General features: G+C 44.7%; 2 protein-coding genes, 2 long non-coding RNA genes and 1 pseudogene across 7 annotated transcripts in view; 3 read left to right on the top strand and 2 right to left on the bottom strand.

Moving 5' to 3' along the window:
• LOC136509020 (E3 ubiquitin-protein ligase RHF2A-like) overlaps positions 1-1,804 on the bottom strand; it is a 3,076-nt gene extending 1,272 nt beyond the window's left edge. The window contains exons 1-2 of the mRNA XM_066503813.1: positions 1,592-1,804; positions 1-91 (exon numbers count right to left, since the gene is read on the bottom strand). The exon at positions 1-91 is cut by the window's left edge and continues 68 nt beyond it. Coding sequence (XP_066359910.1) covers positions 1-73 — 73 coding nt within the window. The 5' untranslated portion in view covers positions 74-91; positions 1,592-1,804. The remainder of the gene's footprint in view (positions 92-1,591) is intronic.
• Positions 1-8,136, top strand: part of LOC136509258 (uncharacterized) — an 11,942-nt gene extending 3,806 nt beyond the window's left edge. Inside the window, exons 2-6 of one of the 3 annotated variants that reach the window (XR_010772292.1) lie at positions 3,863-4,029; positions 4,144-4,593; positions 5,110-5,277; positions 5,783-7,368; positions 7,509-8,128. This is a non-coding gene — a long non-coding RNA (uncharacterized lncRNA). Of the gene's footprint in view, positions 1-3,862; positions 4,030-4,120; positions 5,278-5,782; positions 7,369-7,508 lie in introns of all 3 variants that reach the window. The other 2 variants (XR_010772293.1, XR_010772291.1) reach the window with 2 other exon arrangements.
• Positions 8,137-27,971: 19,835 nt separating this feature from the next.
• On the top strand, positions 27,972-40,963 carry LOC136509256 (putative disease resistance protein RGA4). Its single transcript, XM_066504076.1, has 10 exons — positions 27,972-28,105; positions 28,194-28,450; positions 33,389-36,000; positions 36,207-37,574; positions 37,689-37,806; positions 38,036-38,213; positions 38,518-38,645; positions 38,763-39,377; positions 39,556-39,722; positions 40,451-40,963. Exons 2-4 carry the CDS (start codon positions 28,206-28,208, stop codon positions 37,511-37,513), a joined length of 4,164 nt encoding a protein of 1,387 aa, XP_066360173.1. The 5' UTR covers positions 27,972-28,105; positions 28,194-28,205; the 3' UTR covers positions 37,514-37,574; positions 37,689-37,806; positions 38,036-38,213; positions 38,518-38,645; positions 38,763-39,377; positions 39,556-39,722; positions 40,451-40,963.
• A 2,391-nt stretch (positions 40,964-43,354) lies between these two features.
• LOC136509259 (uncharacterized) lies at positions 43,355-55,673 on the top strand. Of its 2 annotated transcripts, XR_010772294.1 has the most exons (5): positions 43,355-43,489; positions 44,125-44,251; positions 50,338-50,464; positions 51,492-51,588; positions 52,248-55,673. It is a non-coding gene; the product is annotated as an uncharacterized lncRNA (long non-coding RNA). The 2 variants fall into 2 exon arrangements; XR_010772295.1 differs by lacking the exons at positions 43,355-43,489; positions 44,125-44,251 and adding an exon at positions 49,568-49,702.
• A 7,243-nt stretch (positions 55,674-62,916) lies between these two features.
• LOC136507064 (receptor-like protein EIX2) lies at positions 62,917-64,074 on the bottom strand (annotated as a pseudogene).
• Positions 64,075-71,607: the final 7,533 nt, after the last annotated feature.

Raw genomic sequence — 71,607 nt, 5'->3', positions numbered from 1 at the left:
TGCCACCCTCCACAGAGGCTGCAGCAGATGTCAAACTCTCCATCTTAGCTTTCTCATCAGTTTCAGATGCCATTGCAATGGAATCACAGCCCTGAAACCAAACAGGAAAAAAAAGGAGTTCAGAATCAAGAATTTAATTCTCCATAGCAAAAATATTGAGCTGCTGAACCGAGAGGAAAGACAAATATGTTCAGCTATGTATTAGTATTTATTACAAGATCACATTCCTAACAGTATTCAGAAAGTTTTGACATATGGAAGTTATCTTAGACATCTTTTATTGAACAGTCCAGCCGAGACACTAATCACACTAGACGAGGGAACACGATACTAGGAAAATTATCAATATAAAACAACACTCGGTAGGAAAACAACGAGATCCACTTTGCAGGATAGGAGCATCTTATATTTCATTTTACATTCTAATCCAACAAGTTCTACATAATAACATCAACAAAGCCTTGACATATTTATGCAAGCTCTAGAAAAGCATTAGCAACCTCTCAAAAATGCACAACTTTTTAGTAAATCACAATCTAATCATTGGAGCAGCACAAAAACAGAAGGAAAAGTTAATGGCACACAGAATTATCTGTCTCAGCCAAGACATGGGCTCAGCATAAGTACTCCATAAAACTAGCAGACACATGAAAACTAATTTCAGAAATCAAAACTTTAGGTGCAAAACAAAAGATCACTGATTGTCACTGGTACTGATATCTCCCTTGCCATCAAATCATTAGACCTTCCACAAATTGGAACAAATGCATCTCAAATTTCAAGGTGTAACAGGCAATAGAAGAATAGCGACACCAACTTCAATTTCCCGGTATGCATATTTGTGAATTTTGCCGAACACATCAGGGCTCTATTCCATACATCACACTCTCCTTAAAACAGCCCCAAGCATAGAGTCACACTCCTAACCACACATATCACTTAAAAGTGAGTCCATTTCCGATCATGTAGCAATACCCAGTTACAGCGGTACAGCCACGGCACACTCTAGTGCCAAGGCCCATTTCTGGATCAGCAACGGGCTAAGTGAGCCAGACTTGACACAGCGGAATACTCCACATTCTCTCACCTCGGTCAAACTGGACTCAAAACCCCAAGACATCAACTGTCAAATTTCTTCAGCACAAAACATCCTCAATCCCACAGAGGTCCTCACACAAATCCCCGTCTTAAGTATGGCCAAATGGCGAAACCAATTAATCCCCCATAAAAAAGGTTTCCCCCAAAGCAGAAGAGGAACACCAAAAAAAAGGCTACCGTATGGAGCTAATCTCCGAAATCACTCTGAATTCCCGCGTCCAGAACCCCAAATTCCCACCACACAACCCCCCAACCAGCTCACCGCAACGACGACGACCGCCCCCCAAATCGCCCAGGACAAGCAGGCACAGGCACCTACCACACGGATCCGAATTCTCCGCGAAGCAAACCCCAGACGATCCGCTTTCCCGAAACAAACCCAACCGCAATTGGAACGGCCCGAACCCTCGAATCGCCGCCGCAGCAGGACCCGACCGGCCACACCACGGTCAGAGAGGTGAGGAGGGAGGCACGCGGGGGGATCTGGCCTTACCAGGCACCGTCGGGCCGCCGGCGACTCGGCGCACCCCCCGATCCGGCTCGGATTCGATGCGTGTGGCGTGGGGGAGCACGAAACCCTAGCCCTCTCTCTTCCCCCTCACTCTCTCTCTCCTCCTCTCGCTCTTCGATTGTGATGAGGTGTAGACGGGGGACGACCGATGGGGAAAGGCAGACAGAGAGACGAAAAGGGGTGAGACGAGCCACTCGGCCCCACCGCCCGCTCGTGGGCCCCGCCGCCCCCACTCTCTCTTTGTCCACCACCACCGCAGAGGTTATAAACCGAGCCACTGTAGGGGCGGCTGAGGTTATAAGCCGCCCCTACGGTTGAATTTTTTAAAAAAAATTCTAAATCAAAATAAATTATTCACATGTAAATAATAAATAATACAGTACAAAATTTTATAATTATTTTTTATAGATATATTTACATATACAATAACTAAAACAACTACAACAGTTTAAAAATGCAAAATTGAACCTTTAAAAATAGAAAAAAATTTAAATTAAAAAAATTAAAATCAAAACTACTAAAATAATTTTGAGACACCAAATGATCTTAAATGAAAATTTGATAAACATCAAAGTTGTAGAGGTCATGAAGATCTACAACTTTTGTTTTGGTCATCTTGTCATTTGACAAATTTTGAACCTTTCAAATTTGAAATTTAAAAAAATGATAAGTTCGAACCAAAATTTGAGACCCAAAATGTTTTCAACATAAAAAATGATGAATACCGAAGTTGTTTAACTCATTAATATGTCCAACTTTTATTTTAGTCATCTTGTCATTTGACAAAATTTGAACCTTTCAAATTTGAAATTTTGAAAAACGACAAGTTCGAACCAAAATTTGAGACCCAAATTGATTTCAACATAAAAAGCAATGAATACCAAAGTTGTTCAACTCATGAATATCTACAACTTTTATTTTGGTCATTTCTTCATTTAACAAATTCTTAGCACACATTATTCACTAATCTTACACATGTCTCATATAGTTTATAAAACCTTATGAGAGATGTGTCACATTTGTGAACAATGTCGTTACCTCTTTGTCATATGAAGAAATGACCAATACAAAAGTTGTAGATCTTGATGAGTTATTCAATTTTGGTATTTATCACTTTTTGAGCTGAAATCATTCGGGGAACCAAAATCTTGTCTGAAGTTGCATTTTTTTGAAATTCAAAATTTAAATTGCTCAAACTTTTCATATGTATATATTGACAAAACCAACAAAATAAATTGATAGAGAATGATTTTAGATAAGTTTAGGAAAAAAAATCATCAGATTTGGAGTTAGTATGAGGAAGAAAAACTAGTTACAAAGTTGACCCACAGATTAAAAAAAGAAATCACACTGTTCACTATGATCATGTAAGGATCATCTAGAACAGTGTGATTTCTCTTTTTAATCTGTGGGTAAACTTTGTAACTAGTTGTTCTCCCTCATACTAACTCCAAATGTGATTGTTTTTTTTCCTAAAAAATTCTAAAATCATGCTTCAGCATTTAAGTTTGATCAAACTTGGATGTGACAATGTTTTACACATTTTAAAATTTGAAATTTAAAATTTAACAAGTTCAAACCAAATTTTCAAACCCTAAATGATTTCATATGTAAAAGTGATGAATACAAAAGTTGTTCAACTCATCAAGATCTATAACTTTTATTTTGGTTATCTTGTCATTTGACTAAATTTGAACCTTTCAAATTTTGAAATTTGAAAAAAGACAAGTGGGCACTGCAGGGGTGGCTGGTGATTGAGCCGTCCCTACAGATCAGCCCCAACTGTAGGGGCGGCTCAGGTTACCAGCCGCCCTATAGTGCCATCTGTAGGGACGGCTGGACTGCTGGGGCCCGAGGACGCCCACTGTAGGGACGCCCCCAACCCCAGCCGCCCCTACAGTAAAAATGCCTTCGTTCCTGCTGTAAGAATCTGGCGTAGTGTGAGGAATATTGTATTATTGCACCATTCTTTAGTTTTATATCAATCTCATGTTTTTAATTGGTACTTTTAGGAAGGACAGAAAATTGCCCAACAAATACCATGTCCTTATATTACTTAGTTCATTCTTGTTGTTACATGTCATGAATGGCTGCTGATTGTTTGGTTCCGATCCACCTTATTATGTTAGATGTCCTTGATCATGACACATATGCTCATTTGCTGATCTAATATGCCCAATCGCCTTGTTTCTGTCACAGCACTAGTGGTTGCCCCACAGCACAATGAGATGATATGCTGGTTTTCCTTTGCAGGACTTCGCTTCATCATAATGTTACACATCATTCAAAACCATAAATGAACCCAAGCTTGGGTTAAGTAAAGCCTAGGGAATTCTTGACGAGGATGGCTTGGCGCCTACGTTTTAGGCTGAAGGAAAGAACAACCATGTAGCAACACCGGTGCATCCAGAAAATATCAGGTGAGGCAGCAAGTCTATCTGAAGATATTGACAGTCACAAATGAACTTTTTGTGTTTGGCATTGTCTCTTTCTTCATTAATATTATTCCAGGCTTTCTTTTCTTGTAATTTCAGGCCCGTATCTGAAGACAGGAGACGTGGCATCACGAGTCAGACCTTTGATCATTTGAAAACCACTGAGGCACTTTCTGCTTCTGTCAACCAGCTTAGTGTATGGAAGAATAAAAAATGCTTTGGAAGTAATGTGTTTTTACTTTACTCTGTACGTCTATTTTTGTTTCTTCATTTCTATATAAGTGGAGTAACCCTGAGATGTATTGTAAATTGAGGATCCATTGCTTCCTTTGTTTAACACGAAGGGCTCACAATTGTGGATAATAAGACATCCAGTATCATTGAGTAGAGGAAACAAAGAAAATTCAAATTAGAAAGAAACCTGCCAGTTCGAGTTCTCATATGCCGAATTCAGAAGTAGACACACATAAACCCAACGCTCCTGATCTCTCACCATTAACCTGAATCTGCAGCCCAGGAGACTGAACTGTACGCTTCTCGCGACGTCAGGTGCCACATGCTTATATCTTGAATATAAATAAGATATTATACATCCTCTATGTAGACAAACATTTAGTGGTCATTGTTGTCAGATCAACATTAAAGTTTATGTTTTCTAGTCTTATCAAAGGGGGGTACAGCATTAGTTTTCAGTAAGAAATTTTTCTAGCTCCTTTGTTGATCTACTTATTTCTAGTTCTTTTATTTTGCCAATCTATTTATTTCTAGTTCCTTTACCCATCTACGGAGTTCTAGTGTAGTCGAGACTCGAGAATTGACATGGTACCTTCTGAAGTGCCTAATGCTTCCTTATGATTTGTAGCATTATCAAAACATAAGCTTTATGACCATCTGATTAGCGGAGTAAGCTCTTTTCTCTGCTTCAATGACTTAGCAGAACTGTTTTTCCTTAAAACATAAATTTTGTCTTTTCAGTGACGTTAGATGAACGCTTCAGGTAAGTTATTCTTTTGTAGTATCTACCAGCAATGATCCCTTTCTCTTTTCCCCTATAAATCCTTTCAGGTTGCTAATGCAATGGCCGCTAAAGCAAAACTCCTACTCCATGAAAAAAGATTATGTTGAATGGATCCAGATTTTGTGAAGCAGAGATGTGCTCAGCTAGAAGTATAAAACAAGCTCTTGCTAGAAAAAAAGCAGAAAGGCGACAAAACTGAAGAAGATGATGACTTGGTAATCTTTTTTCTGATCAAACTTGTTTGTTATCTTGTTTAATATCTTTTTGTGAATTACATACACCTTCATTTTCAATTCATCAAGAACATTCAATAAGTGATACTTCATCACCAAACTGATAAATGGATATTACTAGTTTACTACATCTGAATCTTGAAATTAAATGAATTGTATATGTAGCTATTAGTGCTCATCATTTCTGAACACTTGCATAAGGATTGAATTTTCAGTACTCTGCTTTTTTTAAAAAAATTGAGCATTACATAAAATTAGATTCATATGAAACTATATTATATGGGGATGAGAAATTTGAGTCCAGTATCTCATTTCAAATTAGCTATAAACTATGCCAGCTTGTTCCTAACAACATCTAAAGAGTATCGCTGCATCCATGAACTATGGTATATAGTACATGGTGTTGTTCTTGTGAACCGATTAATATAACTTATTTTCTCAATGTTATAATGAACTAGTCTTTCTGTACAACCCATTGCTGAAACAGATTTGCATGCAACTGGAGACATTGCTGGGCTATAAATCAATCCTATCACATATGCCTGTGAAAACCGCTTCCTACATGAGACATTAGATTGTCATCAATTCGCCACCTAGGACGATGCTTATTGGATGATGAGGGCATTGATGTTGAAATATGATCCGAATTCTAACGCGAGTCTTGCGGGGATGGCTGAAGGGCTCGCGGTTTGGGTTATGTGTTTAGCGGATTTGTTTCGGTATTGGACTGTCGTCCGTCCGTTCTATATACACATCTTGTAAGCCACACAGGAAGAGCAAACAACTCATTATATTACATGCATTTTGTAAACTCTCATCATATAGTGAAGATCGCCGGTTGGTGCCCGTGGTTTTTCCCGCAAGGGTTTTCCACGTAAAAATCCGCGTCTCGTATTCGATCTTTGTTTACATTATTTGCTAGCAATAGATGACGTATGAACAACATCACCATGTCCTCTTCTATGATGAAAGCATGTTGGCGAAAATGTGTTGGCCGTGGTTGAAGAAAATTCAGCAGATGAATACCACCACCCTATCCCCTCCAGGCCTGAATCTCCTATGACCAGCTTGTGTGAACAATCATAGCCCAAATCCAGCAAATTTCATAATGCCACAAAGTCATATGCATCAGCATCTGAGTTAAGCCCCTATTCGCTTGAACTACTTCAGCAGTATTTTTCAGCGAACGAACAGTGTTTTCCTCTCGTAACAAATCAGCATAACCAGGGCTACATTATATTATATTTGCAGCATAGTCTAGCGAAAGGCATGATTGCCATTGTTGTGAAACAAAAGAAAATGCTGCATTAAACCATGTGAATTCCTTTCAGTGAGCAGCATCTGCATGCTGCATGAGATCAAGCAAGCGACCGATTGGCCATGCTCCACCTGCCATTCAGTTCGTTGGTGAGGAATTAATCACCAGCCATGTTGGTAGATGGAGCAGAACATGCAGATGAAGCGGATGGATAAATGATCGATCATGATAGGCAAACACAGGCCAGAGGCCATATTCAAATTCATCCATGATCGGCAAAGGAAGATCCAAGACAAGACAAATATACAAATAGTTACACAAGCAAAAACTTTTGGAAATTGTAGTTTTGTGGCTCCCATTTTCCAATCCAGAATTAGTATAACAATTTTTCATGAAAGTGGCTGGATCAGACCCCAGACAAAACAAAACAAATGACAGCTGCACCTGTGTGTGTATTTTGAAAGAAGGCAGGTGCGGCTGCAGCTAGCTTCCACTCCACCCAACAAGTGCCTTCCTGCACGTCGATGATCTGCTCGCTCGAGGATTTCCTCTGCTTTTTCAGCGTCTCTACTTCATCTTTTTCAGATGAATCTCTACCTCATTTCACTGTGCATATACTTCCCAGCTGATTCGTTGTAACATACTGTCTCTGCACATATTTCACTGTGAGTTTGCCGGTGGCCAGAGCAGTGTTCGAGGCGACGAGGCAGTCGGAGAGAAAGCCGAGTGGGCGGGGCAGGCGGGGGCGTGGCTGCGGCTGGTGAGGGAGAAGAAGACTGTGCGCCTATATAACTATAGCGGCGCACGCGCGTCGGGTAAGACAGTAAGAGGCTCGTTAGGGTACTCTAGAATGAAACTGTCAATTATTCATCCTAAATAAAAAATATTGCTCAGCAAAGCGCAGCAAAATTTATGGTTTTACTAGCTAATATATAGTATTTTGGTTCTGATACAGCTGCCACCGAACTGTTTGGAGGCAAACCTCAATTTCATCGAGACGATGGAATGTTAGTACATATACACAGGTACACTGCTGGAATCATCTGAAGAAGAAATAAAACCCAGTCTTGCAGGGATGAATGCAGCACGCGCTGCACAGTGGACACGGCGCGGGATTATTGGGGCAGAGGACATGCGTGCATCGTCACCATCCCGCAACGGGCCACCAGCCATGTGAGGTGACAGGGGCTGGGTTCGGCGCGAGAGCGAGACCACCTTGCCGACTTGACTCCAAAGGTCGTCTCGTCTGAAAGGGCTGGCCACCCTGCCGACTACCAACTGGACGCCATCGCCAATTCGCCACCGCGGCATCATTGCCTCGCTACGAGACGGGCGAGGCCTGCTGTGTTTGATGGACAGGTCTGGATCCAACAGTTTTGTTTGGTAGATGAATTGAACTGAACTTATGGTGACCATTCACAGGTCCCAGCTAGCGAGTTTTTCTCCGATCCTCCCTCACCATGCCTCCACAACGCAACCAGATGAATGGTGACGGCAAACTGTAACCCTATGTCAGATACGTTTCCAGTTCAAGTGATTAGTGGTTGTGCATTCTTTTTTGTTAAAAGTAGACTTTTTCATTACTTTCACTTTAAAATCATCTAGATAACCAAATTTGTCTAGTTTCTACGGGTATGAGCGATGAAAGTCATTATGACAGATTTGCGTGCTATCCATGGTTGTTGCCTTTTTGTTTCCCAAAATTATATAACACACATTTTTTTTATTTTGGAATTGACAAGATCGAGAGCTGTTGTCCCCCACCCCCGCGCTGCCCCTACGTTGACCACGTTGCCGGCGGCCAGATCCGCCGCCACTGACCTCGCACCCTAGCCCCGCCGGCCGGATCCCCCTCCCCTCTCCCCAGCGCACCCTTGTGAGTTGTGATATGATGGGAGAACCCTAGGCGGGCCCCTGGCGGCTGCTCCCCACCCCGTGCCACTGCCGCAGGCTGCTGCCAGCTCAGTGGTGGCGGCCCCCTCACCCACCTCTCTCCCCTTCGCCGCAACCTCCTCTCTCGTAGATCCGGCCTCCCCCGCGAGCATCGGCTCCTTAGGATGTTTCATCACCCCAATCCGCCGCCGCCGCCACACTCCCAACCTGGCGAATTTGCGGCGCCCTCCGCGCCGCCGGCCCCAGGAACAGCATCCGCCTCCCCCTCCCCTCACCTCCGCGGTGTTGTGCGGCTGCCGGCATAGGAGATGATGACACCCCGTCTCCCAACTGCCCCCGCCTCCACCGTAGCCTGCCGGTCGCCATTCCGGCTCCGGTAGCCACCACACAGACTCCTGGCGCGTCCGGCGCCGGTCGACCACCTTCCCCCTCTCCCCTAATGCGCTTCCGTTCTTCCCCTATTCCACTGGTAGATCCAAGTCCATACGCTAGGACGAGATCTGCCTCTCCGACGACTCAGATGACGAATGATCCCCTTCGTCGTACCTCGAGGCCGCTCGCCGGGCGCTAACCGCTACCCCAACTGCTTTGGCCATAACTAGGATGTCGAGGCGCCAGGCACGGTCGACTCTGCCGCTACAGCTACAGCCCCAACGGACGGCAGTGGTGGGGCGCCAAGGGTATGCCACCCATGACATCGTCGCTAGCGCCATCATCGGGCAGGGCACGAAGCCCGCAATCTAATGGGTCGCCAAGGTGCCCAGCCGGCATCGGCTCAGACGGACCTAGCTCGCCTGCAACTGCCAGCGCACCAGCGGTTGGGGCCACGCTGCCACGTCTCAGCCCTAGACGCCGAGGGGTGGTAGCGGGTGCTGCCACTTGAGGAGGTACAACGCCCTGCCCAGCAGCCGTAGCGCCAAGGTGTTGTTGTTTTGTCTGACTATGCCGGTGCATGTCGTCCCTTACCCGCCGTGCTCTAGGGCAAGTGCCTCAACTACCTGTCCCGGTCGCACCATGTCGCCACCTGCCGGCTGCCATGCCGCTATCTTCGGTGCTATGGTTTTTGGCACCTGGCGCGGGACTGTAAGTGGCAGCGGCCTGATATCGACGGTGGACGCAGGGCGGTGGGCAGGGATGGATGGAGGATCGTGTGTTGCAAGCGGTAGCGGAGGGTGCCTCCTGCCAGCTCCAGCGCAGCTACCGGCACTGATGGTAGGCGACGATTACTTGCCTGAGACCGTGCCTCGAGCACCAAGTCACCCGCCCACGTCGACCCGGTGGAGTCGGGTGGGGCTATGCATGTGCCGCCTGTTGGGCGAGGGCGTCAGCGCCGACGCACGAGGCGCCAAAGATGGCCAGAGGAAGGAACCAGTGACTCCTACAACGGCAGTGGGGCAGACCATGATCTATCGGCCAGCGGGACGTGCCTTCCTGGCTCTGACCCATTGACGCTGACTGCGTGGCCTCACGACGAGGTCTCTGGTCACGACGCATGGACGACCCAATGCTCGAGGAGTTCACAGCCTCGATCGTCGTTAGCCGGATCATCACGCGCCCTCCACTTGACCGCTTGGCTTCATCTCCGGTGGCCAACCAGCTGGAGGATAGGCCCACGATGGTGGTCACCTATGTCTGCACCTGTGGGTGGCAGATGTCGTCCTAGCATGCTGACTCGGAGTTGGGGACTCCACCTGTGCACACCACTCTATGGGCAGCAAAGTCCCCCCGGTGTCGCCTCAGCATGGGCAGACAAAGGTCACGCCATCGCGGTTGGTGCAAAACGCCCCCTCAGGCATTGATGCATCTACAGAGGCCGAAGAGGGCTACCCGCTAGGCTTCGGTCCGGTTGACCTCACGGCGGACGCCTACCCCCTCAGGCGCCCATTGCCTCTGGGCAAGGAGTCCTGGATGTTCAGTAGCATTCTCTCGCTGACATTCCACGCTTGATCCAGGAGGAATCCTGCCTGCCTCTCCAAACTCATGTGCTTCGGGGAAGACCCACCCTCCGGGTGCCTCGGGACCAACCCAGCGTCAGTGCACCTAGGAGGAGTACGCGCTTCGCTGCTAAACCTCGGGCGGCCAACTCAACTCTTCAGGCACAGGCGCACAACAGGTTCTTATGGCCAAGTTGGGGCTCGCAGTTCCAGCATATCCCGTCAACTCTACAGCTCTATAGAAGATTGTGTTCATCTTTGCTGAACCGCTTTCAGAGTCCAAGCATGAGGCGTTCAAGGTTCTATTCCCTGACAACACGAATACTTTGTCCTGGAGGTTGACACGCTTCTGGCCGAGCTGCCGAGTGCGACGTCGGGTGGCTAGGGAGGTTGTAGCCAAGCTGGCCTTTGACTGGGCGTCGACAGGTTTCCTGCAGTTGTGGTTGTATTTTTTTCCGTTGTAATCCTCAGCTTTTTTGGGTACTTTTTCTATTTTTTGTGTTCTTGGTCCTCCTCCTCTTTGGTAATTTCGGCGCTTATCATTGATGGGGTAGATTGTAATGTTTCTCTACTTATTCTTAATGAAATACGTGCCCAGGCACAGTCTCGAAAAAAAAGAATCAACAAGATCAAATGTTGGAAGACATATTGTCGGTGCGAAAAGTGACCAACAAGTAAATATTTGTAGTTTTACCGTGCGTTGTGATCGGATGTGGCCTAGCACTCAATGACACTGGATTTATACTGGTTCAGGCAACATGCCCTATGTCCAGTTTCAGTCAGTCAGAGACTTTATTCCTAAGCCCAGGTGCTCGAAGTTTGCTGTGGGGTTACAAATGAGTAGGAATAAGAAGGGGGTGTTAAAGGCCGGGTCGGACTCTGAACCGAAGGGCCGAGAGTGATGGGGGCTCTAACGTGCGCTAAGTTTTGGAGCGTATGCTCTGTTAAGCTTTAGAGTTCTAGGGCTATTGGGCTATTTGAGTTCTTAGGTCCTTGTGCTCGAATCGTCTAGCTTCTCTTTTTTGAGGAGAGCTAGAGAGCCAGAAATTGTCAGATCCCTTTATAGGAGAGAACTCATCCCCTTTTATAGTCGAAGGGGATGGGCTCTTACAAGTCAGAGAAAGAGAGAGAATGTATATGTGTGCTACCTAGTCTAGTTGCCCACGCTGTCGGGTACGAGATGATCATTGGCACCCACAATATTGTTTATGTCTAGATGCATGTGGCAGGCTCTACCGTGTTCGCCTGGTATGGCAAATGTCGGCGCCTACAATACTGTTTGGTTTCTGACATGACTGGAAGGTTGCATAGTGCGTATCTAGCATGGCCTGGTGGCACCGTCCTGCAGGTGCGTAGCGTATGGCAGGGTACGGTCCTCGGTATTGCGGTTTGACTTGAGCGCCTTAACTTATCTGCTCCGCCTGATCCCCGTGCCCTCACCGAGCGGGCATCCCTGGTCGGTCATTCCCCGTCAGCCCCGACCGTGTTGGTCGGGGAAGAGCTGCAAACAGAGGTCTGGCATATCCCCGGTCGAAAAAGGAGGTCGGAGTCGGACTATGTCCCCACCTTGGCCAGGCCTTTCGGTCGGGGAACCAGATCATTCTCCCGGCCTGTCATTAGGTATCTAGGCTGGCCCGGGAGGCATGCGTTGTCGCTACGCCGTCTGCTGGGCTAAGTTTTTGTAGGGAAGCGGGACCCTTGGGGACCCTGGGTTTATGAACTCGACAGGAGCCCGCGAGCCCTTTTAGGACTTCTATGAAGTCGTGAAGGGGTTGTTTACACTCGTTTCACGAGCGCACCTAGTGGGTATAAGATCATGGGTCGCCGTCGGACAAGACGGACTACAAACCCAAGTGTCGGGCGTGGCCGAGGGGTCGGGTGAGACAGAGCGCCAACCCATGTGTCGGGCATGGCCGAGGGGTCGGGCGAGATGGAGCGCCAACCCAAGTGTCGGGAGCGGCCGAGGGGTCAGGCGAGATAGAGCGCCAACCCAAGTGTCACGCGCGGCCAAGGGGTCGGGCGAGACGGAGGACCAACCCAAGTGTCGGGCGCGGCCGAGGGGTCGAGCGAGACGGAGCACCAACCCAAGTGTCATGCGTGGCCGAGGGGTCGGCCGAGATGGAGCGCCAACCCAAGTGTCGGGCGCGGCCGTGGGGTCGGGTGAGACAGAGTGCCAACCCAAGTGTCGGGTGCGGCTGAGGGATCGGGCGAGACGGAGCGCCAACCCAAGTGTCAGGCGTGGCCGAGGGGTCAGGCAAGACGATACGCTAACCCAAGTGTCTAGCACGGCCAAGGGGTCGGTCTAGTTTCGTGCATTACCCCATCCGCGGTTTCCACAACTAGAAGGGTTGAGCTAATGTCGCTTGCCTTGATGGCTTGAGTGACGTGCTCGGTGAGCTTAATAACGGGTACGTCCGAGTGGAATCTGGGTCCGTCGTTCATAACGGGGTCGACATAGCCCTCATGTGGCATTCCACTGCTCCTTCACTCGCCTCCCGGCAGATGCCTGAGCCATTCCAGAGACCGACTTAGGTGGCCCGCTGGCCTCCCCTCGATGGAGATTCTATGGACCTGGCTCCAAGTTAGGATCGAACGAGAAGGTCGAGATAACCCTGTCCGCTTTTGAGCAGATCGGGCGAGGGCCGCTGTAATACCCTCGGGGTTACACTATAAATCATTTGCTAAAACATGTCATGATCATCATGTTTATGTTTTGATGCATGTAATATAGAGTGTAGATCGAATTTTGTAACTCGAAACGATGGACAGAAATACGAAACGAAAGTTAAATTCATAGTCACGTTATATCACTTAGGGTTTAAAACCAATTTTTATTAAGCAAAAATGCTATAGAACAGATATGTGATACTTGAATAAAGTTTGAAGCACAAACTTTGTAGACGACGATGAAATACCTACGGTCGAAAAATTATATCACTAGCTAACTGGTCTAATAGCATGGAAATCGAATTTGACGCGAATCCAATCAAGACTTAGTCAAATTTCTAAGGCTAAAAAATGCTTTGACAAAGCTATGTTTGGCAATTTTTGAAGAGTAATTGGGTTAAGGAGTGGTGTGGTTTTATGGCTTGTTTTAGTACCCTAATATGCAATCTTAAGTATAGCAAAGGTGTGGCGATGGGATCAACGGTTTAGTCATGGCTGACGCTTTAAAAAGCGTGCATGGCACGTTCTTGGTCAGGTTCATCATGTAGACGCGGTCACCGCGCTCCTGAGCCATCATCGGCACGCCGGGCGTGCGCACGCGCATGTCTGGCTGAGCTCGGCTGGCCACTATGGCCGGCAGCCCTGTCTTGCAGCTGTCCCTCCTCACTGCCGCGATGCGCGCTGCCGCTGGCGCCGCTGTTTGTGCCTCTAGGGCCGCCCGTGTCGCTCTATGCTCGGCTCTACTCTGCCAGATTTCATCATCATTTCCGCTCGGGTGCAGTGGCATCGCATGGCCATAGCCACCGTCGCCAGCACGCGCACGTTCCCTCTGCGCCGCGTTGTCACGTCGAGTGCACTGCGCACGCAGGCCCACGACACCCCCACGTGCCTCTGCTCCGCCTGGCATCCGCGTCCCGCTAAGGCGGCACAGCGCCCCTTTGCTCGCCGTGCCACTACCATAGTCGCCCTTGCTCGGCCCGTGCGTGCAGCCATCCCCAGTTGCGCCTTTGTCCTCTTCTATTAAGTGGCAAGCGTCATGCCGCGCTTCCCAACCACCGCTGCCTTGAAGGGCGTCGCGCCTGCCATACCGAGCTGCGCCAAGGCAAATTGCAGTGCTCGGTCACCTCTGGGGTAATTGCGCTCGCTTGAGGCTTGATTGGGAACCTAGCTACGCGCCAAGCCCGCCCGCTGCCACAGCCGTGCAATGTCGAGCTCCAATTTGGAGTTTTCCCCGTCGCCGATCATCTTATGGCTAATTTCTAGCCACCCCAGAGCACCCCTTCAAAGAGCTTGAGCATCCAATTTCGTGGTGCCGTTGTCTTCGCCTTGATTTCCTCTATCCCCTGTGCACCCCACTTGCACCGCCACTGCTTTCCTGGCGCCGCTGACACGGTTGCGCCACCCCAGTCCACCGCTGGGCTTGTAGTGTGCGCGTGGCCAGACGCACCCGGTCCGTCCCCGATCAAGTCACCACCACAGGTAGCTTCGAGGTGAGTTGCTGATGCCCACCCATTGGTTCTATCACCTCAGTTGTGCCTAGACTCACTGGAACACGGCTGTCGCTGTAGCAGGTTGGCCGCCGCCGTGGAGGGAGCTCCTAGACGCATTCCCGCTCGTCTCTTCACCGCCCATCGATTCACGTCTATACCTAGGTGAGCATCGGCCCCTTAGAGGGGGCGGTGAGGGGCCCAGATGGCCGGCGTGGCGGTCCACTGCCATCGCCGTCGTGCCGGTGCGCGCGGGGGTGGCCAAAGGACCGGCCCGTTGTAAAGAAGCGGATGGGGAAGGGCTTATCTGTATAAGAGCAGTCTATAGGAATAGGGTTGCGGACCTCGGGGTGAATCACCGGTAGATCAAGGGCGTTTTCACAAAAGATGCCGGCGCGCGCGGGCCTCCCCATCGCGGGCCATTTCCGCGCGGATGGGCTGCATTCCGTGTGGGCCGCGCCGCTCGTTAGTGGGTCGCGTGGGTTGAATTCAGTTTTTCTGTTCCAGTGAATTAGTAAATGCTTTTCCAATTTAGTTTTGAGCTGAACTTTGGAAATAAATATCAATTCATATAAGTATCCAAAAATTGTGAAATAAATTTTGTTGAGTTCCTAAAAATGTGGTCTACCTGATGGTATGGTTGGTTTATTTATGTCTGTGTTGATGCTAAGGTCTATTAAATTATTTGGAAGTGTTAATGTTATTTAGATTAATAATTGTAGGGATTTTTGTGGCAAATTGGTAATAGCTTTAGCCATGAAATTTTACAGTAGGTTCATTAGATTATTATGTGCTCACTGTAATTTTTGTAGCCTTGGAATAGATTGATAAATATGGTAGCTAGTACTCCTTATTTTATCATATATATAGTAAATCGATATTAATAGTAAGAATGCCTTTAGTTGCTAAGTTAATACATGAAATGTTTCATACCTGCTTGGTGGGAATGATAGGCAACTTAGCGTCTTAGTCGGTAGAGCTAGCTTAGTAGCCTGATAGATGTATTCTTATTTTAAGAGTTGTTGTTGCCGTATTACTGAGTGTTGCATCATCATTTCATGCATGTAGATAACGAGTTGGTAGAGTTCATGACTGCGGGCGAGCAGGAGTACGAGAAGGTAATTGAAGAGTATGAGGAGGAGATTCTCATACAGGAGGGAGCCCCGGAGCCATCAGTTGCTGACTTTGCTGACACCCCGCCTGCCCAAGGCAAGCCCCGGTGCATAACCCTTATTTTGAATGATCACTGGATATATATATATATATATATATATATATATATATATATATATATATATATATATATATATATATATATGTGTGTGTGTGTGTGTGTGTGTGTGTGTGTGTGTGTGTGTGTGTGTGTGTGTGTGTGTGATGTGCATTTATGTTACATGCATTTTTTTGGAAACTATAAGCATAGATATACCTACCTATGAGTCTTACTAGCATTGGTCGAGTAGCTGCTATGCTTAGAATTTTCGGTAGCATGAGTAACCTATCGTTACTCACAATAGGTGATTATTATTATCACTCTCATAATAAAATGGTGAAAGGAAAATGGAGACCGGTTAGAGATGTGGTATGGGTATTGGTGGGTGTAAGAGGTTGTGTCCTATGGCCAATGAGGCATAGCTTGGTTACACTGTTTCCCTGTCTGTGTCGGTTAAGGACCGGCCATTACATTGGGTTCTAGGCAAGTCACAGACTTATTATCCTGAACACATACTTATGTATGGGTGTGGGAAGACTCATTGCTCTCTTGTCATAGGTTCCGGCTCTTTCTGGACTGACTGATTGGAGGTGGGGATGGTGGAGGTCTACGCACCACACTGAGTCCGGGACTCAGGAGCGGGGCTTGGAGTCCAAGTTTGGACGCGGACCTAGACCCTGTGATAGGAGGGTAGTGGGTTGGTCCTGCTTGTGCCTAGGGTACAAGCGGGGCGTGTGTTTCAGGGTACCCAGCTGGGCACATTAATTGTCGAATCACCGGGCGATCTGGTATGGCTTGTCTACAATCTAGCACCGTAGTAAGAACTGGAAGATGAAAGTTGGTGAAATGGAACTGTTTGCTCAACTCTTACTTGAAAGTAGAATAAGTGCTTACATAGAATGGTTAGATAATGAACTAATCAGGACTGCTAATAATGAACATACATAAGGATTCACTATTAGTATTGGTTTATGCAAAAAAGGAAACCCAGCAAATCATAAAGCTTATCATATCCTTTGGAGTTGGGAAATTATTTTCACTAGCTGGATAAGTCTTGTGAGTACATTGTGTACTCAGGGTTTATTTACCCCTATTGTAGGTGTAGCTTGAGGAGTAGCTGTTGTGTGAAGAATTCTTTTGGTGGGCATAGACGGATCCTTGTATATTATCGATAGATGTTTATTTTAATTTTGCTGCTTAATTTCTACACTCTGAACTTGGTTTTGTAATAATGTATTTCTAAGAACTCTGGTTGTATGAAATGGACTTGGTATTGTAAACTCGTTCTCATTATTGGATCCTGGAGGAAAAATGTGGATTATTCGAGTTCTCCCTTGATTTATGCTCGACGGAATCCGCCTGATGTAGCTTGCTTTCGGGGTGCTTAGTGTCTGGTGGAAGACTAGCGCCTCTGAAGGCGTGTTATTTTGGGTGGTTCTACCACAGGTGGCATCAGAGCCAATAATGAGTCTGAGTTTTATAACCCTTTTCAAAACATAAAATTTGATCAACCAAAGTTTTGCGAAAAGTAGGATGCGATAAATTTTGTAAATAAGTATAAGCCCTAGCAATATGGTCTATTTAGGATAGCGGCACTAGTTTTATTCTAATCAGTTTCCTATAGGTACACTAACTTATGCTACGTAAAGATCATTTAGCATATGGAAAGTGAGTGTGCGATGTGCCAAAATATTTTGCGAATGCTGCTATGTTCCATCTTGAGTGAACGGGTAGGCCAATGCATGCATCATGATAAGAGAATCTTACTTAAATTAAAATTTCCCCCCTCTACACGTATAAATTGGGTTAGTGAATTGATAGGATAATCTAAAAGAATGCTTTAATAAATGTCTTATCATTTCTCTAATCTCTTGTTCCTGATCTGGAGGATTATCCTAAATGGTTGGTTCCTATCTGTTTTCAGATGAACTTGAGATCTAGAGCGGGCCATGGTCTTGGCGAAGGCCAAGGTGAAAGTGGCCGGGGCAATGAGAACGGCAATAGGGAGAGCCATGAGGCCCCACTTCAGGCACCTCCTCCTCCGCCACCACCGCCTCCGATGACCCATGCGGAGATGATGGTGGAGATATTGGCTGCTCGTCGCGAGTCAGCCCGTGCCATGGAGCTGTTAGCATAGGCTATCAGTGGCTTTGCTCGTGGAAGCCACTGAGGTAATGGTGGGAACGGGAGTGGTGCCCGTGGTCTCGAGGGACCCTGCTCATATCAGGAATTCTTGAAGATGCACCCACCCATGTTCCTACCGACTGCTGAGCCTCTGGATACGGAGCATTGGCTTCGTATTCTGGAGCAGAAGTTTCTGCTACTCACCATAACTGAGGAGCAAAAGGTGCACTTTGCAGCGCAACAACTGTTGGCTTCTGCCAGTGCATGGTGGGACACCTTCAATGCCATGCAGTCGGTGGATCACCGTGTGACTTGGCAGGAGTTTACTATGGCTTTCAGAGAGTATTACATTCCTGCTAGTGTTTTGAATAGGAAGTTGACGGAGTTCCTGGACTTGAGGCAAGGGAGCATGTCTGTGATGGACTATGTAAACAAGTTCAACTATTTGTCACAGTATGCTGGAACTCATGTCGATACTGATGAGAAGAAGAGGGACCGTTTCTATCACGGCCTCTCTTGTAGCTTGTAGAAGGAGTTATACACAGGAAACTACTAGACCTTTGGTGCTATGATGAATGCTACTATTACCATGGAGGGACTACAGTGTGACTCTCAGGCTAAGTGGAAGCACAAGCGGGTGGCTACTGGGTCTTCTGGTCACCCCTAGGCTCAGAAGGTACAAGTTGTCAAGCGGGTGCCCTATCAGTCTTTAGGTGGGCATTCATTCTGTCAGCCTCAGCAGACCTACCAGGCACCTTCCACCCAGTGTCGTGCACCTACTGAGCAGGTGCAGCAACAACAATAGCCCTAGGGACAGCAGGTTCCACCTCATCAAGGATAGGGTAACAAGCCTGGTGCATGTTTCAAGTGTGGCAAGGAAGGCCACTATGCATGGGAGTGTCTGCAGAACCAGCCTGCACAGTCTGCTCAGCCCTCAGCTAACTCTTGTCTGATCAAGCAGACAATTATCAAGAAGAAGGTGCCAATAAGCCATTCTAGGCAAGTTAATTTCACGGAGGCTGAGGAAATCTTGCAGAATGAACCAATGGTGGCTGGTATGTTTACCATCGATTCCCATCCAGCATATGTGTTGTTTGATTCTAGTGCATCACATTCATTCATGAGCATGGGGTTTGTACAAAGGCACAATATATCTCTTATGGCTATACCTATTGCCTATAGAATCGGTACTCTGGGTGCGCAGTTGTGCGTTAATACTCTGATGGACACAGTTGGATTAGTGCTAGGCACTCACACTTACCGCCTTCAGTTCATGGTGCTACCCGGGCAGGGCATTGATGCAATTCTGGCTATGAACTGGTTGCGTGTATATGGGGTAGTCTTGGATCTGAAGCAGAGAGTTGTTGAATTACGACTTCCTTCTTCTGAGGATAGGATGTCTCTTCTTATACCCTCAGATCCAGTCTTACCAGTTGCTGCTCATGTTGAAGCTTCTCCTAATCTTGCCTCTATTCCTGTGGTCCATGAGTTCTTGGATGTTTTTCCTGAAGATCTACCTGGGTTGCCACCGGATAGAGATGTGGAGTTCACCATTGAGTTAGAACCTAGCACTGCTCCTATCTCCCAACGCTCGTACCGCATAGCCCCGAAGGAATTGGCAGAAATGAAGAACCAGTTAGAGGAGTTATTGGAAAAGGGATTCATCCGTCCTAGCTCTTCACCATGGGTTGTCCAACCATTTTTGTGAAGAACAAGGATGGCACTCTTTGGATGTGTGTGAATTACCACCCTCTTAATGCGGTAACCATTAAGAACAAGTATCCTTTACCTCGTATTGATACTTTATTCGATCAGTTAGCGGGTGCCAAGGTGTTCTCCAAGATTGATCTCCGTTCATGCTATCATCAAATCAAGATTAGACCACAAGATATACCAAAGACAGCTTTCTCTACTAGGTATGGGTTGTATGAATACCTACTCATGTCTTTTGGTCTCACCAATGCTCCTACATTCTTCATGTATCTCATGAATTTAGTCTGTATGCCAGAGTTGGACAAGTTTGTAGTGGTATTCATTGATGATATCTTGATATATTTCAAGAACAAGGAAGAACATGCCCAACATCTTCGGACAGTACTGACTCGATTAAGGGAACACAAGCTGTATGCCAAATTCAGCAAGTGTGAGTTTTGGTTAGATCGAGTGTAGTTTTTGGGACATGTTCTGACACCTGAAGGTATCTCTGGAGATCCAAGCAAAGTGCAAGATGTGTTAAATTGAAAGTCTCCAAAGTTAGTACATCAGATTCGTCCGTTCCATGGTCTTGCTGGTTATTATCGGCGCTTCATTCCTGACTTCTGCAAAATAGCCCAATCAATGACCAAGTTGCTCTAGAAAGATGTCAAGTTTGTATGGAGCCCGACTTGTGAAGAAGCTTTTCAAGCTTTGAAGAAATTTCTTACCACTGCTCGATGCAAGCTGGGTCTCCACTCCTCTCGCACGAGAGGCAGGGCGATGCTCAATCCCATCAGAATCTGGCTGCTGTCAAAAAGTACAGGCCAGTCGCGCTCAAAAAACCCAAACTATGAGATCAAAAAGAAACAAAGAATGCGTACCGGGACGTAAGCGGTAGGGCTCTGAAGCCCCGACCCACTAGCAACGGGCCCGCCGGACGAGGACCACTCACGGGCCGCGACCCACACCCCCTCACTTCGGCCGAGGGGGAGTCAACCCAGCCGGTTCCTGATAGGCCCACGAGTCGCCATGACCACCGACTCAAAGCATGCCCACCAGAGCAGCTGGTGGGGCGTTCCCCCATTGAGGGTCACGCGCACGCGCCGACCCTGAAGATGTGGGGGTGTGAGCTTGCTCCTCCGACCGACCAGCCTGCCCATCCACGCCTAGAGCAGGCCGCTTCTCCTCTCGCTCAATGCAGCGTCCGAGCTCGCGGAGCACTTCCTTGACGCGGGAACGTTGCCGCGCCACTCTGCATCCCACCCACCGCTGGTAGGTGTGGCCGTATGCTCACGATGCTCCACCGAGGTCGCAACAACATCTCGGCCTCCTCCATCCTCGAAAGAGCTCGTGTCGCCACCCACCTCCGTGGGTTCCTCCGACTTGAGCTCCGCCTCCACGTCGCTCCTATTTTCCCCGTCCCGCACCCGCTAGGCGATCTCCATCTCCTTCCAATGGCTCCTCCGAGCCTTCTCAGCTCTCTTCTTCTTCTTCACAATCTTCACCTCCTTCAGGGCAGCTTGCCAAGCCATGTCCTCTGGCACCTTTGGAAGATGCGGCTAGGATTTATAATCGGCGAGTCCCTACGAAGTGGATGACTTGGAGTCAAATTATAGGAGAGCAAGATCGAAAGGGACACAGAATAAGGAGAGCAGAACGTACTAGAGTTGATAACTTCGCAGCGTGAAGGGGTCCGGGCTTTCCGTCAAGGGTCTCTTGGGCCCTCAGTTGCAACACCCAGTCGAGCCGACTCCAGACCTCGTTCTTTGCCAACTCCTCCGGTGACGCGCGGTCGGGATATGTTGGGCCCAAGTAGTTCCACATCGGTCGCCTCCTCTCCACCAGCAGGGTGACCTGCAGCCCATCGAGGGCTTGTTGCACCAACTTCTAGAGCTCCGTCTTGATTATTCCTAGCTTGTTCTGCCGGCTGGAAGGGCCTCACAACTAGCTCTCCCGCCACTCCGGGCTTCTACCGGTGAACGGTGGGAATGGTGCCTCCCCTGATTGGAGTCACAGGGGGTGTATGTGGGGGTAGGAGCCTGACGAACTCAGCTTCTTCTACAGGGCGAAGCCCCCAACCGGCGTGGTCCTGTGTGGCTTCCCCTCCGACAAGGCCCGTCCAGTGAAAATTCGCTGAAAGAAGTCCATGTGCGGCTCCATCCTGACAAAGGCCTCATAGATGGTGATGAAGCCGGCGACGTGCAGCACCCTAGTCGGATTGAGGTGCTGTAATTCTAGGCCCCACTCATTGAGGAGCCCGCACAGGAACCAGTGCGTGGGATATCCTAGCCCACACTCATGGAAGGGGAGGAAGGAGACAACCTCGCCGGCCCGAGGTGGTGGAAAAGCCTCCCCTACAAGAGCCCTCCAGTGCGCCACCTCCTTCGGCGAAGCAGCCCCTTCTCGGCGAAGGCGGCTAGCACCGTCTCATCCACATTGGATGGAGTCCAGCTCGACATCGCGCTTTGGACTCACGAATGGATCTGTAAGTTCCCCTCTCCCTCGCTTTACCCTCTTTCTCCTAGGAACCGTCGCGGTGCACGAACGCGCTTAGCGAGAAGGAAGAAGGAGGAGAGGGAGTAGTTAGAGAATAGGCAAAGGAATAGGATGAAAGCCCTCTGCCTTCTCCTATTTAAGGAGAAGAGGCAGTAGTTGGAGAAAGGCGAAGGATTGGGGCGAAAAACCCTCTCCCTTCCCCTATTCAATGCGGATGGGAATACAATGGGACGCATCCTGACTGATGGGATGCGCCCTGCCCAACAAGACGGTGCCTGGTTAGATAGGACGTGGCCTAGGCATGGCCCACCACTACTGCACGCTGGGCATGGGAAACAAGGCGCAACCACACGTAGATGGCCCTCCGCCTTCCCATGCAGGACTTGGAAGGGCTCAACAACGGGATCTCCACCAAGGAGAGACCAACGAGCTTCCTAAGTCGATCGGATGACTCAGGCGAATGCCGACAGATAGGTAAGGCGCAGAGGGATGCCCCACGTGGGCCATGCCGACTCCGTCAAGAACTATGAACACGGATCACATTCGGACATATCCGATAAAAACTCCTCAAGCCTATCACTCGAGTCATCAAGGTAACTCTACCAATCCCTCTTACTCTATTTTTCTGATACATGATCATTCATCCATTCTCATACACGCATTCACACATTCATTCCAATAGTCATTCATTCATCCCATACATCCAGAGCATCGCATATGCAAATTAAATACATCGCAACGCTCTGTTTTGTATCACGAAGCGGTAGTTGCCTCATTCAACAAGATCAACGACCGACTGGGGTTCGAAGTCTAGCCCATGAAGGGCTCAAGGCCACCTCGCGTCAAACAGATCTAGGGGAGAAAACGCAGGTAAGCCCCAATGGCCCTTGCCCAATCTGTTCAGAAGCAGACAGGGTCATCTCAACCTTCTTGTTCGATCCTCACCTCGAGCCATGCCCATAGAATCTCCATCGAGGGGAGGCTAGCGGGCCACCTGAGTTGGTCTCCAGAACGACCCGGGCATCTGCCGGGACATGGGTTAAGGAGCAGTAGAATGCCACATGAGGGCTATGCCGACCCTGTCATGAACGACGGACCCTGATTCCACTCAAAAGTACCCGTTAGCGAGCTCACCGAGCGTGTCGCTCGAGCCATCAAGGCAAGCGATGTTAGCTCAGCCCCTCTGGTTGCGAAAACCGCAGACGGGGTAATGCATGGAACTAGACCCACCCTACCAAGCCCAACAGGGCTCAGGGGCATAGGTTGCCTGACATCGACTCGAGAAACCAACCGACCGTGCAGGTCGCGGGTGGGACAAACACGGGTGAACACCCCGAACGATAGTCTATGGCCCCAGGAAAGAGTACCAAGATGCTCAGCCTCCAACTGACTCACCAGTCGGACACAGGCTCGGGGGCTACACCCACGGGTGCGCTCGTGCACACCCGCTGTCAAAACAAAAAATTCCCACGCTGGCAAAATGAAAACCCCTAGACGATTCTACCCGAATCGTTCGGGGGCTCGGGGGCTACAACCGTGGGTGCACTCGCGCGCACCCGTTGTCAAAACGAAAAATCCCCTAGACGATTCTACCACATGAGGGCTTAGGGGCTCCTGTCGGGTTCATAAACCCGGGGTCCCTAATGGACCTGCTTCCCAACAAAAGCTCGACCCAGCACACGACGTTGCGAACGACGCGCAACTCCTGGGCCGGCCCAGATACCTAACGATAGGCTGGCAGGGTGATCCAGTCTCCAACCGGAGGGCCTGGCCAAGGAGGGACAACACTCGCTTCCGACTCCGACCCGCCTCTCCGACCAGAAGGCCTGGCCAAGGAGGGACGACGCTCGCTTCCGACTCTGACCCGCCTCTCTGACCGAAAGGCCTGGCCAAGGAGGGACGACGCTCGCTTCTGACTCTGACCCGCCTCTCCAACTGGAAGGCCTGGCCAAGGAGGGACGATGCTCGCTTCTGACTCTAACCCACCTCTCTGACCAGGAGTACACCAAACCTCTGCTTATAGCTCTTCTGCGACTGGCGCGATTGGAGTCAACTAGGAAACGACCGAACGGGGATGCCCGCTCGGTAAGGACCCAAAGAATCAAGAAGAGCAAGGAAGGCAGGGCTCTCAAGTCAACCGGGAAACGACCGAACGGGGACGCCCACTCGGTAAGGACCCAAAGAATCAAGAAGAGCAAGGAAGGCAGGGCTCTCAAGTCAACCACAATGCCGAGGACCATACCCTGCACACCTGTAGGGCAGTACTGTCAGGTCATGTTAGAAGGGTGCTCCACAACCTTCCAGACGTATCAGAACACAAACAATGTTATGGGCGCCGACATTTGTCCTACAGTATGGTAGGCGCCGACATTGGCCATACCAAAAGAAAATGATGGAGCCTACCACATGTATCTGGGCATCAATAGTATTGTGGGCACCGACAAACCACCTTGTACCCGACGGCGTGGGCAACAAGACTAGGTAGCATGCACACTCTCTTTCTCTCGCACTCTCTCTCTCTCTCTCTTGTAAAGCCATCCCCTTCATCTATAAAAGGGGATGCGCTCTCTCCAAAAGGAGAACAATTCAGACAACTGATTCTGATTCTCACTGCTTGGCTCTAGAACTCTAAAGCCGGACAGAGCATACGTTTGAGCACTTAGCACACGTTGGAGCTCCTATCACTCTTGGCCCTTCGGTCTGGAGTCCGACCAGACCTCTGATACCCCCCATCTTACTCCCACTCATTTGTAACCTCACAGCAAACTTCAAGCACCTGGGCTCAGGAATAAAGTCACCGACTGACTCAAAATTGACGTAGGGCATGTTGCCTGAACTAGTATAAACCCTGTGTCATTGAGTGCTAGGCCACATCCGATCACAACGTACGGCAAAACGATAAATATTTACTAGTTGGTCACTTTTCGCACTGACACTATCTATTGTAATGCATCTCATTAAGGTCTTGGATGTGTTCTTATGCAAGAAGGTAGAGTAGTGGCCTATGCATTCAAAACGACAAATATTTACTAGTTGAGAAAGCATGAGCTAAACTATCCTACTCATGATTTAGAATTAGCAGCAGTGGTTCATGCTTTGAAAATATGGAGACACTATCTTATCGGACATAAGATTGACATCTATACTGATCACAAGAGTCTGAAGTATATTTTCACCCAGACGAATCTGAATATGAGACAACGTCGATGGTTGGAGTTGATTAAAGATTATGATCTGGAGGTACATTATCATCCTGGAAAGGTGAACGTCGTTGCCGATGCTCTTAGCAGGAAGAGTTATGCCAATGAGGTGCAAGTGGCACCTATGTTAAGTGAGTTGTGTGCCGAATTTGAGCGACTGAACTTGGGCTTTGTCACTAATGCAATGGAGTTTGTGATAGAATCTACACTGGAGCAAGAAATACGCAAGGGCCAGTTATAGGATGCAAAGTTGAAAGAAATAACGGAAAACATAGTGATTGGTAAGGCACCAGGTTTTGTATGGATGATAATGGAACTCTATGGTTTGGGAAAAGACTATGTGTGCCTGAGAATAAGGTTATACGAGATGTGATTCTTCATGAGGCACATGAGTCCGCTTATTCTATTCATCCTAGAAGTCCCAAGATGTATTTGGATTTGAAAGAGAAGTATTGGTGGTACGGACTGAAGAGAGATGTTGCTGAGTATGTTGCTTTATGTGATACATGTCAGTGGGTCAAAGCTGAACATCAAAGACCTATAGGATTGCTACAACCAATGAAGATACCTGAGTGGAAGTGGGAAGAAGTTGGTATGGATTTCATTATCGGGTTACCACGCACTTAGGGAGGTTATGATTCAATATGGGTGATAGTGGATCGGTTAACTAAAGTTGCTCACTTTTTACCGATCAAGACTACTTATAATGGAGCGAGGTTAGCCCAATTATATATGGAGAGGATAGTGTGTCTACATCGTGTTCCCAAGAAAATTGTGTCTGATCGAGGTACTCAATTTACATCTCATTTTTGGCAGCAAGTACATAGTTCATTGGGAACGAAGCTGAATTTTAGTACAGCATATCATCATCAGACTGATGGGCACACTGAGAGGATTAATCAAATATTAGAGGACATGCTAAGAGCTTGTGCGTTGTAGTACGGTACAAGTTGGGACAAGAGTTTGCCTTATGCAGAGTTCTCGTATAACAATAGTTATCAAAAGAGTCTCAATATGGCACCTTTCGAAGCTTTATATCGACGAAAGTGTAGAACCCCATTGTTTTGGAATGAAACGGGAGAAACTCAAGTGTTCAGACCTGATGTTTTAAGAGATGCAGAAGAGCAAGTAAGGATGATTAGAGATAACTTGAGAGTGGCACAATCTCGACAGAAGAGTTATGCTGACATTCGAAGAAAAGAATTGGTTTTTGAAATAGGGGATTATGTTTACCTAAAGGTATCACCAATGAGAAGTGTGAGAAGGTTTAACATGAAAGAAAGTTAGCACCAAGGTATATTGGGCCTTTCAAGATTTTAGAGAGACGTGGAGAAGTAGCTTATCAGTTGGAATTGCCTGAGAGTTTGTCAGGTGTACATGATGTGTTTCATGTGTCTCAACTGAAGAAGTGTTTGCGTATACCTGAGGAGCAGATACCATTAGAAGAGCTTACAGTTAAGGAAGATCTCACTTATGAGGAGTTTCTGATAAGAATTTTGGAGACGGTAGAAAGAATTACAAGGAGCCGAGTTATAAAGATGTGTAAGGTTCAGTGGAATCGGTATATGGAAGATGAGGCTACTTGGGAAAGAGAAGAGGATCTGAGAAAGACATACCCACAGTTATTTGAGTAAGCATTGTCTGAATCTCTAGGACGAGATTCATTTTAAGGGGGTAGAATTGTAACACCCTAAAACTAGCATAATTTTAAAATAGGAGAAAATGATTTAATTATGCATTTTTGTGAGCATTTGGATTTAGGAAAATAATATTTTTTATCAAATTAAAATCAAATATAGGTCTACAAACATGTATGTGCATTCATGCTGCTGCATATTATTTTGTATTGTGTGATTTGAAGTCAGATTTCAAATTGATTGGAATTTGCATTCAAAACTTGGTTGGAAATTGGTTTAGGAAAAACAAAAGGATTTCATTTCTCCTTCCTTGATTTTGGCCCGTCGCGGCCAGGTCGGCCTGCTCAACCCGCAGACCCAGTCGTCGTTTCCCTGGCTTTCTCCGCGCTGGCCCAGCTCGGCCGCCCTCCCGTGCCCCGCTCCTCTTCGCATATATCGTCACATATATTTTTCTAGTTTTACATATACCCTTCTCTTACCGAAAACACTAGATATTAGTTTTAATCAAATATTGAGTTAACGTTTCTATCAAATCCCGAGTTATATTAAATTTAATAAGGTTGATATATAAAAGAATATAAATGTCAAAGAAATTTATAAGTTAGAAAAAAACGTTAGTGATTTGGAACGGCGGAAGTAAAAACTGGATCCAACTATCCAAAGACCCCTAGGTGTTTAATGGACAAATGGACAAAACAAAATGTATTTTGTATTTGACAGCGTGTGGTACGCGTACGCCATCAATCAATAATGACCTGAGCAGCTATAAAGGAATCGGATCAGATCACCACGCCTTCCCTTTCCAGGCAGCACACTGTTCTTCGCCTACTCACCAGACACTAGTCACCTCACCACCCACCGTTCCTCTGCTGCCGCTGTTCCCGGCGCACATCAGAGCTCTTCTACGCCGCCCCCGTCTTGCTGCTCCACAGCGCGGGGCGGTTGGGCCTGCTCGCCGGAGGCTCCGCGGCTGGAAGAGCAGCGGCTCGTCGACGAGGGGCGCACGAGGACCATCCCTTGACTCAGCGGCAGGAGGGAGGGGCAGATCAGGCCGAATATTTGGTCAGCTCGGGGCGCGTCGGGCAGATCAGCGGCTACGACGAAGGAAGGAAGGCAGAGCGAGGGAGGGTAGACCCACGGTGGCGAGGGCCGCCTTCGCGTCGCCTGGAGGACGTGCGCGCCGTCGAGCAGGAGCGAGAAGAAGTGGTACCAAACGTTTCACTCGCTCCTTCTTCTTCTTCTTCTTCTTCTTCTTCTTACTGGTGCTCACCACTCAAACCAATGACCCCTGCAGCCGGAGGAGAAGATGGAGGTGGCTCTCGGAGCGGCGAATTGGCTCGTCGGCCAAGTCCTCAACAAGCTGTCCGATGACTTGCTGAAAGCGTACGTGTTCAGCACCGAGCTCGGCCTCAACCTTGTGAAGATCAGAAAGGAGCTCGGCCTGAAGGGTCTGCTCGAGGACCTGAGCAACAAGGCCGACGAGGCTGAGGACGCTCTGGACGAGCTCCACTACTTCATGATCCAGGACAAGCTCGATGGGACTCGAGAGGCCACTCTGTTGGAGTTGTTCCAAATTCACTCCAAGATATAGGCCATGCTTCTGACGGAGCGAAGCGGAGGCCCGTCGCCGGAGGCTTGGGCCGGAGCGTAGCGGAGTCTGAAGCTGGCCCATCAGGTCTCGCCCCTGTGCTCGGGGGGTGCGGGGGGCGGAGCCCCCCGCGGTACGGTACGGTATATACACCCTTGCTAGGGTTTTGTGGAGACTTGATTCTCTTGTAAGCCGCCATAGGCGTGTAACCCAAAACTCTTGAGATAGTGAGATTGTTGCTGGCTGGTGCCCGTGGTTTTTCCCCTTCACATCGGAGGGGTTTTCCACGTTAAATCGTGTGTCTCCTCTGTGGCTTGATTCTTTACTTCTTATTCCTATACGTCGTTCTTAACAAGTGGTACCAGAGCTTTGGTTGCTGTTAGGGTTCATGACGACGTCGATGAAGTTCGATCTTCCGCTGCTGAACTACGACACGCGGTTCTCGCTATGGCAAGTCAAGATGCGGGGGATTCTGGCGCAGACTCATGACTATGATGAGGCGCTGGATAGTTTCGGAAAGAGGAAGGCCGAGTGGACTCCAGAAGAGATCCGCAAGGATCAGAAGGCGCTCGCCCTAATTCAGTTGCATCTTCATAATGATATTTTGCAGGAGTGTCTGAAAGAGAAAACTGCTGCAGAACTATGGCTGAAACTGGAATCGATCTGTATGTCCAAGGATCTAACCAGTAAGATGCAGATGAAGATGAAGCTGTTCACCCTGAAGATGAAGGAGGAGGATTCAGTGATGAGCCACATCGCTGAATTCAAGAAGATCGTCGCCGACCTAGTGTCGATGGAGGTGAAGTATGATGATGAGGACTTAGGTCTTTTACTGCTATGTTCTTTGCCAAATTCGTATGCAAATTTTCGTGACACCATACTTTTGAGCCGTGATGAACTAACCCTAAAGGAAGTTTATGAGGCTCTCCAGTCTAGGGAGAAGATGAGAGGCATGGTGCAGAATGATGGGACGTCGTCCTCCAAGGGCGATGCTTTGCATGTGAGAGGCAGAACTGAAAATAGATCCTCAACTGATGGCAATGATGGTAGAAAGAACTACGAAAGGAGAGGCCGTTCAAAGTCCAAGCCGCATGGTAATAAAAAGTTCTGTGTTTATTGCAAGCTGACAAATCATAATGTTGAGGATTGCAGAAAAGTACAGAATAAGGAGAAGAGGAAACAAAAGTCGGCTGGTAAGGTCTCTGTTGCTGCTGCTGCGTCTGATGATGATTCTGGAGATTGTCTGGTAGTATTTGCTGGTTGTGTTGCTGGTCATGATGAATGGATTCTCGATTCCGCATGTTCATTTCATATTTGCACTAACAGAAATTGGTTTAGCTCATATAAGCCTGTGCAGAAAGGGGATGTTGTGCGGATGGGAGATGATAACCCGTGTGACATTGTGGGGATTGGATCAGTTCAGATCAAGACTGATGATGGCATGACACGCACGCTGAAAAACGTCAGGTATATACCAGGGATGTCCAGAAATCTTATCTCATTGAGCACGCTTGATGCAGAAGGTTACAAATATTCCGGTTCAGATGGCGTTTTGAAGGTATCAAAAGGTTCTCTTGTTTGCTTGAAAGGTGATCTTAATTCTGCAAAGTTATATGTTCTTAGAGGGTGTACCTTACCTGGTTCTGATTCCGCTGTTGCTGCTGTTACTAATGATGAACCTAGTAAAACTAACCTTTGGCATATGCGTTTGGGACATATGAGTCACCATGGTATGGCAGAATTGATGAAGAGAAACCTGCTGGATGGCTGCACTTCGAGTAAAATAAAGTTTTGTGAGCATTGTATTTTCGGGAAGCATAAAAGGGTACATTTCAACACTTCTGTTCACACCACTAAAGGTACTCTTGATTATGTTCATGCTGATTTATGGGGTCCTTCCCGTAAGTCCTCACTTGGTGGTGCTCGTTACATGCTTACAATTATTGATGATTACTCTAGAAGGGTTTGGCCTTATTTTCTGAAACAGAAAGATGATACTTTTACTGCTTTTAAGGACTGGAAAGTAATGATAGAAAGGCAAACTGAAAGGAAGGTAAAATTGCTTCGTACTGATAATGGTGGAGAATTTTGTTCGCGTGAATTTAATGATTATTGCAGATCGGAAGGCATTGTTAGGCATCACACCATACCCCATACTCCACAACAGAATGGTGTGGCCGAACGCATGAACAGAACCATCATATCTAAGGCCCGTTGCATGCTGTCTAATGCCAGGATGAGCAAGCATTTTTGGGCTGAAGCTGCTAATACTGCCTGTTACTTGATAAACAGGTCGCCTTCTATTCCACTAAATAAAAGAACTCCCATTGAGGTATGGTCTGGTACGCCTGCTGATTATTCACAGTTGAAAGTTTTTGGATGCACTGCTTATGCTCATGTTGATAATGGAAAATTAGAGCCTAGAGCTGTTAAGTGTCTTTTCCTTGGTTATAGTTCGGGAGTCAAAGGCTATAAATTATGGAATCCTGAAACAGGAAAGACTTTTATGAGCAGGAGTGTTGTTTTCAATGAATCTGTGATGTTTACTGACAGTTTGCCCTCAGATCATGTTCCAGAAAAAGAGCTGCAGCGTATGCGCATGCAGGTGGAGCATGTTGGTGATGATACAGGTGTGCAGGTGGAGCCTGTTGATGAGCATGGTGACCATGATAATGATGTTGCTGAGGATGATGCTCATGATGATGTTCAGCAAACTCCTATTTTGCAGTTAGAGGAGGATTTATCTATTGCTCAACGCAAGTCAAAAAGGACAATTGCACCTCCTAAACGTCTTATTGAAGAGTGTAATTTGTCTTACTATGCTTTGAGTTGTGCTGAACAGGTGGAGAATGTTCATGAGCCAGCAACCTATAAAGAAGCTATTCATTGTGGTGATACTGAGAATTGGATTTCAGCTATGCATGAGGAGATGCAGTCTCTTGAGAAGAACAGTACATGGGAGATTGTACCTTTGCCTAAGAATAAGAAGACCATCAGCTGCAAATGGATCTTCAAGAGAAAGGAGGGTTTATCTCCAAGCGAGCCTCCAAAGTATAAGGCAAGGTTAGTTGCTAAAGGCTACAGTCAAATTCCAGGTGTTGACTACAATGATGTGTTCTCTCCAGTGGTAAAACACAGTTCAATTCGTACTTTCCTTAGTATTGTTGCTTCATATGATCTTGAGCTTGAGCAGTTAGATGTGAAGACTGCGTTTTTGCATGGAGAGCTTGAGGAGGACATATACATGGACCAACCAGAAGGGTTCATAGTGCCTGGCAAGGAAAAATATGTGTGCAAGTTGAAGAGATCCTTGTATGGTTTGAAACAGTCCCCTCGTCAGTGGAACAAGAGGTTTGATTCATTTATGTTAGCACACAGTTTTAAAAGATCTAAGTATGATAGCTGTGTTTACATCAAGCATGTTAATGGATCACCTATATATTTGCTGTTATATGTTGATGATATGCTGATTGCTGCCAAGAGTAAGATTGAAATCACTAAGTTAAAGAAGCTATTGAGTAGTGAGTTTGATATGAAAGACCTTGGTAGTGCTAAGAAAATTCTTGGTATGGAAATTAGTAGAGACAGAAAATCTGGTTTGCTATTTCTTAGTCAACAAAATTATATCAAGAAAGTTCTTCAGCGTTTCAATATGCAAAATGCTAAGGCTGTTAGTACCCCTATTGCACCTCACTTTAAGTTGTCAGCTGCTCAGTGTCCTAGTACAGATGCAGAGATTGAATACATGTCAAGGATTCCTTATTCTAGTGCTGTTGGGTCTTTGATGTATGCCATGGTTTGCTCTCGTCCAGATTTGTCATATGCTATGAGTCTTGTTAGTAGATATATGTCTAATCCTGGCAAAGAACATTGGAGGGCAGTTCAGTGGATTTTCAGGTACCTCAGAGGCACAGCAGATTCCTGTTTAAAGTTTGGAAGAACTGATAAGGGTCTTATTGGCTATGTGGATTCTGATTATGCTGCTGATCTGGACAGGCGAAGATCACTTACAGGTTATGTGTTTACTGTTGACAGTTGTGCTGTGAGTTGGAGGGCTACTTTACAGTCAGTTGTTGCGTTGTCTACTACTGAAGCAGAATATATGGCTATTTGTGAAGCGTGCAAAGAATTAATTTGGCTGAAAGGTTTGTATGCTGAGCTTTGTGGAGTTGAATCTTGCATAAGTTTGCACTGTGACAGTCAAAGTGCAATTTACCTCACTAAAGATCAGATGTTCCATGAGAGAACTAAGCACATAGATATCAAGTATCATTTTGTGCGTGATGTGATTGAAGAAGGTAAGCTGAAGGTATGCAAGATTAGTACTCATGATAATCCTGCTGATATGATGACAAAGCCTATTCCTGTTGCTAAGTTTGAGCTGTGCTCAAGCTTAGTTGGTTTAATTGGATAGTCCAAGAGACTGTTGTTGGCACCAGTGGTTTTCTATCTTTGTTATGTTCAGGATGAAGGGTTGATTTATGATACAAGATGAATTTGTCTCAAGGTGGAGTTTGTTGGAGTTGTTCCAAATTCACTCCAAGATATAGGCCATGCTTCTGACGGAGCGAAGCGGAGGCCCGTCGCCGGAGGCTTGGGCCGGAGCGTAGCGGAGTCTGAAGCTGGCCCATCAGGTCTCGCCCCTGTGCTCGGGGGGTGCGGGGGGCGGAGCCCCCCGCGGTACGGTACGGTATATACACCCTTGCTAGGGTTTTGTGGAGACTTGATTCTCTTGTAAGCCGCCATAGGCGTGTAACCCAAAACTCTTGAGATAGTGAGATTGTTGCTGGCTGGTGCCCGTGGTTTTTCCCCTTCACATCGGAGGGGTTTTCCACGTTAAATCGTGTGTCTCCTCTGTGGCTTGATTCTTTACTTCTTATTCCTATACGTCGTTCTTAACACACTCCAGAGTTGGGAGATGGCCTCAGCGGCAAAGCTCAGCATGCCTGCCATGCTGCTCGCCACACTTCTGGTAACTGGCTCTCATGCTTCTCTTGTTGCCGTTCGCAAGATAAGGATGTTGCTGCTGCCGACGATGTTCATAACACCCATAGCACAAGCAATGCCATTGCCATGTCTGTTGACCACAGTGGCCATGATGGAAAGTTGCCATTTGACAGGGTGGCAATGTCCAACAAAATCAAGCAGCTCATAGAGGTGCTGCACTCTAACTGTACTCCTGTCTCTGACTTGCTCAAGATAGTGTCAGGCACTAACCCTCAGCAACACATGCCTGCCTTCGCTAAAAGGCCTGACACAAGCTCTGAAATCACACAGGAGAAGTTGTTTGGGAGGGATGCCATCTTTGAGAAAACTATAGAGGAGATTATCAGTGTGACACAGAGTGGTAAAACCTTGTCTGTTCTTCCTATAGTTGGCCCAGGGGGTATTGGAAAGACTACCTTCACCCAGCATCTCGTCAATGACACAAGGATTAAACAATGTTTTCCTGATATTAATATCTGGATATGTGTATCGACTAATTTTGATGTGCTCAAGCTCACCAAAGAGATCCTGAGCTGCCTACCCGCAACAGAAAATGAAGGAAATAGAACACCAAATGAAACTACCAACTTAGACCAGCTTCAGAAATCCATCGCAGAGAGGCTGAAATCCAAAAGGTTTCTACTTGTCTTGGATGACATATGGGAATGCAGCAGTAGTGATGAGTGGGCAAAGCTGTTAGCTCCATTCAAAAAGGACGAGACCAGTGGCAGCATGATTCTTGTCACAACTCGGTTCCCAAAAATTGTAGAAATGGTGACAAAAGAATCTAATCCAATTGACCTCCGTGGTTTGGATCCTGATGAGTTTTGGAAATTCTTCCAAATATGTGCATTTGGTAGAATCCAAGATGAGCATGGTGATCAAGAGTTAATTGGTATTGCAAGGAAAATAGCAGATAAGCTGAAATGCTCCCCACTTGCAGCCAAAACAGTTGGTCGGTTATTGATTAAGAAACCCTTTCAGGAACATTGGATGAAAATTCTTGACAACAAAGAGTGGCTAGAAGAAAACCATGACAATGATATTATCCCAGCCTTGAAAATTAGCTATGACTACCTTCCCTTCCATCTGAAAAAATGTTTTTCGTGTTTTTCCCTTTTCCCTGACGATTATAAATTTGGAAAGCTTGAGATTATTCGTTTTTGGGATTCTATAGGCATCATAGATTACCCTAAGCAGAATAAAAAATTTGAGGACATAGGATCAGATTATCTGGAAGAACTATTAGATAATGGTTTTCTTATAAAAGGAGATGATAATAATTATGTAATGCATGATTTACTCCATGATCTTTCACGTAAAGTTTCATTAGAAGAATGTGCCTATATCAGTTGTTCTACTTTTGAGGCAAATGAAATCCCACAATCTATTCGTTACCTATCCATTTTCATGCATGATGATATTCATGTTAAAAGTTTCGAGGAAGGGATGGGTAAATTGAAGGAAAGGATAGACATTAAAAAATTGCAAAGTTTGATGATTTTTGGAGAATACAGTAGGTTACACCTGGTCAATGTTTTAAGAGACACATTTAAGGAAATAAAAGGTCTCCGTGTTTTATCTATATTCGCGAACTCCCATAGTTCCTTGCCAAACAACTTTTCAAAGCTTATCCATCTTCGATACTTAAAACTTATGTCGCCTGATTACGGAAAAGTGTGTGTGCCTAGCACAGTGTCTAGGTTTTATCACTTGAAATTCCTAGATCTTAACCAATGGAAAAGTAGTTATTCTTTGCCTAAAGACATTAGCCGCCTTGAAAATCTACGCCATTTTGTTGCTACGAAACAATTTCATTCCAATGTTCCTGAGGTGGGGAAAATGAAATTTTTACAAGAAATGAAAGAATTCCATGTTAAGAACGCGAGCGTTGGATTTGAGCTAGGAGAGTTGGGGAAACTAGAAGTGCTTGGAGGAGAGCTCAAGATATCTGGACTTGAAAATGTGAGAACCAGCCAAGAAGCTGAAGAGGCCAAACTGATGGAAAAGAGGAATTTAGTGAAGTTGGGATTAGTTTGGAACAGTAAGCAAGAGTCCACTGGAGATAATATCCTAGATAGTCTCAAGCCACACTCTAATATTAGAATACTTTGCATTGTAAATCATGGTGGCTCTGTTGGTCCTAGTTGGTTGTGCAGCAACATCATATACATGAGAAACTTGGAGACCCTACATCTAGAGAGGGTATCATGGGCCAACCTTCCACCTATTGGGCAGATGTATCACTTAAGAAAGCTGAAGCTGAAAAACATTCTTGGGATATCTCAGATTGGACCTGATTTCTTTGGTGGTACTACAGAAAAAAGTTTCACGCACTTGATGGAAGTTCAGTTTTATGATATGCCAGACCTTGTAGAGTGGGTTGGGGGAGCTAACTGTCATCTGTTCTCAAGGCTTGAAAAAATCAGCTGCACTGATTGTCCCATGCTCACAATGCTGCTGATCTCAGGTTGGCCTATTTCTTCTACAGAAGGCAACACTAAATGGTTCCCTAGCCTTCGTGATCAGGGACGTAGCCAGCGGTGGGGCTAGGGGGGCTTCAGCCCCCCCTACCCATCCTGAGCACGTGGAGTTTTCCTAAGCCCTCTCTTAAAATTTTATGCATACATGTATTAGGTAGGAGGGGCTAAGGTTAAGAGAAGATAAAAAAACCTCTATTCTTTTGTTCAGCCCCTCCTAAATTTTTTTCTGGCTTCGTCACTGTTCGTGATCTTCACATTCTTAGATGCCCGAAGTTGTGCCTTCCTCCCATGCCTCACACTTCGATGGTATCCCGTATTGATACAGACTGCTTGTTTTATTATCGTACTAAGTTGGACATTAGGAAGTCCTCTGAATTGGTTTTCGACAATCTTGGTGATGTAGAAAGGTTGACAATTCAGGATGCATCACGCTTCCCATTTATGGATCTTCAAAAGCTACATTCCCTAAGACATATAGAGGTCAGTAGATGTGAGGAAACCTTTTTGAGAGGACTGGATGATGGTGTTGTGCTCCACACAGTCCAAACTCTCGAACTCAGACAATTTTCTCTTACCAGAAAATCCTTGTCAAATTTGTTCGAATGTTTCCCAGCTCTTTCTCGTTTGGATGTCAGCACATCATCAGATGGGGATCATGAGGAGCTGGTACTGCAGTTTCCACCCTCCAGCTCGCTGAGAGATGTCCGCTTCCATGGGTTTAAGAATCTGATCCTGCCTGTGGATGAAGAGGAAGGAGTTGGGTTCTGTGGCCTCTCGTCGCTCGAGTCCGTGACCATAAGCAATTGTGACAAGCTATTCTCTCGGTGGCCCATGGGAGGAGGAGGAGCTCAGACTCAGAGCATCATCTACCCTCTCCCCCCTTCCCTCAAGGAACTCTGTCTTGTGGGTGAGCAAAGCACGCTGCCGATGGCTCTGCTCGCGAATCTCACATCTCTTACCCGTCTACGACTAGTTAATTGCAAGGATATCACAGTGGATGGGTTTGTTTCTCTCATCACAATCAACCTCGAGCGTCTGAAGGTGTACAATCGGAGAGATGATGGGACTGGGCCCTATTCTGTAGCAGGAGATCTACTTGCAGCGGTGGCAAGCACCCAAACAATGCCCGCCGGTTCCTTCCAACTGGTGAGCCTTTATGTGGACAGCATCTCTGCAGTGCTTGTTGCTCCCATCTGCAGCCGCCTCTCCGCTACCCTCCAGAACTTATTCTTCGGTGCTGATTGGCGGACAGAGAAGTTCACGGAAGAGCAGGACGAGGCGCTTCGGCTCCTCACGTCTCTCCGAATCCTGTGGTTCAGCAACTGCAGGGCTCTGCGGTCCCTCCCCCAAGGGTTGCATCGCCTTCCTTCTCTCCAGGAATTACGTATCTGGGGGACTCAAAAAATCATATCGCTGCCCAAGGAGGGCCTCCCCGATTCACTGCGACTGCTATACATAAATAATTGCAGTCCCGAGATTTATGAGGAATGCCAGAAATTAAGGGGAACGAGGCCAGATATAGATGTCCGTGCCTTCATTGCTGACGCGGAAAGCTGAACCTCTGCTTCTGCGTGCCTTTCACACCACGCTCAAATCTTCGGTGTACATCGATCTGCAGGTTAGTTCCAAATTAAAAAACAAAATCCCCTTATGCTCCTCGATTTGTGATTCCATTGAATATGCAAATTGAATTGTGATTTATGTAGACTGAATTTACGATTTATAATTTCAGCTCCCTCACATCTCTCCGAAGCCTATCGTTCAAGACTACAGGACTACAGTTTCTGAGGCGGAAAGCTGAATCGCACCTTCTGCATGCCTTTCACACACACACACACATGGATCTGCAGGTTAGTTAAAAAACAACTTATGCTCCTCGACTTATAACTTCATTCACAGTGCAAACTGGATTGCTTTTTTTTTTTCAGTTTGCTTGTAGATATGAATGATTGTCATGTGCTTCTGTGTTACAAGAGGAGCCACCATTCTCAATTCTTGTTCTGCCCTTCATTTGCTTAATCAACAATCAACTTGTTTCTGTCACAGCACGATGTGATGATATGCTGGTTTGCCTTGCAGGACTCTGCTTCATCCTACGCTTACACATCGTTCAAAAACTATAAATAATGAGCCCAACACCGGTGCATCCAGCAAAGATAATAAAGGAATTCTCGACAAGGATGACTTGGTGCCTAAGTTTGAGGACTCAAGAAAAGAATGACCTCGTAGCAACACCAGTCCATCCAGCAAAGATTAGGTGAGACAGTCACAAGTCAACAAACTTCTCGTGTATGGCATTGTCTCTTCAGTTATAACGTTTTGGGTTGCCTTTCCTTTTTCAGCTCTTGGGACTTTTATTGTGATTTTTTAGGGATTTTATTCAAACACATAAAAGAGGTCCTACAAAAGTTCACGAAACGAAGAAAGAAACGAAGAAAGAAACAAAGAAAAGCAAAAGAATTACACATAAGCTTCTAGCCATTGATTAATGAGGGGTTCATATTTCTGCTTTGCTCTAAGGATAGCATGAGGAGACTCTATGACTTTTTTTGTGATTTCAGGTCCCTAATTCTTGCTGGTCATCTGAAAACCACCGAAGGCAGGAGATGCTGCATAGTGAATCAGACTAGAGGCTCTTTCTGCTTCAATCAACCAACTTAGTGGAAGAACAAAAAAAAATGCTTTGAAAGTAATGTGTTCTACTTAACTCTGTACATATATTTTTGTTTCTTTATTTTCTATAAATGACATAATCCTATGGAGCCATTTTGTAAATTAATGATTTCTTGCTTCCTTTGTTTAACAGGATGGGCTCACAATTGTGGATAATAAAACATCCAGTATCCTTGAGGAAACAAAGAAAATTCAAATTAGAAGGAAACATGCTGGTTCAAGTTCTTATATGCCCAATTCAGCAGTAGATCGATACACATACACCCAGCACTCCTGATCTCTCACCATTAAGATCTGCAGCCTAGGAGACTGAACTGAACGCTTCTGACGACGTAAGGTGTCACATGCATATATCTTGATCACAAATACGATATTATACATCCTCTATGTAGAAAACCAGAGTCCCTTGTTGGGGAACCTGCAACATTTAATGGTCCTTACAGTCTGATTCACATCAACTTTTCTGTTTTCTAATCTTATGAAGTTGGGTACAGCATTTGTCTTCAGTACAGATATTTGTATTTTCTACCAAGAAATGTTTCTACTTTGTTTGCCCATCTGCTTATTTCCAATTTCTTTATTTTGCCAATCTATTTATTTCTAGTTCCTTTGCCCATCTACTGAGTTGTTGACTGTAGTGTAGTTGAGTTTTGAGAATTTACAATGATACCTGCTGGAGTTTCCTAATGTTTTCTTATGATTTGTAGCATTATGGAAACATAAGCATTGTGGCCATCTGATTAGCAGAGTAAGCTCTTTTCTCTGCTTACAATGAATTAGCAAAACTGTTTTTTGTCAGAAAACATAATTTTTGTCTTTTCCGTGATCGTTATGATGTTAGATGAATGCTTCGGATAAGTAATGAAATATTCTTTTTACTATCTACCAGAAATGATCCCTTTCTTTCCACCTATAAATTGTTTCAGGTTGCTAATGCAATGGCTGCTAAAGCAAAACTTCTGCTCCCTGAACAAAAACCTGTTAAATCGATATAGATTTTTCCGCAGCAGACATGCACTCAACTAGAAGTATAGAACAAGCTCTTGCTAGAAACAAAGCAGAAAGGGGAAAACTGAAGAAGATGATGACATGGGTAATTTTCTTTCTGATCAAACTTGTTTGTTATCATTTTTTATGAAAGGACAGCAAAAGCTTTGCCGCAGATTTTATTAGAAGAAGAAAAAACAAAGGCAAGTGCCAGCCCAGTTTATTAAGTGGAAACTTTTTTGTTATCATCTTTAATATCTTTATGAATTACATACATCTTGATTTTCAATTCATCAAGAACATTGAATAGGTGATAATTCGTCATCAAACCAATAAATTAATATTACTACATGTGCATCCTAAGATTAAATAAATTATATAAGTTGTTGTTAATGCGCGCTCATGTCATTTCTGAACACTTACCTGAAAGGGTCAATTTTGCAGTACTCTGCTTCCTTTGAAAAATTCGGCATTACATAAATTTAGATAGAAGTTTGAGTCCCATATCTGTTTCATATTAGTTATAAATTGTTGGTACTGTCAGCTTGTTCTTAACAACACCTTGTTATAGTGAAAAATAGAACATGGTGTTTATGAGTATTAACCTATTTTCTCCATGTTATAGTGAAAAATATATAGTATCTGAACAGCTTGTTCTTTTTTTTTTTGAAAAATTACGATCTGCTTGTTCTTAAGAACATGTAAAGAGTATCACTGCATCCTTTAAACTATGGTATATAGAACATGGTGTTGTATTTGTGAACTGATGAGTATAATGTATTTTCTCCATGTTATACTGAAATAATCTCACTGGACAACCCATTGGTGAAACAGATTTGCATGCAACAGGAGACATTGACATATTGTCGGCCAAGAAATCGAAGCTGGCATAGGAAAACTCAACAATGCCTGTGAAAACCACTTCCTGCGCGAGATAGTAGATATTTTCATCAATTGACTACCCACGATGTTGTCTAGTTGGATGACGACGACATGGAAGACAGTGAACCAGAAGAAGATAGAAACCTCATCTGCGCTTAAAATGTGCTGCCCGTGGTTGAAGAAAATCCATCAGATGAACAACACCACCCTGTCCTCTCCTGTCTCCTGACCTGAACATCCCATGGTCAACCGGGGTGAAGAATCATCGCCCAAACCCTGCAATTTTCATAATGCCTCAAAGCTAGATGCATCAGCGTCTGACTTAGCTTGACGCGTGTGACTTCGCCATCTTGCATGTAACTTGTTATGATGCCTTCCTGTGCATGTATATGCCTATATGTGGGTGTAGTATATCTTCCGTGGCAAGTAAGGACAGAGTTTTGAAGTCCATTGTTTTCTCCCGATGATTCTAACCCAGCCATTGTGACACTGATCAGCAAACATTTTTCTAAGAACCTTCTAAAAAATAACGGCTAGGGAATTCTTTCCCGCGATTCACCACTGAACAAGACGTGTAACCTGCAATAGACGGAACCTATCGTAGGCCATCGTTAGCGAGCGGCCGAGACGCACGGGCGATGCTGTATTTCAAATCCTGAATTGACGGCATTTTTAGAATTTGGACTTGATCTTATCCCAGGCGATGACCCGCAAACCTGAAGATGCACGTCGTCTCATATATTTACCTCGCTAGCTGACCGGTGGCCCCAACTAGGCATGTTGGCGTGTATGCATGAGCATTCTAGAAGCTTCACCATCTTGGAGGCGGTGGCGTTTTTACAGCAGGCGAGTTTTTATAGGATTGTGGATACATTCGCCAAGCGCTAATGCTAATTTCAGAACCTACTCCCTTAGAGCATCTCCAAGAGTTTGCTATCTCAATTTGGCATCCATATAATTTTGGCAAAAAAAAAAAAATAGTCTCCAACAGTTTGGCAAAACAACTTGGCATCAATAGCAACTTGGCAAATCTTCCCTCCGCGCGCGCAAATATACGCGCGCGTATACGGCTTGGCATCCGGGGCTCTTCGTTTCTTAGCGGGGCTCTTCGTTCGCTTAGCGGGCCTCTTCGTTTTGTTAACGGGTTTTTTTATTTTACCAAGTCAAAAATGCCAAATTCTTGGAGATGGATTGTTTTTTTACTTGGCATATAATTTTGGGAGTTGGCAAATTACAAGATTTGTCAAGTAAAATTTGACAAACTCTTGGAGATGCTCTTAGTTTATTAGACTTCGTAAATAACCTACCACCTCTAAAGTTCACTACGTATGTTTGAAGGTTTAAATATTTTCATATCGTCTCTGTAAATAAAAGAGGCTACACTCAAAAGTTTTTTTTATCGTCAAAAGTCATTTTTTAGTGCCCAAGGGTTCTGACATTGTGGTGGAGGAGCAGTGAAGCAAAGGGTAGATGGAAGGAGAAGTGTGTGGATCCAATTTACACTGATGGATGAAGAAAGGAGAACAAAGAGGTGGGTGGGGCGGGTGTCGGACAGAAGAAGTGCGATAGAAACTAAAAGCGGCATAAACATTTTAGGACATGTGCTTCTCTATAAAACTTTTACGTCACTAACATGTCCCCGTGGGTGTACCATGACGGGCATATTATGTGGTTATCCCGAAACTTCTTCTACCATGTCTAGATTTAGAGCAACTCCAGGAGACTCTTTATATCCTCTCTTTTTTTACCGAAATGGTAGGGAATCCCCTACCTATTTTTTTGTTTTTCCATTAAATGAAAGAATGATATTTACATGTAAAAATTACAAGGCAACTAGGCCCAAATAGAAAAAAGCAGCCTATACATTGTAACTATCTCTCCAAATATTGAGTGGGGTTTGTCTGCTGGGCTTGGCTTTAGTGCAAACTAAACCAAGTTCCTCCTTGAACTCTCTTCTCCAAATGTTGATGTTGATTTGACCCTGGTAAAAAATCACCTTGTTTCTAGTTGTCCAGATGATCCAGCAGGCTGTGATGAGGATTTCTCTGAAGATTGGGCTGCCAAAGTTGGTCCTGGCCTCTATTACCATATCAAGTGGTGGGAAATTCAGGTTCCAGGAAATGGGAATGGAGTTCCAGCAGTCCCGGCTAAAGGGGCAGTCAAAGAAGAGGTGGAAGCTTGTTTCTTCTCATCCACTACTGTAACACCCCAAATTTTGCACTTTTAGAAATAGAGTAAAAATGATTTATTTTGTAGTTTTGTGCTCATAAAAACATAGGTAAAAGAAATTTTTCTTTAAATTAAAATCCAACATAAGGGTAACAACATGTTTGTGCATACATGCCGTTGCATTGATACTTTTGTGATGAGTGGTTAGGAAAATAAATTCAAATCTCAATATTTAAAATATTGCTTTCAAGTAGTGGTTTAAAAAGAATTTGAAAATTTGCAAAAACAAAAGATGCCTTGTTTTTAAAATCTAAAGGCTTGGAAAAGGTTTTAAGACACGTTAGGACGATGCCTCTCTTTCCGGGAATCTTTCCGACCTTTTTCGGGATTAAATTCATATTTCTTGGAGTTTTATCTTTTTCCTTGATCAATGCAAAAGTCTTTTTCGGGAGCTAAACCACTTTGGTTGTGTTCCTTATTCTTCCATCTATCCCCAGGAATTTTTCTAGTATTTTTCGGAGCTCAGAGATATTTTTCGGAGCCTAAATAGTAATTCCCGATTTTCTGTAATTATTTTAATTCCGAAAATCAATATTTACTAAAATATCTCGGATTTCCAAAATATCCAAACCCTACGTGTATATATATGCCGGCGTAGCCCTCGATGCGAGGATTCCAGAAGTACAGCCCGTTTTTCGAGCCGCCAAACGTAGCCCCGCAGATCGGACGCCGAAGTTCCCCACAGCTAGGTTTCCGGCGAAGGTTCGGCGAGCTTTTCTGGCCAACTCCGGTGTCCCCTGCGAATTCCGAGACAATCACAAGGTTCGTATCGATCTCCTCTACACCGTCTCGTGTTTTGTTTCACGAATCCGTTACCGTTTGAACCGTTCCCCATCCTTTCTTTTCCTTCTCCGGCGAGCATCACCATTGTCGGCCATCTCTTGCCCTCGCGGCCAGCCCCAGGCCATGGGCTAGTGCTACCGCGCCGCTGCCTAGCCCCGCCGGCCATCCCTGTGCCCCTGCGCGAGCCCCTGTGCAACTTTGCTGCTTGCTGGGCCGCTTGGCCTACCGCAGCCGCGGCTCGTCGCTGCGCCGCTGGCCAGCCAGCAGAGCCCCAGCCGACCGCCAAGCTTCCCCCATGGCTCCTCCATGGCCAGCCGCCCAGTTTCCCCCTTGGCCGCTCCTGTTTCCCTCCATGCGTGCGCCCCTCTGTTTCCGTATGAACAGTGCCTCGTAATTCTACTGTAGCGCTTTTGATCCCGAGGTAGAAGAAGGGCATATCCGCGAATAAAGTTTTCTTAAATCGCAGACAGGTCCCTGATTCATTTAACTTCCGTCCTTTTCATCTATTATTCATCCGTATGATATCCGAATTCAATTCTTTCAGTTTCATCTTTCCAATATGTATTCCGATCATTGTTTAATCCCGTCAATACTAAATATTTTATTTATTTCAGCTCTTTTCAAGTGAAATACCTAGAATGCCCTCCCTTGTTTAAATCGTCCGGAGTCCGTATCTTTTCCGTCCGATCTCCGTTTTCAGCGGTTTTTGCGCTCACGCGATCGTAGAAACAAGACCTACATGTAAGTAACCTTTTCATAAGTTGTTTATCATGTTTGGTGTACTGCTTTTATTTATTTGTATATGTTTGCTTGTATGTCGAAGCGCTCTACGCAGTAGCGCTAATGTTTTTCATGTCACATGATTTTTCATATATAGCTAAATATTAAATTGGTTAACATGCTTATAATTAGTTTTATAACTAGAAACAATATAGGTTTTGTATTCCGGTGATTATACATAACCTGTTAATCTGATTAATCAGTAACTTCAGTACAGTCTTAGATTATAATTAGTTGAATGTTGCATATGTGTTAAGTATGAATAGATGCCCTCACATGATTTATGTTTTTAATTTATAGATGTTTAAATGACTAAAAGTATATATATAATCTTTTATAATTATAAAATATGACGTATACCAACATTAATGCCTTTTTAATTATGACTTGCTTAGATCAATTATGAGACATAATATAATTGTTCTATTAGTTGCTCTCACATGTTCTATATTTCTAAAGTAAAGTTTAAATACTTTATATAATATGAGATATGTTGATTAATAAAATATGATTAATTAGTGACATAAACATGTATGTCTTTAAATTGTAATTTGCCAAGTTTAAATGTGACATATATACTTTCAATATATATACTCTCATTTGTTATTATATTTCAATTTAATTTGCATAAATGATATCAAGATATTTATAATTAAGATATGATTAATTTATCTTAGTTTTCTAAATCTAATAACTCAAGTATAAAATGACTTAACTCAATTTTAGATATTCCCCTGAGATATCTTATACATGTTTTATGATCATTAAAATAGATAAAGCATATAGTTTTCTTTCCAACGTAAATCCTTCGATAGATGTTTCTGTTTTACCGTAGCTCCGATTAGTGTGCCTTTCGCGTGTGCGTGATCGTAGCAATGCGTAGATTAGATTTCGAATCTTTTCATTGATTGGTGTAATGTTCTAATCTAGTATGTTTGCTATGCATGCTTGTTCGGATGCTTGTGTGGTGCTTTTCGGTCTTGTCCAGTCGGTGAGTTTTGCGTTGGTGATCTATAAGAAGTTGGAGAAGAAGAAGAAGAAGAAAACGTTGAAGATTAAAGCTTACCGAAGGATCGGTGTTTAAGGCAAGTATAGTTTGGGTTTTTTTTCTGTGACCATGATCTTGAAACTTGATTAATGAATATGCTATAAACATAAAAGATGACTTGTTAGCAACAACAGGAGGGTTAAATTCCCTCTCCACAAGGTCTCATTTGTAAGTGATCATTCAGGACTTACAGTACAGCTGTGAGGGCTATATGGCTCTGGCTCTAGTTGTTTGGGAGACCTTTTCTAGCAGGCTTAGAGGATACTGCGAGTTGGGTATAGGACAGCCTCTGTCCTGTTATGCCTTGCTATGGAAGCAGCTTTTAATGGAAGGGGGGTTCCTATATCCGATGACCCTGCGGCCCTTCCCGGTTAGACGAACTTCTGAGCAGCTTTATATGATTTCCGGTGTTTGGACCTTGCAAACCCGTACATTTGGAAATCATGACTCACAGTGAAAGTGTACACCTCTGCGCAGAGTTTAATAAACTGATATATCAGCCATGCTCACGGTCACGAGCGGCCAAGGGATTCTTACGCCAAAGATGAGCACTTGTTTAATTATGCTTAACTGAGTTGTTTTGAGCTATTTATTATTCCATTATACTTGATCATGTGGCTATGGAATGCACTACCTTGTTGCTATATTTGCTGAGTTCGACATGGACTCACCCTTGCAATTTCCCCCACACCTCAGGCTGATGGAGTCTGAAGGAGTTAGGCTTGTGATCAACCAGTCAGTTGGATCCAGTGGAGTGAAGTCTGCACCCGGAGATCAGAGTTATCTATCTGTTAATTGCTTTCTAAGGTTATCTCTTTTGCTAAGTTCGCTATATATTAAGCATTGTGAATTGATACTGCCCCTTCATTTGTAGCTATATGTGAGGTTTGATTACCAGGGCTCACATATGGTGTGCATTCGGCTTTGTCCTTAAAACCGGGTGTTACAAGTGGTATCAGAGAAATGCTGACTGTAGGACGCAAGCCTAGTAGAAACTGGTCGTTCTAAGGTTTACAAGTTACAGCAAAAATCCTTGTTCTATAAACCTTGATATTTTCTTCTCTACTACATTCTTACCTTTGATATTCGTCCCCTCCTTGATGCTTCTTTAAAAGCTTTTTGTTCCCATCTACTTCTTGCTTTGATATGCTTTTAGAATCTTGTCTTACCACCTTCTCGCGCAATTTGAAGTTAAGCTATAGGATCTTTACCCATAATCTGCAGAAGACGATAGTATCGCAAGTTTAAGTCAATGATTGAATTGTGCACCATAAGTGCTTGTTGGCTTGTCATTATGATTATGTTTTGTTTTGAATCTTTGTAATGAGTGCAATGATTTTGTGGGATTTTCCACAAATTCATTTAGTTTATAGGCATAAGACATAAGGATTAGTGAATAGATAGCTGGGTTTTGGTTTTCTCCTGTTTTCCTATCCTATCTTTCTGGAGCAACCTGTCATCTTTGGTTTATATCTCTATTTTCGGGCAATCAAAAATCATGGTAAACTTTTAGAGAATACTAGATTTCAACATGTTTCTCTGACCTCAAGAATCACCCTGACAGCTATTAAGGTTATGAAGTTATGAAAATCATAAGAGGATATAGCTGTGCTGACTGAGATCTGGAGCAGTATGTGGTTTTCTGGTTATATCACAATACCTGCTCGAGAAAATGTTACAAAATTTCTATGGGATCAACTGGACTTCTGTACCTATCATATGCCTCTGGATTAACCCTCATAGCTATTTTAATTTGGGAAATATAGTCATCACAAGTAGAAGTTTCTGTGCAGTCTGAAACCTAGAACAGTTTATGTTGTGCCCTATTTTCGACCAACTTAGCTGTAGAATCTGGAGAAGTCTTCTACATGAAAGTTATAAAGGATTTAATGAGCTTTCCAACGGTGTAAAGTACGACATTATTGGATTTACAGAACAGGAATTATAGTAGTTTTACTGCACTGCTATTTTTTTCTACTCGCGGATAAACTGAGGTTACTTGTTCCTACTTATACACATGAGTTCCTCTTGGTTATCAAAGGTCATCCTGATAAGTTAACTCACTTAGAAGAAGATTCAAGCTATCCTTTGGTGCCCTACTTGATCTTTTCTTAAGGGGGTAGCCAAGGCATAAAGGAATCGCAAGATGGAGGTCTCATATAATCTAGAGCTTCACTTGGAAGTATCGGTTATTCCTATGGTTGAGAAATCACTATCAGACACAAGGATCTTTGTTCAAGATTGTTAACAGGTTGGATCATCTACAAGGAGCTCAAATATTTTGTCAAGATTGGTCTTCGCTTCAAGCTATCATCACTTGGGAGTTCAACCTTCAACTCAAGACAAGTTGGCACTGATGGCATACGAAAATATGATGATTGGACTCCTCTACAGTTGGATCTTTGGCAACTTAAGTGAGTTTAGTTTGGATGGAGTTCTCTTTTTGGTTGTGGGATGTCTCTAATGATAGAATTATACAGACAATCGCTCAAGAGAGATGTGTTGAGCTAGAACCCGCTTAAGTATGCAAGAGTGATTCAGAGTTCCTCGGAATGGTAAGATTCTATCACACGTTCATTAGAGGTATTATAGTGTTGAACACAAGAGTTTCTTTTATAAAGCGGTTGGCAAGGATATGGATGTGCTCTAGGTAAGAAAAGCAGTGAATTATGCATCAAGTCAACTATGGAGGCTTGAGATGGGCTATTTGACATATGAGATCTAGAGATATCCATTGTGGAGCATAGTGGTATTATCTACTTGGACATGAAGAGTGATATCTACGTGAATCATAAGAATCTAAGGGACACTTTCAGTAAGTTGGTTTGAGATTGTGACATCAGTGTTGGGTTCAATTAACCAAATGTTTTTGGTTTAGAAGTATGTGTTATCTTTAGAAGAAATAAAAGTCATTGCCAATGCCGTTAGCAAATTGGAAGAGCTATGCTAAGAAGATTGAACGACACCATGGATTAAGTTTTATGTTTAAGAGTCACAACTCAACCTGAGCATATATATAGTTAATAGTGTTTTGAAGTTGGAATCTATTTTGGACCAAGAGAGAGTAATACATGAGGATCAATTGGAATATGGATGTATGAGGTAGTCGATTTGATATCTTGGACTAAAAAAATCTAGCAAGACATGTTGAGAAGTATTGTGTTACATTTTGGAATTAGTGAGGACAAGAGTTTGTCACCTAATGGATTCCAAAGTGGTCTTTGTGAGAAGCATATGGAGTGTCAGTGTAAAGAATAAGCTAGCACCCAGCTGCAACAGTTCATTGAGGTTGTTAAAAAGGAAAAGAGAAGAGGCCTAACAATTGGAAGAGTACCAGAGAGTTGGTTTGTGGATACTTGAGAGTTAATTAGAGGGCCTAGAAACATCTTGGGATCAGCGAGTATGCTATTTGGAGTAAAAGTTAACAGGTGTGCAAAGTCAAGAGGAATCTTTGTCAAGATGGTGGAACTACTCGAGAAAGTGGAGAAGATCCAATGGCAGTGTGTATTCTAGTGTCTTGATCATCATCTTCCGAATCTCGAGGACGAGATTCATCTTAAGGGGGGTAGAATTGTAACACCCCAAATTTTGCACTTTTAGAAATAGAGTAAAAATGATTTATTTTGTAGTTTTGTGCTCATAAAAACATAGGTAAAAGAAATTTTTCTTTAAATTAAAATCCAACATAAGGGTAACAACATGTTTGCGCATACATGCCGTTGCATTGATACTTTTGTGATGAGTGGTTAGGAAAATAAATTCAAATCTCAATATTTAAAATATTGCTTTCAAGTAGTGGTTTAAAAAGAATTTGAAAATTTGCAAAAACAAAAGATGCCTTGTTTTTAAAATCTAAAGGCTTGGAAAAGGTTTTAAGACACGTTAGGACGATGCCTCTCTTTCCGGGAATCTTTCCGACCTTTTTCGGGATTAAATTCATATTTCTTGGAGTTTTATCTTTTTCCTTGATCAATGCAAAAGTCTTTTTCGGGAGCTAAACCACTTTGGTTGTGTTCCTTATTCTTCCATCTATCCCCAGGAATTTTTCTAGTATTTTTCGGAGCTCAGAGATATTTTTCGGAGCCTAAATAGTAATTCCCGATTTTCTGTAATTATTTTAATTCCGAAAATCAATATTTACTAAAATATCTCGGATTTCCAAAATATCCAAACCCTACGTGTATATATATGCCGGCGTAGCCCTCGATGCGAGGATTCCAGAAGTACAGCCCGTTTTTCGAGCCGCCAAACGTAGCCCCGCAGATCGGACGCCGAAGTTCCCCACAGCTAGGTTTCCGGCGAAGGTTCGGCGAGCTTTTCTGGCCAACTCCGGTGTCCCCTGCGAATTCCGAGACAATCACAAGGTTCGTATCGATCTCCTCTACACCGTCTCGTGTTTTGTTTCACGAATCCGTTACCGTTTGAACCGTTCCCCATCCTTTCTTTTCCTTCTCCGGCGAGCATCACCATTGTCGGCCATCTCTTGCCCTCGCGGCCAGCCCCAGGCCATGGGCTAGTGCTACCGCGCCGCTGCCTAGCCCCGCCGGCCATCCCTGTGCCCCTGCGCGAGCCCCTGTGCAACTTTGCTGCTTGCTGGGCCGCTTGGCCTACCGCAGCCGCGGCTCGTCGCTGCGCCGCTGGCCAGCCAGCAGAGCCCCAGCCGACCGCCAAGCTTCCCCCATGGCTCCTCCATGGCCAGCCGCCCAGTTTCCCCCTTGGCCGCTCCTGTTTCCCTCCATGCGTGCGCCCCTCTGTTTCCGTATGAACAGTGCCTCGTAATTCTACTGTAGCGCTTTTGATCCAGAGGTAGAAGAAGGGCATATCCGCGAATAAAGTTTTCTTAAATCGCAGACAGGTCCCTGATTCATTTAACTTCCGTCCTTTTCATCTATTATTCATCCGTATGATATCCGAATTCAATTCTTTCAGTTTCATCTTTCCAATATGTATTCCGATCATTGTTTAATCCCGTCAATACTAAATATTTTATTTATTTCAGCTCTTTTCAAGTGAAATACCTAGAATGCCCTCCCTTGTTTAAATCGTCCGGAGTCCGTATCTTTTCCGTCCGATCTCCGTTTTCAGCGGTTTTTGCGCTCACGCGATCGTAGAAACAAGACCTACATGTAAGTAACCTTTTCATAAGTTGTTTATCATGTTTGGTGTACTGCTTTTATTTATTTGTATATGTTTGCTTGTATGTCGAAGCGCTCTACGCAGTAGCGCTAATGTTTTTCATGTCACATGATTTTTCATATATAGCTAAATATTAAATTGGTTAACATGCTTATAATTAGTTTTATAACTAGAAACAATATAGGTTTTGTATTCCGGTGATTATACATAACCTGTTAATCTGATTAATCAGTAACTTCAGTACAGTCTTAGATTATAATTAGTTGAATGTTGCATATGTGTTAAGTATGAATAGATGCCCTCACATGATTTATGTTTTTAATTTATAGATGTTTAAATGACTAAAAGTATATATATAATCTTTTATAATTATAAAATATGACGTATACCAACATTAATGCCTTTTTAATTATGACTTGCTTAGATCAATTATGAGACATAATATAATTGTTCTATTAGTTGCTCTCACATGTTCTATATTTCTAAAGTAAAGTTTAAATACTTTATATAATATGAGATATGTTGATTAATAAAATATGATTAATTAGTGACATAAACATGTATGTCTTTAAATTGTAATTTGCCAAGTTTAAATGTGACATATATACTTTCAATATATATACTCTCATTTGTTATTATATTTCAATTTAATTTGCATAAATGATATCAAGATATTTATAATTAAGATATGATTAATTTATCTTAGTTTTCTAAATCTAATAACTCAAGTATAAAATGACTTAACTCAATTTTAGATATTCCCCTGAGATATCTTATACATGTTTTATGATCATTAAAATAGATAAAGCATATAGTTTTCTTTCCAACGTAAATCCTTCGATAGATGTTTCTGTTTTACCGTAGCTCCGATTAGTGTGCCTTTCGCGTGTGCGTGATCGTAGCAATGCGTAGATTAGATTTCGAATCTTTTCATTGATTGGTGTAATGTTCTAATCTAGTATGTTTGCTATGCATGCTTGTTCGGATGCTTGTGTGGTGCTTTTCGGTCTTGTCCAGTCGGTGAGTTTTGCGTTGGTGATCTATAAGAAGTTGGAGAAGAAGAAGAAGAAGAAAACATTGAAGATTAAAGCTTACCGAAGGATCGGTGTTTAAGGCAAGTATAGTTTGGGTTTTCTTTCTGTGACCATGATCTTGAAACTTGATTAATGAATATGCTATAAACATAAAAGATGACTTGTTAGCAACAACAGGAGGGTTAAATTCCCTCTCCACAAGGTCTCATTTGTAAGTGATCATCCAGGACTTACAGTACAGCTGTGAGGGCTATATGGCTCTGGCTCTAGTTGCTTGGGAGACCTTTTCTAGCAGGCTTAGAGGATACTGCGAGTTGGGTATAGGACAGCCTCTGTCCTGTTATGCCTTGCTATGGAAGCAGCTTTTAATGGAAGGGGGGTTCCTATATTCGATGACCCTGCAGCCCTTCCCGGTTAGACGAACTTCTGAGCAGCTTTATATGATTTCTGGTGTTTGGACCTTGCAAACCCGTACATTTGGAAATCATGACTCACAGTGAAAGTGTACACCTCTGCGCAGAGTTTAATAAACTGATATATCAGCCGTGCTCACGGTCACGAGCGGCCAAGGGATTCTTACGCCAAAGATGAGCACTTGTTTAATTATGCTTAACTGAGTTGTTTTGAGCTATTTATTATTCCATTATACTTGATCATGTGGCTATGGAATGCACTACCTTGTTGCTATATTTGCTGAGTTCGACATGGACTCACCCTTGCAATTTCCCCCACACCTCAGGCTGATGGAGTCTGAAGGAGTTAGGCTTGTGATCAACCAGTCAGTTGGATCCAGTGGAGTGAAGTCTGCACCCGGAGATCAGAGTTATCTATCTGTTGATTGCTTTCTAAGGTTATCTCTTTTGCTAAGTTCGCTATATATTAAGCATTGTGAATTGATACTGCCCCTTCATTTGTAGCTATATGTGAGGTTTGATTACCAGGGCTCACATATGGTGTGCATTCGGCTTTGTCCTTAAAACCGGGTGTTACAACTACTGCAAAGAACACAGATGTAGTCTTCTGATTTCATATTTTTCCTTCTCCAAAGGTTTCTAGTATTGAGTCTATCCCTCAGCAATAACCAGAAGAAAAACTTATGCTTACCCAGATTACTCGAGGTCCAGAGCCAGGAGAAGAGGGGAGATGTTTCTGTGTGTCCAATGAGTAACTTATAAACTTTTTTGCTACTGAAGTTAGAGGGTCTCCAAGACTAAGTCCAACTGTCACTGATGTTTTCATCCCACACTCTCTCTGGAAGTAAGGCTTGTAATTCAACAAATTGTGCTGTAGCTTGTGTGGAAAGGGGAAGACTGAAGTTTCTGCTGGTGTCTTGATCCAGAAAGAATCTGATGGAGCACTTTGGCTTCTTAGTGAAAGAGAATGGTTGTGGGAAGGAATCTTTAATAGCTTCTCCCATCCAGCAGTCAGATCAAAAGAGTGTTGTGTTTCCTCTGTGGGGGTTACAGGATGCAAGACCTTGGAACTTATCAAAGAGTTTCATGATGTCTTTCCACCAAAAGGAACCAAATGGGCTTCTAGCATGTGGTGGAGTTTGGGTGTTGGAGTAGAACTTAGACCAAGTCAGAGTCACCCAAGGGATATCTGCCTGATTATAGAATTTGTCTAAGTGCTTCATGAGTAAGGCATTGTTCTGGCTCTTGATATCAATTATGCCTAAACCACCTTGATTCTTTGGTTTACAAGCTGTTTCCCATGCTGCTAGGCATTTTCTTTTTTTATTTATGTCACCATTGCTCCACAAACAGTGTTTTCTATAAATGTCAATCTGCTGAGTGACTTGAGGGGGGAGCTTTAGACAACACATGTAGAAGGTTGGAAGAGCACTGAGAACTAAATTAACAAGTATCAGTCTACCATTGTAGGATAACAATTTGCTAATGCCAGATAATCTTTTCTCAATTCTAGTGAGGAGTGGACTGAATTCTTGTAAAGACGGCCTTGTTGTGCCCAAAGGTAGCCCTAGGTAAGTAAATGGCATGGTTCCAACCTTGCAGCCAAAAGTGTTGGCCAAGTGAGATGTTCTAGCATCACTCATGTTGATAGGCACCAGAAAGGACTTACTGAAGTTTACCTGTAGGCCAGTGCTATCAGAGATGGATCTAAGCATACCTTTGAGATTAAATAGAGTTCTTGCATCACCTGGCAGTATCAGGAGGGTATCATCAGTATATTGCAAAATGGGAAAATCACCTTCAAAGATGTCACAAAGAGGGTGTTTTATGACCCCAATCTGCCATGCTTTGTTGATTATTGTCTGAAGCAGGTCTGCAGCCAGTACAAAGAGCAAGGGAGAGAGGGTCACCCTGCCTGACACCTCTTTTGCATGTAAACATTTTTCCAGGTATGCCATTAAGCAGGACAGAAGAAGATCCACTGCTTAAAATGTTGTGGGTCCATCTGATCCATTTATCTAAGAAACCTTTATGCTTTAGGACTTGAAGAATGACTTGATGTTCCACTTTGTCAAAGGCCTTCTCAAAATCTAGCTTGAGTATGTGTCGGGGTTATAACCCCAGGGTATCTCAGGGCATCGATTAGTTAGCAGGCCGAGCGGCCCACAGTACACCAGATAGCGAAAGCCCAAACGATCGAGGCTAAGGACGGGGTCAGCCATGACCCCTCCCTTCTACCTTAGCCGTACGCCGCACAAGAGTTCATGACCTCACCGCCGTCCTGATCCTTGGGAGAAACGGGGAGAGGTCGAGCCTAGCCAAGCGCGTCTGCTCTGACAAGAGTGACACGCCACACTGACCCCGCAAGCACCTCGGTCCGGTCAGACGCCATCCCTGCACTACGCAGCACGGACAAGATAACACCGCTCTGTGGTGACCACCAGTACGGCGACCCGCCATCCAAATATGGTCCAACAAGACATGCGTATGATCCTACCCACTACGGGATGGGATCCACGATAGAGGCCTTGACTTAGAGGCCATCCAAGCTGGCGGGGACCACGACCCCGGGGCTCGGGATCGTGGCCACCATGATAATGTGGTGGACGACGACCTAAGGGCGGCTACCAACTCCTGTACAACGCCCCCGGGAGATCAGGAAATGACGACGAAGACCACGACAGAGACCACGTCGCATAGGACGACTGGCGAACCACCACCGTGCCTACAGTGCCACCACGACCGGCACAGTAGCACCACGCCACACCTTACCGCAACGTGGGCACAAGACCATGATGACAACCACGCCCAGGCGTGCACCACAAGACGGCGTAGCTTGCAAGCCAAGTTAGCTAGGCTCCACCCTTAGGCTCACGACCCCTCGGTCGGGAGAACCTTTTTCTTTGTACATGCCCTAGTCCCGAACTCTATATAAGGACAGCCAGGGCATCTTTCCTGGCACTCTGAATCATCTTCACATTCTTCACACTCTCTGGACTCCTGAAGCTTCTCTTTAGGCAGTTCATCTCCTAGCTCTAGCTCGCCTACCTCTTCTACCATTCTTGCACCCCATTGTAAGAACTTTAGAGCATTCAAGCGAGGAACACACACTCGATCATCTCTGAGACTAGATGTAGGGCTCTGGCCTAAACCAGTATAAATCCTCGTGTCTTTTGGATGCTACCATCATCTTCCTAGAGCAGCGCGACAATCGTATAAATTTACTAGTCCGGTTTACAAAATACCGACAGTATAACTATCTCTTTCTTGGATTTATGGCATAGATGCAAGAACCGAAATGCCCAGGCTAAGCAATCATAGATTGTTCTACCTTTAATGAAGCCATACTGGTTGGTGTGAACCAGCTGAAGAAACTGTCTCTATATCCTTCCTTGCTAGGAATTGAGTTTTTGGTAAAAAGAATACCTTTCAACAACTTCTTTAATTGGTTATCCATATATAGCCATCCACTATTCCCAAATTCTCGCTAGCCAAAGTTAGAAAGCAAGAATGGCTCTATAGAGTATGTAGAAAAGTTATTTTTTTAATGTCAGGGGAGGGACCCATCTCAATAAGGTGCAAGGCTAGGGATAGAACCCTGGCCGGCTGGCTCAACCACAAGAACCCTCACCGGCTGGCTCAACCACGGGGAGCACATGTGTTGACACAAAAATGTGACGATGTGATCAACACACAGCAAGCCGGAAGATCTGAGCGGAATGAGACCAGAGATCTGCTTGGCTTCAATATAGAACCAGCTGATTCTGAAAACCCAACGACGTGCCAGTCAATTTGACCTGCAATTGACAAGGAGAAGAAATATTATCAGTAATTTAAGGTGGAATATGTCAGTGTTGCTCCAGACAGTTCCAAATATGCGGCTAAGTAGCCACTTCAATAAGGCTATCGACTAAATAGTCGATATCTAGCGTATTCATGAAACGAAGATCTTTACATTAAGGATGATCGGCTAATGTTAAATGATGATGACGTAAATCAAAATAACCAGTGCCCATGGATCATAAAATTTTTATGGTGACTGATTAATCGAGACAAAAACAAGTACAACACACCCAAATACAAAATTTATAAGATCCTTAAGATTCCAATATATACTACCAAATAGTCGATTGATGCAGTCTTTGATTATAGAATTGGTAACAAGCAAAGAAGCGATATAAGAAAACAACATCGGCTAAATGGAACATGATCGGTATAAATCGTCGAGCCGATAAGTTTGATGAAAAGAGTATAACATGCGAACAAATCGACTGTCTAATATAAATGAATCTACAGACAGTCTGAATCTAATCTATTATCATTAACAGTGAGGTTCGATCAGATCGATGCAGCTATGATAATGATAACAAACTAAAGCCAAAGAATCTATAAAACCATCTATATGTTGATAGATTCATAAAAAACATGATATATGCATGAGAGTATAGGCAATCGGCTAAATAGCCGATGCAGTCATAGCAAACAAACAGAGTACATATCTTGATCATGAACAAAACCACTAATCGATAATTTCTAATCTAAAGTCTTACCAGTGAGGTTCGATCGGATCGATGCAGCTATGGTAGTATCATTAGATTAGATCTCATTAACTAGTGAGTTGATTCAAGATTGAAGCATATCTTTGGATGCATACTATGTTTGATTGGAATAGAGATGAAACAGTCGATCTAGCGGAATTAAGCCATCAATTATAAGATTTGAAGTGTGATCAGATCAAAGGACGACCCATTAAGATGATACGATGCCGATCTATCTCTATCTCAATCGAGAGATTTGTTATAATTAATAAAAAATTAATTATAAACAGATCGATAACTGGTGAATCAACAAAAAATAACAAGGAAAATCTTACTAATCTTAGCAGATTCGATAACTGGTAATATTGTATTAAACAACAAGTTATTTAACGCAAGATCGATAACTTTGATCTATATTATGATTCGTAAGAGATCAATCAGCTGATGCAGCCTTACAAACAATGATATGGATCGATAACTAACTTATATTATAGCTCATAAAAGATCAATCAGCTGATGCAGCTTTACAAGCACAATACAAGTCGTGACGGTACTCACAAGCAAGCTAGAGGTCGATCGGTCGATGCAGCCTTGTTTGCTGAAGAACTCACCGAGATCTACAGTACTCCTACTCCTAATGCGATGGCGAAAGCCGGTAAGATTATATTGATTGAGTTTTCATGTCCTTGTACAATAACCGGGGTCTAATATTTATACCCAGAACCTAAATATGAATTAATTTTTCCTTATTTGTAGAGTCCGACACATCTTCCTGACGCCATTCAAGCATAGCCCATGGACGCCGTCTGCTGACGTCATCTATAAAATAGCCGATTCCGATATCGCATTCAAATCAGCCGGTACTGATTCACATCTAATCGATTGCTTGATGACACAATCTTGGAAGCTTTGAGTTCTCGCGTTCTTCTTTCTAAATTTTGGTGTAAACAACATGCTACTACACTATAAGTGCGTCTACAATAGAAAAGCTGTTGGAGAGTCATAATATATAGAAAATAATTTTTATGCAAATGGCTCACCAAATGATGATACAGAGACTGAGTTTTAAAAAGACTCTTGGGGATGTTCTTATAGTAGTATAAGTATATATCTGATGTTAGGACAATTTAACTAGTTCAAAAATTAAGGTTGTCATAACTAACGACATATATTTAAAACCCGAGAGAGTATAGTTATGTAGAAATTTAATTTTCTTATTAAGTTGCTCTCTCTAGAGTCTATCAACTTCAACTGTAGTTCTAAATCCAACATTTATGGAAAGAGTAGGTGTGTGTGAATGCAGAAGTGGTTCATTAATTTAAGTGGTCTTTATGGCCCATATTCTTCCTAAAACATCATTTGTTTTTGGGTAAATTTTTAAATCAATAACTGATGCTATTGTGAGAACGATGGAGCATCCAGTTAGTTGGGACTTTAAGTTTTATTTGACAGTATATAGTAGAGTTGGAGTCAGACTCTTCTAACCCAAACATCCTCGTAAATACTCCCCCCAGACAAGAGAGTCCCCTTGTTTTTTTTTCATAGCGTATACTGTATGCTCTTTTAAGTATTTATATTTCACAATTTCCTACCAAAGTCCCTCCGTTTCTATGTTGCACCACCATTTAATGTTTAACTTTCTCAAGTCTTTAATGCCTAAACCTCCTTTCTCCTTACTCTTGCATATCTTTGTCCATTTCACTAGATGTTATCTCACTCTCAACAGAATTGATTTTGAGTTCAGACATCATTTCATACATATAAGCAACAATTTCATATTGACAACACCCTCAGTTTCTCCTTTTAGGCATATAATAGTGTCATCAGCATATTGTAATATTATTGCTACACCTCTTGGTATTATATGGTCAACTAAGACAATGAAAAGCTTATTTTCCTAGGCTTTGGAGACCATTCTAGTTAATATTGCTACACCTCATAGGATAAAACTTATCTACACTGTTTTCAACACAAGAAAGTCTTGAAAACTAGGACATAAACCCCCTCTAACACTGGCCTACATCAAGCAGCAGAAGGTTAAATTATTAGCCCTTGCTCTTAATACGATTACTCGGTCTCCAAGTACTCCTTGGTTTCTGGAATTTGGGTTCCAGCGTCTAAGAAACTGGACCGCTGGGAGTAGTAGTTTGAAAAAAATGAGAATTTGAGTTTGTAGCCATACTAGGCAATAGACCGAGCAATGAAAGAACAATGAAAATACAGTTGGTTGAAGACAGTAGTTCTAGTTCTTTTCATAAACGGTTTTATTGGAACTAGTAGCATTCTAGTAAGGGTCTGTTTGATGTATCCAACTAAAGTTTAGCTAGCTAAAATTTCAAAGTAAAACTTTAGCCAGCTAAAAGTTTCCCAGCTAAACTTTAGCTGAGGTGTTTGGATGCTCCAACTATTAGCTTTAGCTGAGTTGAAATAGCTAATCACAGCTAAACTTTAGCTGGTCTTTTAGCTGGGCTGTTTGGATGCCTAGCAGCTAAATTTAGTCAGCAAAAGTTTAGTTGGTGCATCCAAACAGGCCCTAAGTTGGAGATAATTGAGCAACGCTATAGTTTTAGGTAGTGTTTGGATGCGAGGACGAGCTAGGAAGGAATGGGACGGACCTGGGATGAGGTGTTTGGTTGGGAGGCCACCAGGAGCGAGGACGTCCCACATGGGAATATTCTCGTGAGACGTGGGTTCCCTCGCCCCCAAAAATTTGACGGACGGGGTCACCCTAGGTGGGATGAGCGGCTCGCTTGCGAGGAAGAAAGAAGAGGAGGCACGCCGGTCACGGACGGGGTCGCGGGCGAGGGCTCAGGTCACGGCCGTAGGCATGGCTCCAGTCGAGGGGGCGGTGGTGCGAGGGGCTGCGCACGCAGGCATTGACACGAGCGGCGACGGAGGCGCGAGGAGCCGCGCACTACGTGAAAAACGGTTTATAGCAACGGCACAAATTTTTTTAGGGGCGGCTGGTGATAGAGCCGCCCCTACAGTGACGTGCTCGGGATCCACGAGACTAACCGCCCCTACAAATAAAACAGCAGGGGCGGCCGGTGATACGAGCCGCCCCTACAAATGGGTATGATTTGTAGGGGCGGCTCACTCACCAGCCGCCCCCGGTGTTTCTATTTGTAGGGGCGGCTGGTGATTGAGCCGCCCCTACAAATACCCCACGTACATGAACCGTCCAAAATATCTACTGCCTCGACTCCCTCTCTCTCTCTCTCTCTCTCTCCCCGTCTCGACTCCCTCTCTCTCCCTCGCTCTCCCTCTCCTCCGAGCCCCTCCGTCTCTCCCCCACGTCGCCCCTCCCTCTCCCCCACGAGGTGACGGGACCCCCTCTCGAGCAGAGGCGTACGGCGTCGCAGCCCCCTCTTCTCCCCGCGGCGGCACTCGGCGGCGCACCCTAGGGTGGCGGGGGTTCTGGGGCGCGGCCTCCCGGCGGTCGCGCGGGGCTCGATCCGGCGAGGACTAGCCAGATCTGAGTGGCCACCACCAGATCCGGCGAGGAGAAGCCTGATCCGGCGAGGACGAGACTGGATCTGGCAAGCGGGTGCGGCGGCAAGGATGAGCTCGATGCGGGTCGCGGGGAGGCAATACTAGGAGCGCCGAACGCTCTAGTGCCGTGGGAGCTCACCTGAGCAGCGCCTCACCGCGCAACCGTGGTATCCTCTTCCGCTGCAGCGGTCACGACCTTCACTGCGGTCCGGCGGCAGCGGCCTCGAGCCAGCGGCGCTAGGCGTCCTCGAAGGCACGGCGTGCACGCTCGGACTCTACGGCCTCCTGGATCTCGATTAGGCTGCGCTGCACCTCGGGGTCCGCCGTGGGTGACTCCGCCTCGACCGCCGCATGTGCGCCGTGCGGGCCACGGCCTCCCTTTGCTCCCTCTGGCGGCGCTACTTCTTCTCCCGCCGCTTCTCCCTTGTCGGCGTCGCTGCAGCGTCCGGGGCACAATCAGGGCTGCCGCCACTGGCCACGTAGGTTATTAAGATTTGGTAATTTTTATTTAAGGATAAGGAATATCAGATCGATGGAAGTTTACTGCTGACCCAAATTGAATACCTGCTTTCCACCCCTCCACCCTCTCCTGTTTTGCAGTGACTGCGCGACGGCCATGGCGGCACAACGGACACCTCCTGTAATGCACGCACTGGCCAGGCCATCTTGCTCATGAACACGGTCATCCAGTGGTCTTTGTACGGCAAGAACATTAGCATCATCGAGCCATGGTGGTGATGGTGTGCTTTTGCTAGCCCAATGGCGCAGCAGACCAGGACAATCAGGTTTGTTAGATTCGCACACACACACACACGGCCTGTTTGTTCAAATGCTCCAGTGCAAACATGGATATGTGTATAGCTGTGGAAGTAAGTGTATTTCATGCTATTAGGATTTAGGAGTAGTTATATATGTATTGTCAGAAAAGCTAGGGGTTCTCCAATTAAGAGAAATCATGTTTTCAGTGTTGTGCTTGATTACCAGAGGATGTACTAGACTGACTTGTAGATATTCCTTTTAGGGATCAACTCTACATGCAGTACTGCATGGTGCTTTTCTTTGTAGCCTAGGTTGCTGCGTTTTTGTTTCTTCAGTGCAATTCTACATTGTTGTCACTGAGTTTGTGAATATCAATTCCTGTATGAAATGGTAGACACATGAACAAATATACATTATTTAATGCAAGTAAGAGGCAAGTGATAATATTCTGTCACTGAGTTTGTGAATATCAAATTTCTGTATGTAACTGATGAGCACCTATCAGTTGATAAATGTACTCATGTTTATTAACAGATACAGGTAAGAGGCAAGTGATAATATACTTCTGCTTGCATAAGTGAACTAATAATGCTTAAATCCATTGCTCGGTAGAAACATATTGACTGATGTCACTACCGGAGACTGTGTAGTCACCGAGTGCCCCGACAATTACCGAGTGTCAAAAGTCGGGGCACTCGGAAAAAAGTGATTACCGAGTGCCAACACTCGGAAAACATAAACACCCGGTAGTCAACCGCTTTACCGAGTCAGCACACTCGGTATACTCAGACACTCGGTAAAACCACAAGTTTACCGAAGGGGTGCACTCGGTAAAAACGGTCACTCGGTATTGACGTGCCACGTCACCTAGGATAGCAACCGTGCCCAAACGGCGTCAAGGCATGACATGTTTACCGAGTGTTATGATCATACACTTGGCAAACATGAAAATTTTACCGAGTGTTGGGCCAATACACTCGGTAAACACTATCTTTTACCGAGTGTATTTGCCCAACACTCGGTAAAATTCAACCAAATTTCTTGTTTTTCCCTTCATTCTTTTTCCTCTATCCACATATGATATTTAGTACTCCATTCCAAAATATGGTGTTTATTTCGATTTATTTACTATATTTCACAAAATTTTCATTCTTTATGAAAATTAGGAACATATCGTGTGAATTTAATTGTAATAATTAAAATCGAACTCGATAAATCACAAGATTGGAAGAATTAACATTGAAGCATACATCTATGTTATAGAAAAAATTTCATAACGTTTTGGAAGTATTTTTACATTCGTCGCTGCCGAACCGGTACATCTCCCAAAGGGACGCTAAACATTCAAAATGACGAGTAGGATTTCTATTAAGAGTGAAATTCAACATTATGATTTGAACTTGGAATTTTTTAGATAGTAAATAGATGACATGAAATAGTTCATGTGAAAGTTTGGTGAATTTTAGGATTAAATTGGTATTTTTTCTTTTTTGTTTTGCATGAAATAATGGATACTTTTACCGAGTGTGACCTCAAACACTCGGTAAAGGTTAGCCACGGCCCACCTGCCTGCCATGCTTATGTTTACCGAGTGCCGTAGATCGGGGCACTCGGTAAACATGTACCAGGGCTGCGGTGCTTGAGTTTACCGAGTGCCGTACATCTAGGCACTCGGTAAACAGAAGCATTCAACAAGCCGTTTCTCCCTCAAATCGTTTCCTACTTTCACACACACACCGCACACGCCTCCCCACCGCCGCGGCCGCCTCCTCCCCTCCACCACCGCTGCCACCGGGCGGTCCCCCACAGCCGCCGCCACCGGAGAGACGGAGAGAGAGAGAGACGGAGAGAGAGACAGCGGCACCGGCGCACCGGACGACGATCCCCTCCGCCGACGCCGCCCCGTGCTCCCTCCTTCGCTCCCGTTCCCGCGAGGTGGGGTGGGGTGGGCCCCAGCAGCAGCGGCGACGGCGAGCACTCTCTCCCCTCCCCTGACCACGGCCTCCCCTTCCGTACGTGCTCCCGCCGCACCGGTGGCGACAAGGGACCCCTGCCTGCTCCCATCGACGCCAGGTACCTGCCCTGTTGCCCACCTCTCCCCTCCATCTGGTGGCGCCGTGATGCAACTAGTATTAGTAGATGGCTGCAAACATCATGGCGCCGTGATGCTTTTCATTTGATTGAGTGTCCTTTTTTTCTAAGTAGGTCATGATTTGTTCAACCTGAATGTAAGGAACCTTTGTTTACAACTACATGACACAACTGATATATGTTCACCACTAAGGCCTGATTTGATCAAAACAAAGGACATGTGGGGAAATTTTAGAGGATTGGAACTATAGGAAAATTTCTTGGAGAGAGGTGGACCACAAAGACCGGGTTTCCAATGTATATGGATGCCTGGTTATCAAGCACCTGTAGCTGATTCCCAGACGGTATTTGTCCTGACAAATTGTTGTAAGACAAATTCAAGTGGCTGAGTGCGCTTAGAGATGATACGCTCTTAGGGATTTCTCCAGAAAGCCCATTACGTGATAGATCCAAAGATTCCAGCGACTGTAAGGCACCGATATTCATTGGGATTGTCCCGCTTAGATCATTCCAAGAAAGGTTTAAGCTTGTCAGTGCAGTAAGTGCACTAATTTCTTCAGGAATATGCCCTGTTAAGCTGTTGCAAGACAGATCCAAATTTACCATAAACCTGATTCCAGTTGTAAATTCAAGTTGCTGCCCTTTAGTGACAACTGATAAACTATCATTGTACAACGTGCTCATGTGAATGAACTCATTAGGCCCAAATCTCATCCCTCCAGAAAATGACAATCCATAGTAGACGACAACATTTGAAAGTGACAATCCATAGTAGACGACATCTGAAAGTGAGCCATTGCCAGCAGGAATGTGGGACATGGCCTCCAAATTCACAAGTGACGTGGGGATCATCCCTGAGAAATTGTTAGAAGCTAGGTCTAAAAACTGAAGATCTTTCATCTTGCTAAGCTCGAAAGGGATGTCACCAGTGAACATATTTGAACGTAACCTCAGAAATGCTAAGGACGACAATTTCTCTCCTATCCATGTCGGTAAGCTCCCAGAAAACTGATTAAATGCAAGATCAAGAAATATTAGGCGCTGGCATTTTTGGAGAAAAAGAGGGAATGGTCCTGAAAGACTGTTGTCATATAAGTTGAGCATAAAGATTTCTGAAATCATCGGCAAGCTTGGGTTGGAACTTGAAGACCCATTACTGGTAGATGTGTTCCCTTCTTCTGAACTGTCCCAGCAATTAGGAAATGGACCTTGCAGTAGATTTCCTGATAGATCTACAAATTGTAAGTACTTCAATTTGCAAAAGGAATTTGGAATTGTACCAGACAACGAATTTTTGAAGAGAAGAAGTGATTCTAATGCCGTAGCTCCAAAATCAAGTGGTAGTGGCCCTGATATATTGTTTCTTGATAGGTCAAGATACATTAAATTTTTTGAAAACTTTGGAAGACCACCTTCTAAAAGATTCATACTGAAATCCATTTGCTCCAATAATCCAAAAGCACGAACGAGTTGGGAATGGCTATGCACAAAAAATCTATGACAGTACAATAATGCCAGCTTTCTTTCTGGTGCCAGTGGCATCACTCACTGAGGCCAGTTAATTAATTATTCAGCTCATCACATCCGGAGAGGCCTAAGCTCAATTAACCTGAAGCTTGCAAGCACTACTAGTAGTATAGCAGTAGTACTTACGGCTTGTACAGAGCAGTCAAATTAAGGATACGATGAGCACAATTCGCAACAAGAAAAGGCTGCCCTTATCTACTGCCATTTTTTCTTCTAACTTGAAACCTTGACAAGTTTGACAACTATATATATATATATATATATATATAGTTAGAGCTAAACAGCTTGTTCGTTTGAGGCCGAAACTTAAACGAAACACACACACATGCTACTGTACTGTGCCATCACGTTCCAGCGTGCACGGAGCTTTGTAAATAAATTTGTATACTACTGCTACTACTAAACCACCTAGCGAAAGTAGGTAGGTGCTGGTGTGGTGTGTCGATTAGCTACTAGTGTTGCTGCTTTATTATCTGCATTATTATCGCAATCGAGACGGGGCACTAGAGAAAGAGAAAAGATTTAACTGTTTGCCTGTCTTTGTTAGACTGTATTTTTCCTGCACTAATTGGAACATAAACCTTTAGGTGATGAACAAAAGCTTTACCTATAGAAAGGTGTTGTTAGGATACACATAGATATTCCACATATATATTACTAGTTTTTTAGAGTTCCAGGGACAAAGCCCTAGTCCATTGCATTGCATCAGGACCAGTAAATTCAGCGTTATTACAGCATAATCAAAGTGCATGCCCTCTGGCTGAACATCCAGTACAAAACGTTGAGCAATGCCATAGAGTTAAGCATCTGCGAGTTTCAGACTGGCTTTTGTTTTCCTCGCAAAGTTGACATCTGCACAATATTGCAGGAATCCACATCCTCTGTTGATGTTGTATTCTTATTTTTACTGGAGGAATTGATCTTATTTCCAGTTTTATTGCTCTAAACTGCAATATCGTCTATATGTTAGGATGGATGACCGTCAGTGGATGTACACGGGCTATCAGAAGAGGGGTCAATACACAAATGAATGGATTGAGAAGGCCAATGATTTCATGACGAATGCATTTGCAAACGGACGGCGACATGCCTGGTGTCCCTGTAGGAAGTGTAAGAACAAGGCAATGAAAACATATGAGGAGATGAGTAAAGATCTTGTCAACAATGGATTTGTAGAGAACTATACCCGGTGGACCATGCATGGTGAACGCCATCGTGCGAGAGAAGAGGTCGTGAGACAACGGATCGAGGAGTTTGATTCTGAAGCTGGGGTGGCAGAAATGTTAAATGACCATGACATGGCTTTCGATGAAGGAAGTTGCCAATGGATTTGAATTTAGGGTCAAGTCATTCTCTGTGTACGATGTCAATGGATATCGCTTTCACACAACTCGGCATGAGCAGAGTCGGCCGAATCGAAGAACCACAAATACCGGTGTTTTCACGCCAGGCACAGATGGGTTGGACTACTATGGAATAATTGAAGAAATATACAAACTCAAGTTTCCTGGTTGTGTACCTCTTCATCCTGTCATATTCAAATGCCATTGGTTTGATCCCAAAGAAGTGATAAAGACCCCTGAGCTTGGGTTAGTCGAAGTTCTAAAGTCATCCGTCTTGTTAGGAGACGACGTGTACATTGTGGCCCAACAGGCCACGCAAGTTTATTATCTCTCATACCCGTGCCAAACCAAAGACCGTCTTAAGGCGTATGATGTTGTGTACAAGGTATCGCCGCATGGTAAAGTACCCGTCCCAAACGATGATGATTATAACATCGATGCAAACACATATGACGGAGAGTTCTTTCAAGAAGAAGGATTAGAAGGGAGTTTTGAGATTGTCTTAGATGTAGATCTTGCAATGGAAGTAGACAATGATACGATCATTGTTGACGGGGATGATGGAGAGGAGGTTCACAACGCGAAGGACTTGTTATTACTTGAGCAACACCATTCAGGCAGTGTCGCTAGTGATGAGACTTTGAGAGACGATCATAATTACGTCGACAATAGCGATGATGAGATTTTTGGCCCACCTATCGATGATCTTGATGATTATTTCTAGTACATGTAAGATCTGTAGTACTTATGGCAATTTTATACATGTATGATACATTTACTTATTTTGCATCTCTTTTATACATGTATGATATATTTACTTATTTTGCATCTCTTTTATACATGTATGATACATTTACTTATTTTGCATCTCTTTTATACATGTATGATACATTTACTTTTGTATATGCGTACTGATAGTTTATTCCTTTTGTTGCAGGTGATTGATGGTGGGCGGTGGAATCAGGAAGCTTAGGTCGGTTATGACCTTACTGGCTGGTGGCGAGGGGTCCAGCCAGGGTGGAGGAGGAGGGCGTGCACAGACTGAGGGTGGAGGGCGTGCCTAGGGAGGAGGAGGACGACGACGAGGGCGTGCCCAGGGAGGTGGAGCCCAGGATGGAGGAGGAGCCCAAGGTGGAGGAGGAGGACGGCGACGACGAGGGCGTCGAGAGCCGACACCTCCTCCACAGGACGATGACCACGAGTTCGTAGCGGCCACGGAGGAGGATGAGGAGGAGGAGGAGACCAGGGAGGAGATAGCGGAGGCGGTGGAGGAGGCACGGAGGGAGGATGCTTCCGAGCGGGTTGAGCGCGAGGAGGATGCCGACTTGGTGGCAGAGGAAAATGGGGTGCTTACGGTTTGGTTGCGAGGGTCGTCGCGCCTCCCAGACTTACCCATACAGAGACGGCCAGTGATTCGACCATCCGGAACTAAGTAAGTAATTTTTGCATGTTAACACTAATTCACAGGTTTTTAAGTTATAATAGAAACTAATATTCAATCTCAATAACTTTGTGCAGGGATTGGGAAATGGTGATCCCAGGGAGTCACTCTCGCCGAGTAAACGGGATCCTGGGTCTTCTGTGTAGGGCAAACTACCCCAGGATGGTGAGGATCGATGGTGTTGTGCAGCCCGCCATGAAGTGGTCCCACTGGCACGCCGCCAGCGATCAGACTGATCGAGCTGGCAGGTGTTATAACAGCAAGGCCGACCGGGTGATGAAAGAGCTGTGGGTACGTGTTCATCGCACTATGCTGATAATAACATCACATTAATTGTATATTACTGACTGTATTTGCTTGTAGGATTACTATACCTTGGCGGAGGGAGTACGTAGGGAGGACGCGGATGACGTGGTGAACAGAGTCTGTGTTCACCGAGTGCAGGACCTCTTCTACGAGACAAAGCTCCTGTGCAGAAGAATTTACCATGCCCGCAGAGGAAACAGAGTCACCAGAGCGCAGGCAGTGCACCTGCCCCTAACTAAGGAGCAATACTTGACGGTAAACATGAGATTACATCGTCTGTGATTAATTGCACTGAAATTGATTTATGATTTGTCATGTGCTCGTGTACGTGCAGGTGCCTCCTGCTTGGTGTGCGGGGATGGACAACTGCTGGGAGGCCATTGTGGACATGTGGTTGAGTGAGGAGTACGAGCAATATCATGCCGTACGCTCACGTTGCCGTGCGATGATGTAGGGTTCCTCGCACAAACAAGGGCCCACTACCCTCAAGGAATATGCAGCCAGATATGTACGTGGATTTAATTTCGTTGTTGCTACGCTAACTTCTGAATGCATAATATCTTATTGTTGTGCTTCTTCCTGCAGACACGGTTCCACCCCGGCCAGGAGTGCGCCTCGTTCAAGGCATATGCCTTGGCACACAAGGGCAAGGCAAAGGACCCCGACCTCGTCTACAACCCGGAGGACCCGCCTGAGGCATACAGTAACCTGAGCGTGCACAGTCGCCTCAGCGAGTACACGGCGATGGCGAGAGAGATCCATGGGCCAGAATTTGATCCGAGCACCGCTGACCTCGAGGGTGACATCGTCATGAGGTTGGGACCAGGTAAGCCACACGGGAGGTACTATATGGGCAACAGCACCATAGACACGGCCAACACTCAGACACTCGCCCAGATTAGAGCCCAGAGCATGAGTTCGAGCCCGGCCATACGCCCACGCTCACAGCCCTAGGTGGTAGCACTCCAGGTTAGTTCTGTTGCATTCGTTGTCCATTCATTTTCTACCCGTTCTTTATTTGCATTCTAACTATGTGATAAATAATTGTAGGCCCAGATTGAAGCCCTGCAGGAGTCACAGCAGGCCTCACAGAGCCAGTTTCAGGCCCTCCAGCTATTGCACCAGGCCGAGTTGGCACAGGAGAGGGCGTGAGTGCAGGCCCAGCTTGAGGCCTTCCAGCAGTCGCAGAAGGCCTGGTACGAGTACATGGCCAGCTTTTCTCAGAGCATGGGCCAGCCTCCACCGCCTCCGCCGCCGCCGATGATACCGTTGGTGCCTCCACCTCCGCGCGACGGCACTCCTGTGAGTCACTCTTCATCTTGAAAGGCTTTTTCAGTTCAGATTGTGCTACAGTCAACACTATCATGTTAGAACCTAGAAGAGAGTAGGATACATACATGTATAAGTTAGATTATTAGTAATATTGTTCAGACCTTGAAAGGCATCATGTTAGGTTCTACATGAGTACATAGGTGTTTGCCCAATTCATGTTCAGTCTACTCGACCATGTGTGACGATATCTTGCACATAGAGGAGAACTAAACAGCAACTAACTTGATATGTGTTATCTATTATATGCCTATATATTGATGTCACTGTTAACTGGTCTTTCGAAGGAATATTTGAATTTGGCATACTACCTTATGATTAATTGACAAATATGTTTATTTTCTTTTGCTCCCTCATTCCAGGGACCTTCTACAGCTGGATCGAACAACGATCAAGACTTGGACTTGTCTCCGTTTCTCGGTAGGGCTCCGACCATGTGACAGGACCATGTTTCACTTGTTTGTATGTTGAACTTAGAAGTGGGTTGAACTTTGTGGACTTTGGACATGTTGATGGTGTTTGTGGACTTTGCATTGTGCTTGTGACATTTGTCGTAGCTATATGTTGGTTATAATGAGTGGATGTGACATTTGTGGACATATATGTGATATATATTGTCTATCTGTTGGTAACTGTGATATTCTGTTATAATTGTTGTTAATTGTGGCTGGATATGCACTGAAACAAACAAAAAAAATACTGTGGACAAGTTTTACCGAGTGTAACACTCGGTAATGGTGATGTTTACCGAGTGTTACACTCGGTAAAACAGAGAACAGAACCAAATTGGTTCTGATTCTGTTAATTTTGCCGAGTGTGCCATTTTTTACCGAGTGCCACGACCCCACTCGGATATATGTGCCATTTTTTACCGAGTGGAACACTTGGTAAACTATATTAGGAAAAAAATATTTGCGGAATTGTTTTAATCATGAAAATGGTTATCTGTTTACCGAGTGCTATGTCTAACACTCGGTAAACGACGCCGTTAACGGCAAGCTTGGGGACTGACGACCGTCACGTCGTAGTTGTTTACCGAGTGCCGGCGTAGCACTCGGTAAAATTTATTCTCCGAGTGCCCCGTTAGTTGACACTCGGTAAACTAACTTTACCGAGTCGTTGTTTACCGAGTCATGTTTACCGAGTGTGGCACTCGGTACAAAATTTACCGAGTGTTTATCCATATTTGCCGAGTGTTTATCACACTCGGTAATTAATCAGTATCCCGTAGTGTGTATAGTACTTGTTCCTACTCCATAGTAAGAAGCCATAATGCTCTATGGCTGATATATCACAGTAGGGTCTAGGTCTTGTAAAAACATCATCCTATTCATTCATGTACCATTGGTAGGGTTTGTTTGTAAATTCCGTAGTTGGCGTTTTGCTTCTGTCTTCCTCCAATCAAGAATCTCCCAATTTGATTGGTGTTCAGTCTTGCAATAGTTGAAGGGAAGATTCTAGGTAGTGTTTCAGCTTTTGCTTGTATATCTCTCTCACTTTATCTGATATCTACTATGATCAAACAAGTGGTGAAAAATTGAATTTTTTTAATCTTTGTACTTTGGACTTGATGTGGTTAAACCTAAAACTCCTACTCGTTCTTTCAGACTAGTTTCAGTACTCGTTCTCCAGCTCTGCAAGCAGGGCCAGTTTCTTGAAGCTGGGAAGTTCCAACAAAAAGTTACTGTTTACACCAAAATTTGGAAGGAGGATCTCAGCTCGAGAACTCCCAAAATCATGTCAGCAAGGAATCGATTGCATGCGGATCGGAACCAGTTGATTCGGATGCAGCTCTAGAATCGGCTTTCTTCAAATAGCGCCAGCAGATAACGACAGAGGCTATGATTGGCGCTGGGACGAGACATGCTGGACTCTACAAAAAGAGAAAGATTAGAGTCCAAATTATCTTAAATTAGGAATATTTTCATTTTATGCCAAAGGTTGTAACAAATCGTGCTTGAGTAGGATTCATGTTTAGACGGGTATAAATACCAAACCCCGGCTATTGTAAAAAAACAATCAATCAAATACAAGTCAATTACTTTTTTCGGCTCCGGCCACCCCTTAGGAGTAGGAGTAGAGTAGATCTCGGCGAGTTCTTCAGCGAGTACGGCTGCATCGATCCGGTCAACCTCCACTGCCTGTCTGTAAGTATCGCCATGGTTTATACCTCTGTTCGTATGGCTACATCGATCCGGTCGACCCCCACTGCGACTCTGGTATAGGCTAGTTATCGACTCTTGCCTAGTTCAAGTATGGCCTGTGTGATTCTGCCTCACACCCCACTGCTTGAACTAGATCAAGGTCAAGTTATCGGCTCTACCTTAGGATGGCAGTCTTTGGTAGATTCATTAAGTTACCGATATTGCTTATTGCTTTCATCGTTTATCTAATTACAGCAATATCACTCTGCCCGATTGAGATTGATTTGGATCGGCCTTATATCTTATTTAACCCATCGTTTGCTAATCTAAAGTTGATCTCATCTACACCTTAAACAATGAGTTATGCTTTAATCGGCTGTTTTATATCAATCTTAATCGTGCATAGCGTGCGGTTAAGGTATGTTTGATCTTGAGTAGATCTATTGGTTAGCGAGAACCATTTCATGGCCTGTTATCACGGCCTGTGGGATTCTGCCTCTCACCCCACTGTTAGCACCGTGGAGTGGGGATCGTTAGTTGGTAGATCCGTTCCTAAGAAGGCATGACGTTAACTGTGTGCTATGCCTAAATCGGCTGTTTAGCCGATATGGAGCGCTTTCATGAACAGTTCACATTACGAGAGCGTTGAAGTAGAGATAAGTTGAAAGATATGTTAGCCCCATGATCTTATTATTGTATTACGGCCTGCATGATTC

This window comes from Miscanthus floridulus, chromosome 15, assembly GCF_019320115.1.
Source record: "Miscanthus floridulus cultivar M001 chromosome 15, ASM1932011v1, whole genome shotgun sequence".
In the NCBI taxonomy this organism is placed as follows: domain Eukaryota; kingdom Viridiplantae; phylum Streptophyta; class Magnoliopsida; order Poales; family Poaceae; genus Miscanthus; species Miscanthus floridulus.
The sequence above is the reverse complement of the archived record's forward strand: the minus strand, read 5'-3'. Positions and strand labels throughout refer to the sequence as shown.

Coding starts and splice junctions, on each gene's coding strand:
- LOC136509256 (XM_066504076.1), top strand. CDS start 28,206: ATGGAGGTGGCTCTCGGAGCGGCGAATTGGCTCGTCGGCCAAGTCCTC. Junction 28,451..33,388: donor CTCGATGGGACTCGAGAGGC/CACTCTGTTGGA, acceptor TCGTTCTTAACA/CACTCCAGAGTTGGGAGATG. Junction 36,001..36,206: donor GTTCCCTAGCCTTCGTGATC/AGGGACGTAGCC, acceptor CTGTTCGTGATC/TTCACATTCTTAGATGCCCG.